This window comes from Sminthopsis crassicaudata, chromosome 6 (assembly GCF_048593235.1).
Source record: "Sminthopsis crassicaudata isolate SCR6 chromosome 6, ASM4859323v1, whole genome shotgun sequence".
NCBI lineage: Eukaryota > Metazoa > Chordata > Mammalia > Dasyuromorphia > Dasyuridae > Sminthopsis > Sminthopsis crassicaudata.
In genome coordinates, this window is record NC_133622.1 from 196,921,375 (window position 1) to 196,993,463 (window position 72,089).

Here is a 72,089-nt window from a genome sequence, read left to right on the forward strand (position 1 = left end):
TTGGGCTGTGGCAATTCTTTGTACTACACCTACAGAATAAGCTGAATCAGTAATTATATTTACGTCTCCTGGGTAATAAGTAAGAGCTAGCATGATAGCAAATAATTCATTCTGTTGAGTGGATTGAAAAGGAGTCCTGATTACTCTCTTTATGGTTAAATCATGAGAGTATACAGCACAAATATTTTCTTTGGAGGCGTCTGTAAAGATTGTTGGTCCTTTAAGAGGAACCTTGGAAACCTTTTCTTCAAAGATCCATCGCCAATTATGTAGTAGCTGGGTTATCTTTAATGGAGATCCATGTGCAAAATTTGGAGTGGTGGCCAATAAAATTTGCCATTCTGGGATGGTCTCACAGCATACATTAATTTGTGCGTTAGTATAGAATGTGTATATTTTTTCAGGACTTATTCCAGATAATTGTGTTACTCTCTTAATAGCCTTTAATAAAATCCTAGCCACAAGCACTGGGTAAGGTGTAAGGCTTTGTTCTGGTTGTGCTGGGAGGTTCATGCACTCAATCACTCTGTCTCCTTGATGAAGGACTGCTGTGGGTGCCTCTTTTGTAGCAAAAACTGATATTTCCAAGGGTTTTTGAGTGACTCTTTCAACCACATTTTGTGCTTCTTTTGTAAGCTGGCGTGGTGAATTTAAAGCACTGTCTCCCCTTAAAATGTCATATAGAGGTTGTAGTTGATTGGTAGTTAAGCCTAACACTGGACGCATCCATTGGATATCTCCTATTGATTTTTGAAAGTCATTTAAGGTGTTCAACTTCTCTGTTCTTAAAGAAAGCTTTTGTACTGTGAGTGTCTTAGGATATACTTGATATCCTAAATATTGAAAAGGAGCCTGTCTTTGAATTTTTTCTGTAGCTATATGCAGTTTGTAGTACTTTAATGTTTCCATGGTCCTTTGTAGACATGCTTCTAACATTTGTTCCTCAGGTGCACATCCCAAAATATCATCCATATAATGTAACAATATTACTTTTGGAAAGGCTTTTCTTACTGGAGCAAGAGCAGCAGCAACATACATTTGGCACATAGTAGGGCTGTTTTTCATTCCCTGTGGCAAAACTGTCCATTCATATCTCTTATAAGGCTCGGCCAAATTAACACTAGGCACTGAAAAAGCACATCTTTTCATACCCTCCTTATCTAGAGGGATAGAATAGAAACAATCCTTAATGTCTATAACCCATAGAGGCCATTCTCTTGGCAACTGAGTAGGAGATGGAAGTCCAGGCTGAAGAGTTCCCATAGTTTCCATCTGTTCATTTACTCTTCTTAGATCAGTTAACATCCTCCATTTTCCAGATTTCTTTTTCACCACAAATACTGGGGAATTCCAAGGACTTAGAGAAGGCCGCAAGTGTCCTTGGTCAAGTTGTTCTTGCACTATGTCTAATATGGCCTGAATTTTATCACTTCTTAAGGGCCACTGTTCTACCCACACTGGTGAATCAGTCTTCCACTGAATAGGAATTGGTGAAAGTGCAGGTAGGCCTTCAACAGCAGCCCTGCCTAAAAAGCTGAAGTGCTTATTTGTAATCCTATCTGCTGTAAAATGTCTCTTCCCCACAGATTGATGGGGATTTTTTCAACCACAAAAGGAGTAAAAGCTCCTGTTTCTCCTTCAAATACCTATCTCAAAGGCCTAGCACTAACTTCTGGGGCTATTGATCCTCCCACCCCAGACATATAGCAGACATGTCTGCTTTAATCTTTGGCCAGTGACCGGGCCAATTGGCACCTCTAATAACTGTACGATCTGCACCCGTGTCTACCGATCCTTCAAATGGTATTCCGTTTATATAAATAGTAAGCATAGGTCGGTCAGCTGTCACAGCTGCTGTCCAGTATATTCCTGGATTTTGTTCATTGGAGTCAAAATCTAGGCGACTATCACGAGGTTGCTTATTAGGGGTACGTAACAATATGCCTGATGCTACTACTTCTCCTGGTTGATAAATCACACGTTGTCTGCCTGTGTTAGTGACTGGGATATTAGATACACGTTCTCCAGTTTCCCACATCAGTGTATGGATGGACACTGTTTTGTAGGCACTCTCAGAAGGTGAAATGGTCAAGCCTACTGTGCCTGGAGGCAAAGGATCCATAGGCTCAACAGGAACAGATTTCACTTCTCCAGGGAGTATCTCGGTAGTCTCTACTGCACACAACTCTATTTTTCCTAATTTCAATCCCTTTCTTCCATCTGATTGCCTTTTGGCTGATTGATCATGTCTTAAAATTCTCTGGATGTAACCTCGGCTGCCATCATGCCCCACTTCGGGGGCTGAAGCTGGGCCCCACCTGTCATTTCCCTGTGTCAATCTACATTCGGAGGCCCAGTGGAGGCCCTTGTGACATTTTGGACATGGAGTTTTAGGTCTTCTCTCACCCTGTCTTCTCACTGTATCTCCATATCTACACTGAGCTCTTAGATGCCCAATTTTTCCACATTGAAAACATCGCCGAGTTTCTCTAGAAGGCCCTTGCCAGGAGGGACCCTGTCTTTCCACGTTCATCATTGTCCGGGTGTAAAAAGCATTTGTTCCCACTGTAGCACAGCGTCTTATGATCTCCTCTAAAGGAGCATCTTTGTCTAATCCCCATATAATTCTTTTGCAAATCTCATTGGCATTTTCCTTAGCCAGATGTCTGGTCATTATTTCTGTAGCTGAATTTTCTCCAATAGTTCTTTTGAAAGCAGTTTGCAAATGTCCCACAAAATCTGCAAAAGGTTCATTGGGACCTTGCTGTATTTTAGTGAAAGCCTCTCCACGATCTTTCTGTCCAGGAAGGACACCCCAAGCTTTTATTGCAGCCTTAGCAATTTGCTCATATATTGTCATGGTATAATTAATCTGTTCTGAATTCTCTCCATACCAACCTTCACCAGCCAAGTGCTCAAAAGTGAATTGTGTGTTAACTCCTATTTCCAAATTGCATCTGTCTTGAATTTTACATAATTCATGAAATTCCACAAGCCATAATAAATTTTCTCCAGGTTCCAGGCATGTCCTTGCTAAGGATTTCCAATCATTTGGGGTTAGGACTTCATAAGACAAACCATCTAGTAACATTTTAACATAAGCTGATGTAGCCCCATAAAGGGTACAACCTTTTTTCAAATCTTTAATTTTATTCAAATCTAAAGGTGCATATCTTCTCCTTTTTTGACCTACAGAGTCAATATTTTCAATCACAGGATATGCATGTATAAAATCACTTATATCCTGTCCTTCTCTCTTAGCTTTAACCAATGCTTTTTCTAATCTTGTCATAGGCTTAGGCTGCTTCACAGGCAATTCTGTTTGTGTTTCTGCCTCTTCCCCTCCTTCTTCCTCCACCTCTGAAGGTGGGGTGGATGTGGGCCTGCCAATAATCTTTTCTCTAGGCAGGGTTGAAGGTTCTTCAAGAGAATCATACCATAATTCCTCATTTAAATCCTCTTGCTCTAGGGCAAGATCTTGATCTTTCCTTTTTTCCTCACACTTCCTCCTCTGTTCCTTTTTAAAACTTTTCCTTCTCCAACAACTTGCTTGATAGTTTAAGGTTAATTGAACTATGTTGTAGATATAAAATACTTCTGCAGAAATTGAACGAGGCCCATTTTTTGCATAAAATTCTTTCATTTCAAATCCCACTAGCTTCCATTTATCTACATCTATCTTTTCTTCCTCTAAGAACCAAGGGGATGTGCGTCTTAATGCAGCCAAGAGTTTAGCAATCTGTACCCATGTTACAAGTAAACTCTGCTCCTCAATTATCTTGATTATACTCTCTATAGTACCACTCATGAATGGGGGTAGAGCTGAGGTTGCTTCTGGGGCTGGGGATGAGTCGGCTGAGGTCCAGGGATTGAATATAGCTAACATCTGCCCCATTTCAGCTATAAGAGATTCCTGGTTTAGCCCTTAACAAGTTAAGTTCCTTATTTATCTATTAGCACACTCACTTAATCTTTAACAAAGTTTCCTCGTTACTCACAGTTCTGGGTCAGAGAGACTGAGATCTGGATGGGAGGCTTTTCCACTGGAATCAGGACCGTGTCTGTCCCTGTTCGGGTGCCAAATTGCGAAGGTCTGGTCTAGCTCCTCTTGTCAGGATAAGCAAAAGTCCTTGCCCCACGTGTGGACGCCAAATGTAGCGTGCTGTCGTCTCCAGAAGCTGCTGGATCGCTCTCTGGGAAGAGATCTGCTGTGTCTACTCAAATCTCTCAGACAGATTCTTCTTCCTGTAGTGAACTGTTGTCTCCAGGGAGTTGCTGTTAACTCTTGTCCAGAGAAGTGACTTCCCTTCCTGCAGAGAGCTGCATCAAGCCAGATGTAGTGCAGAGTCTTCTCCTTGAATCCTGGCTCTGAATCTCCTGCAGCTCTTATCCTTCTCCAGGCAGACTGACTTTCCAGGCCCACTATTGCCTCCTTTATCCTCCCAGAGAATGGGCGTGGGATAATGCAAGGTCTTCTGGGAAGAACCACTTCAGCCAATGAGCTTGCTCCTTCTATCAAGTAAACCTGAGTTCTCACCTTGTAATTGTCCAGACAACCTGAATTCTCACCTTGTCACTGTCCAGACAACTTGAGTTCTCACCTAGTAATCCTAACAATACCAGGTGAGCACTATCCTCATCTGATGAGCATTTGCTTTGCTTACCTTCTCCATGGAGACCTCATTGTGTCATGCCCATTGTGACACGCCTGAGAACACCCAAGGTTTTCTGACTTAAAGGTGAGGTTCTCTCCCCAACAACCCAGTTGGATCCTGACAGCCAAGGGAGTAGTATGTGAATAGAAGAATAGATGAGTGGACAAATAGACTAATAGACTAGATACATAGATAAGTGCTGATAGATAGATGGTATAGATAGGGTAAACAAATAGATCCAATAGATACACTTGATGCATAGTTAAATAGATAATGATGGGTAGATAAGTGAAAAGATAGATTTATAGTAGAAAAGTTTATAGGTAGAAAAGATATTTATAGGAAAAAAATGATTTATAGTTAGAAAAGAGATTTATATGAAAAAAGCGATACATAGGTAGAAAAGAGATATATAGCTAAAAAAGTGATTTAGAAGAAGAAACGAGATTTATAGGTAGAAAAGAGATTTATAGGCAGAAGAGAATGAATAGCTGCCTTAAATTATACATAGATAATGAAGGAGTCAATGGAGGGTTAGGTAAATCAGTAAATAAATTACTGGAGAGAGAGATCCATTTGGGCCCTCATCAGCATGATACCAAGGGCTGCTGTCATAGATTGAGACTGCCTTCACGTCAGTATTTTATTCTTCAATATTATAGAAGCTAAAATGGTTGCTTTCTATCTGGCTTGGGAAATTGTTGACTTCTCTTTCTTCCCCTCTTCCCCCACGCCCCCCCCAAAATTGCATTTTGTGGATGGTTATTCTAGTAGATCAATTGGACACATATCTTTCACTTATGCTGTAACATTTTACCTTTTCAGGCATCCTATAAGCCACTGCTGAAGCAGAGGAGATACTGAACCAGTTGTGACCAGATGCTGGCGATATTGAACGCATCTTAAGCCTCGGGATCGACTTAAAACGGGATTTAACCTGTTCATGAAGGTAAAGCATCTACATAGAGATAATGTACCTGCAGCTTCCCTCCTGCAGTCAGTGTTAATAGGAGATCAAGGTAGGGCCTGGTTGCTGATTAGCCCTATATATATACTAGAAGTACAAATAATCTGGGAAATAGAGAGCCTACACTTAAAAGCAAACAAACAAACAAAAGCAAATTCTTTTAGTTCGGAAACTATTTTCTTTTTCCTCATCCTATGGCTGGTTCCCAGAAAAAAGATGACTTGCTCATATAAGAGGTTTCATAAATGCTTGTTAAATTCAATTACATATAGATGAAGACTTTTTCTAAAATTATAGGCAGCTGGCTGGTTCAGTGGATAACACGGTTGGACCTCCCTTGAATCAGCAACTGATTTCAAACACCAGCTGTAGGACTCTGGGCAAGTCACTTAATCTGTGTTTGCCTCAATTTCCTCCTCTGTAAATTGGGAATGATACAATCATGTTTGCTCCACAGAGGATAAGCCTCTGAGAACTATTTGCTTTCAAGTAGAGTCACAGCATCGTGGATTTTGAGCTGGCAGCAATATTTCAGGGTTTCTACTTCCATATTTTACAAAGAAAGTCACTGAGACACAAGGAGGTTTAGTATAGTTAATATATTGTTCAAGCGCATACAAGTTGTAAGTGGCAGAGACAAGATTCAAACAGATCCTGTTAATACTATCGTGTTACCTCTAAGTGTTCATTATATATGGGTGTATGGGTGTCCATATATGTGTGTGTATATTTCCATAATCCAATCTTCTAACCTATAACTAAACATATTTACTCTTAAAAAAAAAAAAGTGGTGGGATGGGGTAGGGGAAAGACACTGTAATAAAGTAACATTAAACAAGTGGTATTTTGCTCTGCTGTTTATTTCTTACTTTCATGACTTTATATTATCACTTTAAACTCCCTAAGCCTCAGTTTCCTCACATGTTAAATGAGATAGTTGAGCTCCATGACCACTAGGAAACTACATTTCCAGTTCTAAAATTGTGATTCCACAGTGAAAATCTAGCAACATTGTGTCCTAATGAAAGATCTGTATTTGATCATTAATGAGTCATATATTTTCTCTTGGATTTTATATAGTTCATTTGTAGCAACATTAACCTGGCATTCCCTTCTGAGGGCTGACCCCATCCTTGTTGTGGTGACTGTTAGAGGTGGGCCGCCCTCATCCCGGTGACCATCCACTCCAGATCCTCTTTGTGGTTGGTGTGGTGACAATATCAGAAGCCAAAATGTTGAAAGATCTCGTTTCTTCCCTGAAGCCTGGAACACAGGTACCGAACCCGAAATAACAGGACATGCATCTCCCTGGCCCAAGGATGGGAGAGTCTGGCTGTTCCCAGAAGACTTGGTCTGAGCCTTAGGGGTAGTATTTGAGGAGATGATCTATAGAATTCGGGAGATGGTGAAGCACTGTGTAAAGGTCAGATAATTCTCTTACTACTACTATTATTACTTGTACTCTTACCCCTATTATTATTACTACTATTTCTACTATTACTCCTCTTCCTACTCCTATTAGTATTACTCCTACGATTACTACTATTACTCTTCCACCAACTACTACAATTACTGCCACTCTTATTATTGTTATTATTCCTTCTAGATCTCTTCCTCCTGCTACTAGTACTATCATTGCTCCTATTCCTATTAATACTCCTTTTACTACCACTACTCCTATTATTTCTACTACCACTTTTACTATTACTATTACTCCTACTGCTACTGCTACTCCTACTCCTACTAGTGTCACTCCTATTCCTATCATTATTACTGTTGCTATTACTACTTCTTCTACTACTATTATTCCTACTCCTATTATTATTAGTACTACTACCATTACTATTACTTTTATCATTACTACTCTTTTTACTACTTCTATCACTACTTTTATTCCTCTTCCTATTACTGTTACTACTCATACTACTCCTACTTCTTCTACGCCTCCACCTCCTACTACTGCCACTACTCCTTTGTCCGGAAGTCCATATGTTTTCTAAATAAAGAGGTTTCCTAAAAAATATTGTTAAAAGAAGACTTGCGCATAAAGCCTGAGCACAATCCTCATCAGATGAGCAGTTGACTTGCTTACCTTGGCCATGGAGACCTCATTGTGTGATGCTCATTGTGACATGCCGGAGAACACCCAAAGTTTTCTGACTTCAAGGTGATGTTCTCTTCCCAACAACCCAGTTGGATCCTGACAGGAAAAGGGAGTAGTATGTGAATAGAAGAATGCATGAGTGGACTAATAGACTGATAGACTAGATACATAGATTCCTGGTGATGGATGAATGGGATAGAGAAGATAAACAAATAGATTGAATAGATACACTTAATGCATAGTTAAAAAGATAATGATGGATAGATAAGTGAAAAGATAGATTTATAGTAGAAAAGTTTATAGGTAGAAAAGTGATTTATAGGAAGAAAAGTGATTTATAGGTAGCAAACAGCTCTATAGGAAGAAAAGCCATTTATAGGTAGAAAAGAGATTTTTAGATTAAAAAAAGGGATTTAGAAGTAGAAAAGAGATTTATAGGCAGAAGAGAATGAATAGCTGGATTAAAATATACATACAACCCCCCCCCAAAATATTGCAGTTCGTGGATGGTTTTTCCAGTATATCAAATGGACACATATCTTTCACTTATGCTTTAACATTTTATCTTTTCAGGCAACCTATAAGCCAGTACTGAAGCAAAGGAGATACTGAAGCCAGAGTGACCAGATTCTGGCGATATTGAAAACATGTCTTTGGAAATCTACTTGAAACGGGATTTAGATTGTTGTTGGGGAGTTTTGATCTATACTTTGGAGTTTATTGCACTGGTGGGGGGAAGGGGAGAGAGGATGTTTCTGAGTTTGATTGTTGGGGAGTTTTGATATCTATACTTTGGAGTTTATTGTACTGGTGGGGGGAAGGGGAGAGATGATGTTTCTGAGTTTGATGTGTTTTTAAAAATAAAAAAATGTTTTTTTTCTGTTTCCAAAAGTTTCAAGTTGTCATTCTTTCAGCTCCCACATGATTAGTGATATTTCCCAGTTTCTTCTTTACTATCTGATGATTATATTTGCCAGCTGGTTAATCCTAAAGAAATACTTGTTGGCAAACTTATTGGGTAAACAACATTTTTCCCTTATTTGCAGCTAGCCCATACTGCTGATGGGTAAAGCTGGCTATCCTATCTGGGTTTGGGAATAAGAGAGGGAGGCAGATTTGTTCTTCTTTGAGATTGTGAAAAAACTGTAAGCAGGCCCTTTGCCATCAGAGGCTGGGGACCGTCTGAAAATCTGGGAGCAAAGAGGTAGTGGGGGTTAACAAGCAGCAGGGCTGTTGTGTTCTAGCCAGAGAAGTTCCAGAGAAGCTCGGAACTGGCCCTGCTGAAGTCTTTTGGATCTTCCTGGAGGAGCAGAGCAGCCATTCTACACCAGAAGGGCAATTCAGAATGACAAGGGACTGGCTTAGAGATTTGCATCCAGGTGCTTCCCCTCAGCTCTAGGGGAAGGCTGAGGCAGAAAATAATTGGTGTCCCCACAGGCTTGTGCTAGAGCCCCCCATTCCCCCTTTGAAGTTTCTTCTGCCTGACTTGTGCTCATTATAATCTATATGACTGAAATGTCAAACTTCTGTTTCTGAAAATCTAACCTTCAGAAGCTGGGAACCTAAATCCCCTGGATGAAGAAGGGGGATAGTAAGAGTGCTAGAAAAGCAAATGGGTGCTCTGGAGACGGCAAGATTGGAGATGGGAAAACCCCGTCTGATTTGATTCCATAGATAGTGGCAAACGTCAGGTTAGCCACAAAAGATGTTTGCACTGATTGATAAAGCTGGAACAATACCTCTTGGGAATTGATGTACAGGCTCTGGCAAGAAAATGAAACCAAACTAACTCCCAAGCAGGATGCAGCCTTAATTGGCTGAAGGGCCCCAGAAGACCCTGGACAAGCCAGTCAAGCCGGCTTCCAGAGCTAGTCCTTAGCTTGGCCTTGGGAATCCTCCCAGGGGGTGGAAGAGGAGGAGGTCTGGATTGCTCTCTGACAGCACCTTCTCATCCTCCATCTTGGGCTTTCCACTTCTGGGCTTGGGCTTGGAGGGTCTCATCTACAGAAAACCACCTTCTTGAGGGCAAGAACTGTTGGAGTTTTTCCTTGGTAGCTCTGCCATTTTTCCACTTCGAATCACTTCCGATTTACCAATATTTATTAAGGAAACAAGCATTTATTAAACTCCTATGTACCAAGCACTGTGCTAAGCACTTTACACATATTCTCTCCTGAACATCACTGGGAGGTAGGTGCTAATATCCACTCTCTCAGTTAAAGAAACTGAGGCAACAGGTCAGCAAAATAGAGGCGAGATTGAAACAGATCTTGTCTTGTACAGACAACCCTGGCCTAATTAACAAGGGGATTCTAGATCTGCAGCGTTCAATGGGGTGTTTTCCAAATTCTACATGATGAAAGGTACCGGATGAAGCGGTCTGGGGTCTTAACCGTGGCCTTAGCTCCTTCTGCTTTGCAGCCAAACCCTAGGCTCCATCCCAAGAGCAATATGTGGGCTTGGCTCCCTTTCCCTCTGGTGCTTCTACTCATGTCCCCAGTTTCTGGTCCCTGTGTCCTTTGTGACCATATCATTCATCTGGTAGCCCACCTCATCCATCTTCCTTAGACTACTCAATCAGCAAAGCTCAATTAAACAAGGAGCAAACATATATTACATACTTACTAGGGGTCGTATATTTCACTAGACCCTGGAGACATAAAGGTAAAAACAAAATGGTCTTGCCCGCAAAGTTTATATTCTATTGGGGAAAATGATGTCAACAAAAAGAACTAGGAAGACAATCTATGCATAAGCAAGATAATTGTATAAATATTTTTACATACATTGGATTAAGCATATATTTTCATATATTTAACATGTGAATCCCCTGTCATCTTCCCTGTCATCTAGGGGAAGAGGTGGAAGGAAGGAGGGGAAAAGTTGGAAGAGAAGGTTTTGCAAGGGTCAGTGTTAAAAACTTACCCCTTCATATGTTTTGTAAATAAAAAGCTTTCCTCAAACAATTTTTCAAAAGAAAAAAAACCCACATACCAGGTGAGCACTACCCTCATCTGATGAGCATTTGCTTTGCTTACCTTCTCCATGGAGACCTCATTGTGTCATGCCCATTGTGACACGCCTGAGAACACCCAAGGTTTTCTGACTTAAAGGGGATGTTCTCTCCCCAACAACCCAGTTGGATCCTGACAGCCAAGGGAGTAGTATGTGAATAGAAGAATAGATGAGTGGACAAATAGACTAATAGACTAGATACATAGATAAGTGCTGATAGATAGATGGGATAGATAGGGTAAACAAATAGATTCAATAGATACACTTGATGCATAGTTAAATAGATAATGATCGGTAGATAAGTGAAAAGATAGATTTATAGTAGAAAAGTTTATAGGTAGAAAAGATATTTATAGGAAAAAAAAGTGATTTATAGTTAGAAAAGAGATTTCTATGAAAAAAGCGATACATAGGTAGAAAAGAGATATATATAGTTAAAAAAGTGATTTAGGAGAAGAAACGAGATTTATAGGTAGAAAAGAGATTTATAGGCAGAAGAGAATGAATAGCTGCCTTAAATTATACATAGATAATGAAGGAGTCAATGGAGGGTTAGGTAAATCAGTAAATAAATTACTGGAGAGAGAGATCCATTTGGGCCCTCATCAGCATGATACCAAGGGCTGCTGTCATAGATTGAGACTGCCTTCACGTCAGTATTAAACTATTATATTTTATTCTTCAATATTATAGAAGCTAAAATGGTTGCTTTCTATCTGGCTTGGGAAATTGTTGACTTCTCTTTCTTCCCCTCTTCCCCCACGCCCCCCCAAAATTGCATTTTGTGGATGGTTATTCTAGTAGATCAATTGGACACATATCTTTCACTTATGCTGTAACATTTTACCTTTTCAGGCATCCTATAAGCCACTGCTGAAGCAGAGGAGATACTGAACCAGTTGTGACCAGATGCTGGCGATATTGAACGCATCTTAAGCCTCGGGATCGACTTAAAACGGGATTTAACCTGTTCATGAAGGTAAAGCATCTACATAGAGATAATGTACCTGCAGCTTCCCTCCTGCAGTCAGTGTTAATAGGAGATCAAGGTAGGGCCTGGTTGCTGACTAGCCCTATATATAAACTAGAAGTACAAATAATCTGGGAAATAGAGAGCCTACACTTAAAAGCAAACAAACAAACAAAAGCAAATTCTTTTAGTTCGGAAACTATTTTCTTTTTCCTCATCCTATGGCTGGTTCCCAGAAAAAAGATGACTTGCTCATATTAGAGGTTTCATAAATGCTTGTTAAATTCAATTACATATAGATGAAGACTTTTTCTAAAATTATAGGCAGCTGGCTGGTTCAGTGGATAACACTGTTGGACCTCCCTTGAATCAGCAACTGATTTCAAACACCAGCTGTAGGACTCTGGGCAAGTCACTTAATCTGTGTTTGCCTCAATTTCCTCCTCTGTAAATTGGGAATGATACAATCATGTTTGCTCCACAGAGGATAAGTCTCTGAGAACTATTTGTTTTCAAGTAGAGTCACAGCATCGTGGATTTTGAGCTGGCAGCAATATTTCAGGGTTTCTACTTCCATATTTTACAAAGAAAGTCACTGAGACACAAGGAGGTTTAGTATAGTTAATATATTGTTCAAGCGCATACAAGTTGTAAGTGGCAGAGACAAGATTCAAACAGATCCTGTTAATACTATCGTGTTACCTCTAAGTGTTCATTATATATGGGTGTATGGGTGTCCATATATGTGTGTGTATATTTCCATACTCCAATCTTCTAACCTATAACTAAACATATTAACTCTAAAAAAAAAAAAAAAAAAAAGGTGGTGGGATGGGGTAGGGGAAAGACACTGTAATAAAGTAACATTAAACAAGTGGTATTTTGCTCTGCTGTTTATTTCTTACTTTCATGACTTTATATTATCACTTTAAACTCCCTGAGCCTCAGTTTCCTCACATGTTAAATGAGATAGTTGAGCTCCATGACCACTAGGAAACTACATTTCCAGTTCTAAAATTGTGATTCCACAGTGAAAATCTAGCAACATTGTGTCCTAATGTAAGATCTGTATTGGATCATTAATGAGTCATATATTTTCTCTTGGATTTTATATAGTTCATTTGTAGCAACATTAACCTGGCATTCCCTTCTGAGGGCTGACCCCATCCTTGTTGTGGTGACTGTTAGAGGTGGGCCGCCCTCATCCCGGTGACCATCCACTCCAGATCCTCTTTGTGGTTGGTGGGGTGACGATATCAGAAGCCAAAATGTTGAAAGATCTCGTTTCTTCCCTGAAGCCTGGAACACAGGTACCGAACCCGAAATAACAGGACATGCATCTCCCTGGCCCAAGGATGGGAGAGTCTGGCTGTTCCCAGAAGACTTGGTCTGAGCCTTAGGGGTAGCATTTGAGGAGATGATCTATAGAATTCGGGAGATGGTGAAGCACTGTGTAAAGGTCAGATAATTCTCTTACTACTACTATTATTACTTGTACTCTTACCCCTATTATTATTACTACTATTTCTACTATTACTCCTCTTCCTACTCCTATTAGTATTACTCCTATGATTACTACTATTACTCTTCCACCAACTACTACAATTACTGCCACTCTTATTACTGTTATTATTCCTTGTAGATCTCTTCCTCCTGCTACTAGTACTATCATTGCTCCTATTCCTATTAATACTCCTTTTACTACCACTACTACTATTATTTCTACTACCACTTTTATTATTACTATTACTACTACTACTACTCCTCCTACTCCTACTCCTACTCCTACTATAGTGTAACTCCTATTCCTATCATCATTACTGTTGCTATTACTACTACTTCTACTACTATTATTCCTACTCCTATTCCTGTTACTACTCATACTACTCCTACTTCTTCTACTCCTCCACCTCCTACTACTAAAACTACTCCTTGGTCCCTACTATTACTATAATTACTACTAGCACTACCACTAGTACTACTACTACCACTACTACTACTACTACTACTACTACTACTACTACTACTACTACTACTACTACTATTGCTACTCTTACTTCTATTACTATTATTACTCTTACTGTGAGTACTGTTAAATTTTTCTAGTGCCATGACCAATTTCTTCTCCTAGAAGGGAGCCGACAACTTAACTATTACAACACCAGAAAGGGTGAAAGTGAGATTGTACAGCTGATAGAGGGCAGGGGCTTCAAGGCAGGAAGTCTTAGAGTTCCAATTTTTCTTCCAAAACTTACTATATATTTTGACCTTAAACAAGTCATTTTACATCTGCTCTCAGTTTGCTCAATAGTTAAACGTTGTTTACAATAATCTCTATTGCCTAAGTTGTTGTGAGAGTCAAATGAGATTATAATTATAAAATAGTACAAATGCCAGCAAGTTATCATTATTTTTTATTAATTTTTGATTATAGCACATTTTTTTGACAGTACACTGGCATATTTTTCTTTACAACATTATCCCTTGTACTCCTTTCTGTTCTGAATTATTCCCGTACTTCCCCACTAGGCCCTCCCATAGACGGCAGGCATTGCCATACATATTTAAATATCTTATAGTATATTCTTGGTACAATATATATGTGCAGAACCAAATTTTATTGTTGTTGTTATTGCAAAGGAAGAATTGTATTCGGAAGGTAAAAATAATCTGTGAAGAAAAATAAAAAGCAAACAAACAAAATGCTCTCACTTTACATATCCCAGTGTTCAGGTTCTGGGTGTAGCTGATTCTCTCCATCATTGATCAAGTGGACTTGTATTAGCTATTGTCTATGTTGAAGATATCCACTTCCATTCGAACACAACCTCATACAGTATCATTGTTGAAGTGTATAATGATCTCCTAGTTCTGCTCGTTTGACTCAGCATCAGTTGATGTAAGTCTCTCCAAGCCTCTCTGTTTTCCTCCTGTTGGTCATTTCTTACAGAACAAGAATATTGCATAACATTCTTATACCATAATTTACCCAACCATTCTCCAATTGATGGACATCCGTTCATTGTCCAGTTTCTAGCCACTACAAAAAGTGCTGCTACAAACATTTTGGCACATACAAGTCATTTTCCCTTCTTTAGGATTTCTTTGGGATATAAGCCCCGTAGTAGCACTGCTAGGTCAACGGATTGGCAGATTTTGATAACTTTTGGGGCATAATTCCAGATTGCTCTGCAGAATGGTTGGATTCTTTCACAACTCCACCAGCAAGGCATCATTTTCCCAATTTTCTCACAGCCCCTCCAACATTCATCATTGTTTTTTCCTGTCATCTTAACGAATGTGACAGGTGTGTAGTGGTATCTCACACTTGTGATTTGGAACTTGTGAGTGGAAATAGTTTTAATTTCATCATCTGAAAATTGTCCATATCCTTTCACCCTTTTTCAATTTGAGAATGGCTTGTTTTCTTATAAATTAGCATCAATTCTCTCTATATCTTGGAAGTGAGGCCTTTCTCAGAACCTTTAACTGTAAAAATGTTTTCCCAATTGGTTACTTCCCTTCTAATCTTCCTGGCATTAGTTTTCCCCCCCTGTGATAACTTTTTAATTTGATGTAACCTAAATTTTCTATTTTGTGATCAATAATGATCTCTAGGTCTCCTTTGGTCACATAATCCTTCCTCCTCCACAAGTCTGAGATGTAAACTATCCTATGTTCCTCTAATTTATTTATGACCTCGTTCTTTATGCCTAAATCATGGACCCATTTTGATCTTAAGTGTGGGTCCATGCCTAGTTTCTCCCATACTAATTTCCAGTTTTTCCAGCAGTTTTTGTCAAATAATGAATTCTTATGCCAAAAGTTGGGATCTCTGGGTTTGTCAAACACTAGATTGCTATTTTTATTCACTATCTTGTCCTGTGAACCTATGCTACTCCACTGAACAACTAGTCTATTTCTTAAGCAATACCAAATGGTTTTGGTGACTGTTGCTTTATAATATAGTTCTATATCAGGTACAGCTAGACAGCTAGACCACCTTCCTTTTTTTTTTCATTACTTACCTTGAAATTCTTGAACTTCTGTTGTTCCATGTGAATTCTGTTGTTATTTTTTCTAGGTCTTTAAAAAAGTTCCTTGGGAGTCAGATTGGTATAGCACTGAATAAATAGATTAGTTTAGGGAGTATTGTCATCTTCATTATATTCTCTCGGCCTATCCAAAAGCATTGAACGTCTTTCTAATTATTTAAATCTGACTTCATTTTTCTGGCAAGTGTTTCATAATTTTGCTCCTGACTTTCCTTTGTTAGATATATTCCCAAATATTTTGTACTATCGACAGTTATTTTGAATGGAATTTCTCTTTGTGTCTCTTGCTGTTGGATTGTGTTGCTAATGTATAAAAATGCTGAGGATTTCTGTGGATTTATTTTGTATCCTGCAATTTTGCTAAAGTTCTGAATTGTTTATAATAGCTTTTTTAGCAGAGTCTTTGGGGTTCTCTAAGTATACCATAATGTCATCTGCAAAGATTGATAGTTTTATTTCCTCATTTCCTACTCTTAATTTTTGAATCTCTTTCTCGGCTCTTTTTGCCGAGGCTAGCGTTTGTAGTACTATATTGAATAGTAATGGTGATAGTGGGAAACCTTGTTTCACTCCTTATCTTACAGGGAAAAGTTCCTAAGATATTTGCTGACGGTTTTAAATATAGGTTCCTTATCATTTTAAGGAATAGTTCATTTATTCCTATACTCTCAAGTCTTTTTTTGTAGGAATGGATGTTGGATTTGATCAAATGCTTTTTCTGCATCTATTGAGAAGATCATATGGTTTTTAGTAATTTGATTATTAATATGGACAATTATACTAATAGTTTTCCCAATATTAAACCAACCCAGCACTGCAGGTATAAATCCTGCTTGATCGTAGTGTATTATCCTGGGGATGATTCTCTGAAGTCTTTTTGCTAATATCTTATTTAAGATTTTAGCATCAATATTCAAGAAGGAAAATGGTCTTTAGTTTTCTTTCTCTGTTTACAATCTACCTGGTTTTAGGTATCAGTACCATGTCTGGGGCATAAAAGGAATTTGGTAGGCCTCCTTCAATTCATTTTTTTTTCAAATAGTTTATATAGTATTAGAGTTAGTTGTTCTTTAAATGTTTGGTAGAATTCATATGTCAATCCATCTCTTCCTGAGGATTTTTTCTTAGGGTGTTGGTTAATAAATTGTTCTATTTCTTTTTCAGAAATGGGACTATTTAGACTTCTTACTTCTTCCTCTGTTAATCTGCGCAAGTTATATTTCCTCCACAAGTCTGAGAGATAAACTATCCTTTGTTCCTCTTATTTATTTATGATCTCATTCTTTATTCCTAACTCATGGACCCATTTTGATCTTTTCTCCCTATTTGCTGTTAAGTGTGGGTCCATGCCTAGTTTCTACCATAATAATTTCCAGTTTTCCCAGCAGTTTCTGTCAAATAATGAATACGTATTCCAAAATCTGGGATCTTTGGGTTTGTCAAAAACTAGATTGCTATTTTTATTCAATATCTTGCCCTGTGAAGCTAACCTATTCCACTGATCAACTAGTCTATTTATTAGCCAACACCCAATGGTTTTGGTGACTGCTGCTTTATAATATACTTTAGATCAGGTACAGCTAGGCTACCTTCATTTGATTATTTTTTTTTCTCATTACTTCCCTTGCAATTCTCAACCTTTTGTTCTTTCCTATGAATGTTGTTGTTATTTTTTCTAGGTCATTAAAATAGTTTCTGATTGGTGTAGCACTAAATAAATAGATTAATTTAGAGAGTATTGTCATCTCGATAATATTCGCTCTGCTTATCCAAGAGCACTGAATGTCTTTCCAATTATTTAAATCTGACTTCATTTTTGTGGCAAGTGTTTTGTAATTTTTCTCATATAATTCCTGACTATTCTTTGGTAGATGGATTCCCAAATACTTTATACTCTCAACATTTGTTTGGAATGGAATTTCTCTTTGTATCTCTTGCTGTTGGATTGTGTTGGTAATATGTAAAAATGCTGAGGATTTAGGTGGATTTATTTTGTATCTTGAAACTTTGCTAAAGTTCTGAATTAATTCTAATAGCTTTTTAGCAGAGTCTTAGGGGTTCTCTAAGTATACCATCATGTCATCTGCAAAGAGTGATAGTTTGATTTCCTCATTAGCTACTCTAATTCCTGGAATCTCTCTGGGCTCTTATTGCCCAGGCTAGCATTTCTAATACAATATGGAATAGTAATGGTGATAGTGAGCAACCGTTGTTTCACTCCTTATCTTACTGGGAAAGGTTCCAGTGTATCACCATTACATATGATGTTTACTGACAGTTTTAAATATATAATCATGATTTTAAGGAATAGTCCATTTATTCCTGTACTCTCAAAGGTTTGTAGTAGGAATGGATGTTGGATTTTATGAAATGCTTTTTCTTCATCTATTGAGATGATCATATGGTTTTTGTTAATTTGGTTATTGATATAGTTGATTATACAAATAGTGTTCCTAATATTGAACCAGCCCTGCATTCCTGGTATAAATCCCACTTGGCCATAGTTTATCATCCTGGGGAGGGTTTTCTGTAGTCTTTTGGATAATATTTTATTTAAGATTTTAGCATCATTAGGGAGATTGGTCTATAATTTTGTTTCTCTGTTTTCAGCCTACCTGGTTTAGGTATCAGTACCATGTCTGTGTCATAAAAGGAATTTGGTAGGACTCCTTCAATCCCTATTTTTTCAAATAGTTTCTATAACATTGGAGTTGTTTTTTAAATTTTTGGTAGAATTCACATGTAAATCCATCTGGTGCTGGGGATTATTTTTTCTTAGGGAGTTGGTTAATAGCTTCTTCTATTGCTTTTTCTGAAATGGGACTATTCAGACTATTTACTTCTTCCTCGGTTAGTCTGGGCAAGCTTATTTTTGAAGGTATTCTTCCACTTCATTTAAGTTATCGAATTTATTGCCGTAAAGTTGGGCAAAGTAGCTCCTAACTATTGTTCTAATTTCCTCTTCATTAGGGGTGAGTTCTCCCTTTTCATTTTTAAGACTAACAATTTTTGTTTCAAATACAGACAACTACAGGCACACAGTAGTAGACAGAGTCTAAAGTCGAGTCCTGACTTCTTTTAATCATCTTTTCTTTCTTAACTTTTTTGGATCATGGACTTTTTTGACTTACTGCTGAATGCCTCTTCTAGGAATAGACGTTTTTAAATGCTTAAAACAAAGGAACAGGATAACGAGGGAATCACTATTACTGAAATACTGTTTTAAAATGTTTTTTTCTCAATAGTATTTTATTTTTTCCAAATACAGGTAAAGACAGTTTTCGACATTCATTATTAAAATTAGTTTTGAAAATAAACGTGATATATCCCAGGTTGAGAACCTGTGCACTAGGAACTTGGAATTTTCCCCCTCTCTCCACTCCTGGAAATGTCTCCATTCTTTATGAGGACACTCTGTTCCAAGCTGAAGTTGCTCTGAATTCCTTGGGAAACTGAAGGAGGAATAGACCTGGCTGAGTCTCCCCAGGCCTACTCCTTGGTTACTTGAACTGTGGTTCTGTGAGGAACCCATACAGAACTATCAGCCTCCACTTTGGAGCTGGTGAAGAACCAGTTCTATTTCTGTGGGCAATGCCAGAGGCACTTGTTGCTTCTCTGTTGCCAATTACTTCTTTAAAAGCCTGGGTGTATTTATTAATACAGACAGAATAATTTCTCATAGATCCACCGAATGCACTCCCTGGGATGTAAGGCACACACAGACAAACAAAGGGAGGCCTTGCATCCCACAGCACCAAGCTCTAATCCCTCTTAGTCTGCAAACTCAAAAATTCCATTACTCAGGACAATCATGAAGCATAGAAGAATGGTCAATAATTGTAGGGAGTCACTCTGGCACCCTTTAAGGAGGGTATCTGCAAACAGCTTAGAGCCCCTTCCTCAACCTGGAAGGCTCTAAATCTTACCCATGCTCACTGATCAGAGAAGGAGCTCCCCGGCTGCCGGGATACTAGCATGGGAAGGCGCTGAGTGCTTTTCCTTCATTGTGCATTGCTTACCAGGAGATGTAGCCGCTCCAGTGTTCATGGCACACTCTTGGGCTTCACGGGGCAGAGACAGGTTACTGAGGGGAGGGGTAAGTTGGAGGTCTGAGCCAGTGAGGCAATGGTAATGTTCTTGGGTTTTAGTCACCAAGCATTCATCAAATGCCCAGTGCAGCAGACAGATCCCAGGCCTGAAGCCAGATGTGGCCTCAGGCTCACTGGCCTTGTCACCAAGGGAGAGGGGGCCCAGCTAGCTCATTTTTGAAAGGGGGAAAAAAAGAATACCTCCACTTCCAGGTTTGAGAGGAGGATCCAATTGGGATACATGCAAAGTTTAGCAGACATCCTGGCCTGTTCCTAGCCTTGGATTTAAATTGGTTGGATTTATTCAGGGAACTCGGCTGCTTGACGATTGGAACACATCGTTTTATTTCATCGAAAAGGGTCTTTACCCTACAATTTCTCAAAGCAAATGCTTCTGTTTAATGTGAGCTTCAATCTCTTCCCCCAGTTGTTGCAACATTAGATTTATTGGTGTATTAAGCAGATGTTGTTCTCAGGGCATGTTGCTCGTGACCTCTTCCAGACTTACTATCCTATGGATCTAACATGATAACCTTGGCCTAAGATTGGATGTGTCTTGTACAGACAACCCTGGCCTAATTAACAAAAGGATCCAAGATCTGCAGTGTTCAAATTGTCCAAGATGAAAGGTACCTGATGAAGAGGTCCGGGGACATAAACTTGGCCCTAGGCTCCATCCCAAGAGCAATATGTGGGCTTAGCTCCCTTTCCCGCTGGCTGCTTCTACTCATGTCCCCAGATTCTGGTCCCTGTGTCTTTTGTGACTGTATTATTCCTTTGGTAGTCCACCTCATCCATCAGGCCTTAGACTACTCAATAAGCAAAGCACAATTAAACAAGGAGCAAACATATATTACATATACTTACTAGGGGTCAGATATTACACTAGACCCTGGAGACATAAAGATAAAAACAAAATGGTCTTGCCCTCAAAGTTTATATATTATTGCGGAAAATGATGTCAACAAAAAAAAAGTAGGAAGAAAATTTCTGCATAAGCAAGATAATTGCATAAATATTTTCATATACATTGGATTTATCCTATATTTTCACATATATAACATGTAATGACTGGTCATCTAGGGAAGGAGGTGGAAGGAAGGAGGGGGAATGTTGGAACATGAGGTTTCGCAAGGCTCAGTGTTGTAAACTTGCCCCTTCATATGTTTTCTACATAAAGAGGTTTCCTAAAAAATATTGTTAAAAGAAAACTTCCGCATAAAGCCTGAGCACAATCCTCATCAGATGAGCAGTTGACTTGCTTACCTTGGCCATGGAGACCTCATTGTGTCATGCCCATTGTGACACGCCTGAGAACACCCAAGGTTTTCTGACTTAAAGGTGATGTTCTCTCCCCAACCACCCAGTTGGATCCTGACAGCAAAGGGAGTAGTACGTGAATAGAAGAATGGATGAGTGGACTAATAGACTGATAGACTAGATACATAGATTATTGGTGATGGATGGATGGGATAGAGAAGATAAACAAATAGATTGAATAGATACACTTAATGCATAGTTAAAAAGATAATGATGGATAGATAAGTGAAAAGATAGATTTATAGTAGAAAAGTTTATAGGTAGAAAAGTGATTTATAGGTAGAAAAGAAATTTTTAGATTAAAAAAAGGGATTTAGAAGTAGAAAAGAGATTTATAGGCAGAAGAGAATGAATAACTGGATTAAAATATACATACACCCCCCCAAAATATTGCAGTTTGTGGATGGTTTTTCCAGTATATGAAATGGACACATATCTTTCACTTATGCTTTAACATTTTACCTTTTCAGGCAACCTATAAGCCAATACTGAAGCAAAGGATATACTGAAGTCAGAGTGACCAGATTCTGGCGATATTGCTACGATCTACTTAAAATGGGATTTACATTGTTGTTGGGGAGTTTTGATCTACACTTTGGAGTTTATTGCACTGGTGGGGGGAAGGGAAGAGATGATGTTTCTGAGTTTGATTGTTGGGGAGTTTTGATATCTATACTTTGGAGTTTATTGTACTGGTGGGCAGAAGGGGAGAGATGATGTTTCTGAGTTTGATGTGGTTTTAAAAATAAAAAATGTTTTTTTTTTTTTCTGTTTCCAAAAGTGTCAAGTTGTCATTCTTTCAGCTCCCACATGATTAGTGATATTTCCCAGTTTCTTCTGTACTATCTGGTGATTACATTTGCCAGCTCGTTAATCCTAAAGAAATACTTCTTGGCAAACTTATTGGGTAAACTACCTTTTTCCCTTATTTCCAGCTAGCCCATACTGCTGATGGGTAAAGCTATGGGCTAAGCTGGCTATCCTATCTGGGTTTGGGAATAAGAGAGGGAGGCAGATTTGTTCTTCTTTGAGATTGTGAAAAAACTGTAAGTAGGACCTTTGCCATCAGAGGCTGGGGACCATCTGAAAGTCTGGGAACAAAGAGGCAGTGGGGGTTAACAAGCAGCAGGGCTGTTGTGTTCTAGCCAGAGAAGTTCCAGAGAAGCTCGGAACTGGCCCTGCTGAAGTCTTTTGGATCTTCCTGGAGGAGCAGAGCAGCCATTCTCCACCAGGAGGGCAATTCAGAATGACAAGGGACTGGCTTAGAGATTTGCATCCAGGTGCTTCCCCTCAGCTCTAGGGGAAGGCTGAGCCAGAAAATAATTGGTGTCCCCACAGGCTTGTGCTAGAGCCCCCCATTCCCCCTTTGAAGTTTCTCCTGCCTGACTTGTGCTCATTATAATCTATATGAGTGAAATGTCAAACTTCTGTTTCTGAAAATAACCTTTCTACAGAAGCTGGGAACCTAAATCCCCTGGATGAAGAAGAGGGATAGTAAGAGTGCTAGAAAAGCAAATGGGTGCTCTGGAGACAGCAAGATTGGAGATGGGAAAACCCCATCTGATTTGATTCCATAGATAGTGGCAAACGTCAGGTTAGCCACAAAGGATGTTTGCACTGATTGATAAAGCTGGAACAATACCTCTTGGGAATTGATGTACAGGCCCTGGCAAGAAAATGAAACCAAACTAACTCCCAAGCAGGATGCAGCCTTAATTGGCTGAAGGACCCCAGAAGACCCTGGACAAGCCAGTCAAGCCGGCTTCCAGAGCTAGTCCTTAGCTTGGCCTTGGGAATCCTCCCAGGGGGTGGAAGAGGAGGAGGTCTGGATTGCTCTCTGACAGCACCTTCTCATCCTCCATCTTGGGCTTTCCACTTCTGGGCTTGGGCTTGGAGGGTCTCATCTACAGAAAACCACCTTCTTGAGGGCAAGAACTGTTGGAGTTTTTCCTTGGTAGCTCTGCCATTTTTCCACTTCGAATCACTTCCGATTTACCAATATTTATTAAGGAAACAAGCATTTATTAAACTTTATTAAACTCTTTTGTACTAAGCACTGTGCTAAGCACTTTACACATATTCTCTCCTTAACATCACTGGGAGGTAGGTGCTAACTGAGGCAACAGGTCAGCAAAATAGAGGCGAGATTGAAACAGATCTTGTCTTGTACAGACAACCCTGGCCTAATTAACAAGGGGATTCTAGATCTGCAGCGTTCAATGGGGTGTTTTCCAAATTCTACATGATGAAAGGTACCTGATGAAGCGGTCTGGGGCCTTAACCGTGGCCCTAGCTCCTTCTGCTTTGCAGCCAAACCCTAGGCTCCATCCCAAGAGCAATATGTGGGCTTGGCTCCCTTTCCCGCTGGCGCTTCTATTCATGTCCCCAGTTTCTGGTCCCTGTGTCTTTTGTGACCATATCATTCATCTGGTAGCTCACCTCATCCATCTTCCTTAGACTACTCAATCAGCAAAGCTCAATTAAACAAGGAGCAAACATACATTACATACTTACTAGGGGTCATATATTTCACTAGACCCTGGAGACATAAAGGTAAAAACAAAATGGTCTTGCCCGCAAAGTTTATATTCTATTGGGGAAAATGATGTCAACAAAAAGAACTAGGAAGAAAATCTATGCATAAGCAAGATAATTGTACAAATATTTTTACATACATTGGATTAAGCATATATTTTCACATATTTAACATGTAATTACCTGTCATCTAGGGGAAGAGGTGGAAGGAAAGAGGGGAAAAGTTGGAAGAGAAGGTTTTGCAAAGGTCAGTGTTAAAAACTTACCCCTTCATATGTTTTGTAAATAAAAAGCTTTCCTCAAATAATTTTTTAAAAGAAAAAACTCCATAATACCATGTAGCGTGTTGTCGTCTCCAGAAGCTGCTGGATCACTCTCTGGGAAGAGATCTGCTGTGTCTACTCACATCTCTCAGACAGATTCTTCTTCCTGTAGTGAACTGTTGTCTCCAGGTAGTTGCTGTTAACTCTTGTCCAGAGAAGTGACTCCCCTTCCTGCAGAGAGCTGCATCAAGCCAGACTTAGTGCAGAGTCTTCTCCTTGAATCCTGGCTCTGAATCTCTTCCAGCTCTCATCCTTCTCCAGGCAGACTGACTTTCCAGGCCCACTGTTGCCTCTTTTATCCTCCCAGAGAAAGGGCGTGGCATAATGCAAGGGCTTCTGGGAAGAACCACTTTAGCCAATGAGCTTGCTCCTTCTATCAAGGCATCCTGAGTTCTCACCTTGTAATTGTCTAGACAACCTGAATTCTCACCTTGTCACTGTCCAGACAACGTGAGTTCTCACCTAGTAATCCTAATATCTCCCCCTTTCTTTTGATTTAGAACATAGGACAGTCATGACCTTGAAACCTAAAGCCATCAATATGGGAAGTATTACAGATAATTACATAAATTACATAAGCACATAGTAACATAGTAACATAACACATGCTAGAAGTATATAACATAATCAAATAATCATAAATTGAAAATTTATAAATGTCCATAAATCCATTGTCCATTAGTCTCATCTTGTGTGAGGAAGTCCAATGATTCCTGCTGGTTTTAAACTTCTTTAACAGTCTTTTTATTAGCCATGCTCTTTCGGTGTAAGATGTTTCTTAGATCTTCTCCTTTATTTTGAGGTCTTTCTCTTTTTCTGTCTCTCTCTGATGGACAAGGCGAATATGACTCGTTGGCACCCATCTGATTCCTTCTCCTGCTGAAGAAATACAAGCAAACCCTCTCCCCCAGGCAGTTAACCTACCTGGTCCCTTCCATTCACCACTTTCTGGATCTCTCCACATCACCTGGCGATTATCTAAGGACAGTGGAGCTGCTCGCACTGGACACTGCCCTTCTGGTGGGTTATAAAACCTGTCTGCCGCAGCCAGTGCATCTTTGTCAAAAATTAGAAAATTAATGGTATAGAGAACTAAATTTAGAAGTTCTCTAGGGTTACCTGTGGCTCCCCCTTTCTTTTGTTTTTGGAGGAGTGTCTTAATATCTCTGTTTCTTCTCTCTACTCTTGCCTGCCCTTGAGGATTAAAGGGTATGCCCGTGGTATGTAAAATCTTATACTGTGCACAAAAGTGTGTAAAATGTTTGGACGTATATGCAGGTCCATTGTCTGTTTTTATTGCTTGTGGCACACCCATAATTGCAAATGCTTGTATAAGGAATTCAGTGACCACTCGGGCTGTCTCTTTTGCTGCTGGCACTGCAAATGTGAATCCTGAAAAGGTGTCTACCACGACATGGATAAAAGATAGACGACCAAAAGATTTATAATGGGTCACATCCATTTGCCAGATTTCATTGGGTCTCAAACCACGAGGATTCTTCACTGGAGGGAGTGTAGGAGCATGGCAAGGAAGACAAGCTGTACAGCTTTTTACTATGCTCCTAGCTTCCTCTCTTGTGATTCCAAATTGTAAACGTAAAGCTCGAGCAGCCTGATGATATTTAGAATGAGATTCTTGTGCTTCCTGAAATAAAGGACTACTGGCTAACATCGTTAGAAGGCTATCTGCCTTTGAATTTCCAACAAAAATGGGACCTGGAAGTCCACTATGTGAGTGGACATGCAAGATATAAATCTTGCCTGGATGTTTTCTCACTTGCTCTTGAAGTTCCTTAAAGAGCTGATAAATATTAGAGGCTGCAAATTTTATTTGGGCTGTGGCAATTCTTTGTACTACACCTACAGAATAAGCTGAATCAGTAATTATATTTACGTCTCCTGGGTAATAAGTAAGAGCTAGCATGATAGCAAATAATTCATTCTGTTGAGTGGATTGAAAAGGAGTCCTGATTACTCTCTTTATGGTTAAATCATGAGAGTATACAGCACAAATATTTTCTTTGGAGGCGTCTGTAAAGATTGTTGGTCCTTTAAGAGGAACCTTGGAAACCTTTTCTTCAAAGATCCATCGCCAATTATGTAGTAGCCGGGTAATCTTTAATGGAGATCCATGTGCAAAATTTGGAGCGGTGGCCAATAAAATTTGCCATTCTGGGATGGTCTCACAGCATACATTAATTTGTGCGTTAGTATAGAATGTGTATATTTTTTCAGGACTTATTCCAGATAATTGTGTTACTCTCTTAATAGCCTTTAATAAAATCCTAGCCAAAAGCACTGGGTAAGGTGTAAGGCTTTGTTCTGGTTGTGCTGGGAGGTTCATCCACTCAATCACTCTGTCTCCTTGATGAAGGACTGCTGTGGGTGCCTCTTTTGTAGCAAAAACTGATATTTCCAAGGGTTTTTGAGTGACTCTTTCAACCACATTTTGTGCTTCTTTTGTAAGCTGGCGTGGTGAATTTAAAGCACTGTCTCCCCTTAAAATGTCATATAGAGGTTGTAGTTGATTGGTAGTTAAGCCTAACACTGGACACATCCATTGGATATCTCCTATTGATTTTTGAAAGTCATTTAAGGTGTTCAACTTCTCTGTTCTTAAAGAAAGCTTTTGTACTGTGAGTGTCTTAGGATATACTTGATATCCTAAATATTGAAAAGGAGCCTGTCTTTGAATTTTTTCTGTAGCTATATGCAGTTTGTAGTACTTTAATGTTTCCATGGTCCTTTGTAGACATGCTTCTAACATTTGTTCCTCAGGTGCACATCCCAAAATATCATCCATATAATGTAACAATATTACTTTTGGAAAGGCTTTTCTTACTGGAGCAAGAGCAGCAGCAACATACATTTGGCACATAGTAGGGCTGTTTTTCATTCCCTGTGGCAAAACTGTCCATTCATATCTTTTATAAGGCTCGGCCAAATTAACACTAGGCACTGAAAAAGCACATCTTTTCATACCCTCCTTATCTAGAGGGATAGAATAGAAACAATCCTTAATGTCTATAACCCATAGAGGCCATTCTCTTGGCAACTGAGTAGGAGATGGAAGTCCAGGCTGAAGAGTTCCCATAGTTTCCATCTGTTCATTTACTCTTCTTAGATCAGTTAACATCCTCCATTTTCCAGATTTCTTTTTCACCACAAATACTGGGGAATTCCAAGGACTTAGAGAAGGCCGCAAGTGTCCTTGGTCAAGTTGTTCTTGCACTATGTCTAATAAGGCCTGAATTTTATCACTTCTTAAGGGCCACTGTTCTACCCACACTGGTGAATCAGTCTTCCACTGAATAGGAACTGGTGAAAGTGCAGGTAGGCCTTCAACAGCAGCCCTGCCTAAAAAGCTGAAGTGCTTATTTGTAATCCTATCTGCTGTAAAATGTCTCTTCCCCACAGATTGATGGGGATTTTTTCAACCACAAAAGGAGTAAAAGCTCCTGTTTCTCCTTCAAATACCTATCTCAAAGGCCTAGCACTAACTTCTGGGGCTATTGATCCTCCCACCCCAGACATATAGCAGACATGTCTGCTTTAATCTTTGGCCAGTGACCGGGCCAATTGGCACCTCTAATAACTGTACGATCTGCACCCGTGTCTACCGATCCTTCAAATGGTATTCCGTTTATATAAATAGTAAGCATAGGTCGGTCAGCTGTCACAGCTGCTGTCCAATATATTCCTGGATTTTGTTCATTGGAGTCAAAATCTAGGCGACTATCACGAGGTTGCTTATTAGGGGTACGTAACAATATGCCTGATGCTACTACTTCTCCTGGTTGATAAATCACACGTTGTCTGCCTATGTTAGTGACTGGGATATTAGATACACATTCTCCAGTTTCCCACATCAGTGTATGGATGGACACTGTTTTGTAGGCACTCTCAGAAGGTGAAATGGTCAAGCCTACTGTGCCTGGAGGCAAAGGATCCATAGGCTCAACAGGAACAGATTTCACTTCTCCAGGGAGTATCTCGGTAGTCTCTACTGCACACAACTCTATTTTTCCTAATTTCAATCCCTTTCTTCCATCTGATTGCCTTTTGGCTGATTGATCATGTCTTAAAATTCTCTGGATGTAACCTCGGCTGCCATCATGCCCCACTTCGAGGGCTGAAGCTGGGCCCCACCTGTCATTTCCCTGTGTCAATCTACATTCAGAGGCCCAGTGGAGGCCCTTGTGACATTTTGGACATGGAGTTTTAGGTCTTCTCTCACCCTGTCTTCTCACTGTATCTCCATATCTACACTGAGCTCTTAGATGCCCAATTTTTCCACATTGAAAACATCGCCGAGTTTCTCTAGAAGGCCCTTGCCAGGAGGGACCCTGTCTTTCCACGTTCATCATTGTCCGGGTGGAAAAAGCATTTGTTCCCACTGTAGCACAGCGTCTTATGATCTCCTCTAAAGGAGCATCTTTGTCTAATCCCCATATAATTCTTTTGCAAATCTCATTGGCATTTTCCTTAGCCAGATGTCTGGTCATTATTTCTGTAGCTGAATTTTCTCCAATAGTTCTTTTGACAGCAGTTTGCAAATGTCCCACAAAATCTGCAAAAGGTTCATTGGGACCTTGCTGTATTTTAGTGAAAGCCTCTCCACGATCTTTCTGTCCAGGAAGGACACCCCAAGCTTTTATTGCAGCCTTAGCAATTTGCTCATATATTGTCATGGTATAATTAATCTGTTCTGAATTCTCTCCATACCAACCTTCACCAGCCAAGTGCTCAAAAGTGAATTGTGTGTTAACTCCTATTTCCAAATTGCATCTGTCTTGAATTTTACATAATTCATGAAATTCCACAAGCCATAATAAATTTTCTCCAGGTTCCAGGCATGTCCTTGCTATGGATTTCCAATCATTTGGGGTTAGGACTTCATAAGACAAACCATCTAGTAACATTTTAACATAAGCTGATGTAGCCCCATAAAGGGTACAACCTTTTTTCAAATCTTTAATTTTATTCAAATCTAAAGGTGCATATCTTCTCCTTTTTTGACCTACAGAGTCAATATTTTCAATCACAGGATATGCATGTATAAAATCACTTATATCCTGTCCTTCTCTCTTAGCTTTAACCAATGCTTTTTCTAATCTTGTCATAGGCTTAGGCTGCTTCACAGGCAATTCTGTTTGTGTTTCTGCCTCTTCCCCTCCTTCTTCCTCCACCTCTGAAGGTGGGGTGGATGTGGGCCTGCCAATAATCTGTTCTCTAGGCAGGGTTGAAGCTTCTTCAAGAGAATCATACCATAATTCCTCATTTAAATCCTCTTGCTCTAAGGCAAGATCTTGATCTTTCCTTTTTTCCTCACACTTCCTCCTCTGTTCCTTTTTAAAACTTTTCCTTCTCCAACAACTTGCTTGATAGTTTAAGGTTAATTGAACTATGTTGTAGATATAAAATACTTCTGCAGAAATTGAACGAGGCCCATTTTTTGCATAAAATTCTTTCATTTCAAATCCCACTAGCTTCCATTTATCTACATCTATCTTTTCTTCCTCTAAGAACCAAGGGGATGTGCGTCTTAATGCAGCCAAGAGTTTAGCAATCTGTACCCATGTTACAAGTAAACTCTGCTCCTCAATTATCTTGATTATACTCTCTATAGTACCACTCCTGAATGGGGGTGGAGCTGAGGTTGCTTCTGGGGCTGGGGATGAGTCGGCTGAGGTCCAGGGATTGAATATAGCTAACATCTGCCCCATTTCAGCTATAAGAGATTCCTGGTTTAGCCCTTAACAAGTTAAGTTCCTTATTTATCTATTAGCACGCTCACTTAATCTTTAACAAAGTTTCCTCGTTACTCACAGTTCTGGGTCAGAGAGACTGAGATCTGGATGGGAGGCTTTTCCACTGGAATCAGGACCGTGTCTGTCCCTGTTCGGGCGCCAAATTGCGAAGGTCTGGTCTAGCTCCTCTTGTCAGGATAAGCAAAAGTCCTTGCCCCACGTGTGGACGCCAAATGTAGCGTGCTGTCGTCTCCAGAAGCTGCTGGATCGCTCTCTGGGAAGAGATCTGCTGTGTCTACTCAAATCTCTCAGACAGATTCTTCTTCCTGTAGTGAACTGTTGTCTCCAGGGAGTTGCTGTTAACTCTTGTCCAGAGAAGTGACTTCCCTTCCTGCAGAGAGCTGCATCAAGCCAGATGTAGTGCAGAGTCTTCTCCTTGAATCCTGGCTCTGAATCTCCTGCAGCTCTTATCCTTCTCCAGGCAGACTGACTTTCCAGGCCCACTGTTGCCTCCTTTATCCTCCCAGAGAATGGGCGTGGGATAATGCAAGGGCTTCAGGGAAGAACCACTTCAGCCAATGAGTTTGCTCCTTCTATCAAGTAAACCTGAGTTCTCACCTTGTAATTGTCCAGACAACCTGAATTCTCACCTTGTCACTGTCCAGACAACGTGAGTTCTCACCTAGTAATCCTAACAATACCAAGTGAGCACTACCCTCATCTGATGAGCATTTGCTTTGCTTACCTTCTCCATGGAGACCTCATTGTGTCATGCCCATTGTGACACGCCTGAGAACACCCAAGGTTTTCTGACTTAAAGGGGATGTTCTCTCCCCAACAACCCAGTTGGATCCTGACAGCCAAGGGAGTAGTATGTGAATAGAAGAATAGATGAGTGGACAAATAGACTAATAGACTAGATACATAGATAAGTGCTGATAGATAGATGGGATAGATAGGGTAAACAAATAGATTCAATAGATACACTTGATGCATAGTTAAATAGATAATGATCGGTAGATAAGTGAAAAGATAGATTTATAGTAGAAAAGTTTATAGGTAGAAAAGATATTTATAGGAAAAAAAGTGATTTATAGTTAGAAAAGAGATTTATATGAAAAAAGCGATACATAGGTAGAAAAGAGATATATATATAGTTAAAAAAGTGATTTAGGAGAAGAAACGAGATTTATAGGTAGAAAAGAGATGTATAGGCAGAAGAGAATGAATAGCTGCCTTAAATTATACATAGATAATGAAGGAGTCAATGGAGGGTTAGGTAAATCAGTAAATAAATTACTGGAGAGAGAGATCCATTTGGGCCCTCATCAGCATGATACCAAGGGCTGCTGTCATAGATTGAGACTGCCTTCACGTCAGTATTTTATTCTTCAATATTATAGAAGCTAAAATGGTTGCTTTCTATCTGGCTTGGGAAATTGTTGACTTCTCCTTCTTCCCCTCTTCCCCAACGCCCCCCCAAAATTGCATTTTGTGGATGGTTATTCTAGTAGATCAATTGGACACATATCTTTCACTTATGCTGTAACATTTTACCTTTTCAGGCATCCTATAAGCCACTGCTGAAGCAGAGGAGATACTGAACCAGTTGTGACCAGATGCTGGCGATATTGAACGCATCTTAAGCCTCGGGATCGACTTAAAACGGGATTTAACCTGTTCATGAAGGTAAAGCATCTACATAGAGATAATGTACCTGCAGCTTCCCTCCTGCAGTCAGTGTTAATAGGAGATCAAGGTAGGGCCTGGTTGCTGACTAGCCCTATATATATACTAGAAGTACAAATAATCTGGGAAATAGAGAGCCTACACTTAAAAACAAACAAACAAACAAAAGCAAATTCTTTTAGTTCGGAAACTATTTTCTTTTTCCTCATCCTATGGCTGGTTCCCAGAAAAAAGATGACTTGCTCATATTAGAGGTTTCATAAATGCTTGTTAAATTCAATTACATATAGATGAAGACTTTTTCTAAAATTATAGGCAGCTGGCTGGTTCAGTGGATAACACTGTTGGACCTCCCTTGAATCAGCAACTGATTTCAAACACCAGCTGTAGGACTCTGGGCAAGTCACTTAATCTGTGTTTGCCTCAATTTCCTCCTCTGTAAATTGGGAATGATACAATCATGTTTGCTCCACAGAGGATAAGGCTCTGAGAACTATTTGTTTTCAAGTAGAGTCACAGCATCGTGGATTTTGAGCTGGCAGCAATATTTCAGGGTTTCTACTTCCATATTTTACAAAGAAAGTCACTGAGACACAAGGAGGTTTAGTATAGTTAATATATTGTTCAAGCGCATACAAGTTGTAAGTGGCAGAGACAAGATTCAAACAGATCCTGTTAATACTATCGTGTTACCTCTAAGTGTTCATTATATATGGGTGTATGGGTGTCCATATATGTGTGTGTATATTTCCATACTCCAATCTTCTAACCTATAACTAAACATATTTACTCTTAAAAAAAAAAAAAGTGGTGGGATGGGGTAGGGGAAAGACACTGTAATAAAGTAACATTAAACAAGTGGTATTTTGCTCTGCTGTTTATTTCTTACTTTCATGACTTTATATTATCACTTTAAACTCCCTGAGCCTCAGTTTCCTCACATGTTAAATGAGATAGTTGAGCTCCATGACCACTAGGAAACTACATTTCCAGTTCTAAAATTGTGATTCCACAGTGAAAATCTAGCAACATTGTGTCCTAATGTAAGATCTGTATTTGATCATTAATGAGTCATATATTTTCTCTTGGATTTTATATAGTTCATTTGTAGCAACATTAACCTGGCATTCCCTTCTGAGGGCTGACCCCATCCTTGTTGTGGTGACTGTTAGAGATGGGCCGCCCTCATCCCGGTGACCATCCACTCCAGATCCTCTTTGTGGTTGGTGGGGTGACAATATCAGAAGCCAAAATGTTGAAAGATCTCGTTTCTTCCCTGAAGCCTGGAACACAGGTACCGAACCCGAAATAACAGGACATGCATCTCCCTGGCCCAAGGATGGGAGAGTCTGGCTGTTCCCACAAGACTTGGTCTGAGCCTTAGGGGTAGCATTTGAGGAGATGATCTATAGAATTCGGGAGATGGTGAAGCACTGTGTAAAGGTCAGATAATTCTCTTACTACTACTATTATTACTTGTACTCTTACGCCTATTATTATTACTACTATTTCTACTATTACTCCTCTTCCTACTCCTATTAGTATTACTCCTACGATTACTACTATTACTCTTCCACCAACTACTACAATTACTGCCACTCTTATTATTGTTATTATTCCTTCTAGATCTCTTCCTCCTGCTACTAGTACTATCATTGCTCCTATTACTATTAATACTCCTTTTACTACCACTACTATTATTTCTACTACCACTTTTACTATTACTATTACTCCTACTGCTACTGCTACTCCTACTCCTACTAGTGTCACTCCTATTCCTATCATTATTTCTGTTGCTATTACTACTTCTTCTACTACTATTATTCCTACTCCTATTATTATTAGTACTACTACCATTACTATTACTTTTATCATTACTACTCTTTTTACTACTTCGATCACTACTTTTATTCCTCTTCCTATTACTGTTACTACTCATACTACTCCTACTTCTTCTACGCCTCCACCTCCTACTACTGCCACTACTCCTTTGTCCGGAAGTCCATATGTTTTCTAAATAAAGAGGTTTCCTAAAAAATATTGTTAAAAGAAGACTTGCGCATAAAGCCTGAGCACAATCCTCATCAGATGAGCAGTTGACTTGCTTACCTTGGCCATGGAGACCTCATTGTGTGATGCTCATTGTGACATGCCGGAGAACACCCAAAGTTTTCTGACTTCAAGGTGATGTTCTCTTCCCAACAACCCAGTTGGATCCTGACAGGAAAAGGGAGTAGTATGTGAATAGAAGAATGCATGAGTGGACTAATAGACTGATAGACTAGATACATAGATTCCTGGTGATGGATGAATGGGATAGAGAAGATAAACAAATAGATTGAATAGATACACTTAATGCATAGTTAAAACGATAATGATGGATAGATAAGTGAAAAGATAGATTTATAGTAGAAAAGTTTATAGGTAGAAAAGATATTTATAGGAAAAAAAGTGATTTATAGTTAGAAAAGAGATTTATATGAAAAAAGCGATACATAGGTAGAAAAGAGATATATATAGTTAAAAAAGTGATTTAGGAGAAGAAAGGAGATTTATAGGTAGAAAAGAGATTTATAGGCAGAAGAGAATGAATAGCTGCCTTAAATTATACATAGATAATGAAGGAGTCAATGGAGGGTTAGGTAAATCAGTAAATAAATTACTGGAGAGAGAGATCCATTTGGGCCCTCATCAGCATGATACCAAGGGCTGCTGTCATAGATTGAGACTGCCTTCACGTCAGTATTAAACTATTATATTTTATTCTTCAATATTATAGAAGCTAAAATGGTTGCTTTCTATCTGGCTTGGGAAATTGTTGACTTCTCCTTCTTCCCCTCTTCCCCCACGCCCCCCCAAAATTGCATTTTGTGGATGGTTATTCTAGTAGATCAATTGGACACATATCTTTCACTTATGCTGTAACATTTTACCTTTTCAGGCATCCTATAAGCCACTGCTGAAGCAGAGGAGATACTGAACCAGTTGTGACCAGATGCTGGCGATATTGAACGCATCTTAAGCCTCGGGATCGACTTAAAACGGGATTTAACCTGTTCATGAAGGTAAAGCATCTACATAGAGATAATGTACCTGCAGCTTCCCTCCTGCAGTCAGTGTTAATAGGAGATCATGGTAGGGCCTGGTTGCTGACTAGCCCTATATATATACTAGAAGTACAAATAATCTGGGAAATAGAGAGCCTACACTTAAAAGCAAACAAACAAACAAAAGCAAATTCTTTTAGTTCGGAAACTATTTTCTTTTTCCTCATCCTATGGCTGGTTCCCAGAAAAAAGATGACTTGCTCATATTAGAGGTTTCATAAATGCTTGTTAAATTCAATTACATATAGATGAAGACTTTTTCTAAAATTATAGGCAGCTGGCTGGTTCAGTGGATAACACTGTTGGACCTCCCTTGAATCAGCAACTGATTTCAAACACCAGCTGTAGGACTCTGGGCAAGTCACTTAATCTGTGTTTGCCTCAATTTCCTCCTCTGTAAATTGGGAATGATACAATCATGTTTGCTCCACAGAGGATAAGCCTCTGAGAACTATTTGTTTTCAAGTAGAGTCACAGCATCGTGGATTTTGAGCTGGCAGCAATATTTCAGGGTTTCTACTTCCATATTTTACAAAGAAAGTCACTGAGACACAAGGAGGTTTAGTATAGTTAATATATTGTTCAAGCGCATACAAGTTGTAAGTGGCAGAGACAAGATTCAAACAGATCCTGTTAATACTATCGTGTTACCTCTAAGTGTTCATTATATATGGGTGTATGGGTGTCCATATATGTGTGTGTATATTTCCATACTCCAATCTTCTAACCTATAACTAAACATATTTACTCTTAAAAAAAAAAAAGTGGTGGGATGGGGTAGGGGAAAGACACTGTAATAAAGTAACATTAAACAAGTGGTATTTTGTTCTGCTGTTTATTTCTTACTTTCATGACTTTATATTATCACTTTAAACTCCCTGAGCCTCAGTTTTCTCACATGTTAAATGAGATAGTTGAGCTCCATGACCACTAGGAAACTACATTTCCAGTTCTAAAATTGTGATTCCACAGTGAAAATCTAGCAACATTGTGTCCTAATGTAAGATCTGTATTTGATCATTAATGAGTCATATATTTTCTCTTGGATTTTATATAGTTCATTTGTAGCAACATTAACCTGGCATTCCTTTCTGAGGGCTGACCCCATCCTTGTTGTGGTGACTGTTAGAGGTGAGCCGCCCTCATCCCGGTGACCATCCACTCCAGATCCTCTTTGTGGTTGGTGGGGTGACGATATCAGAAGCCAAAATGTTGAAAGATCTCGTTTCTTCCCTGAAGCCTGGAACACAGGTACCGAACCCGAAATAACAGGACATGCATCTCCCTGGCCCAAGGATGGGAGAGTCTGGCTGTTCCCACAAGACTTGGTCTGAGCCTTAGGGGTAGCATTTGAGGAGATGATCTATAGAATTCGGGAGATGGTGAAGCACTGTGTAAAGGTCAGATAATTCTCTTACTACTACTATTATTACTTGTACTCTTACGCCTATTATTATTACTACTATTTCTACTATTACTCCTCTTCCTACTCCTATTAGTATTACTCCTACGATTACTACTATTACTCTTCCACCAACTACTACAATTACTGCCACTCTTATTATTGTTATTATTCCTTCTAGATCTCTTCCTCCTGCTACTAGTACTATCATTGCTCCTATTACTATTAATACTCCTTTTACTACCACTACTATTATTTCTACTACCACTTTTACTATTACTATTACTCCTACTGCTACTGCTACTCCTACTCCTACTAGTGTCACTCCTATTCCTATCATTATTTCTGTTGCTATTACTACTTCTTCTACTACTATTATTCCTACTCCTATTATTATTAGTACTACTACCATTACTATTACTTTTAACATTACTACTCTTTTTACTACTTCTATCACTACTTTTATTCCTCTTCCTATTACTGTTACTACTCATACTACTCCTACTTCTTCTACGCCTCCACCTCCTACTACTGCCACTACTCCTTTGTCCAGAAGTCCATATGTTTTCTAAATAAAGAGGTTTCCTAAAAAATATTGTTAAAAGAAGACTTGCGCATAAAGCCTGAGCACAATCCTCATCAGATGAGCAGTTGACTTGCTTACCTTGGCCATGGAGACCTCATTGTGTGATGCTCATTGTGACATGCCGGAGAACACCCAAAGTTTTCTGACTTCAAGGTGATGTTCTCTTCCCAACAACCCAGTTGGATCCTGACAGGAAAAGGGAGTAGTATGTGAATAGAAGAATGCATGAGTGGACTAATAGACTGATAGACTAGATACATAGATTCCTGGTGATGGATGAATGGGATAGAGAAGATAAACAAATAGATTGAATAGATACACTTAATGCATAGTTAAAACGATAATGATGGATAGATAAGTGAAAAGATAGATTTATAGTAGAAAAGTTTATAGGTAGAAAAGTGATTTATAGGAAGAAAAGTGATTTATAGGTAGCAAACAGCTCTATAGGAAGAAAAGCCATTTATAGGTAGAAAAGAGATTTTTAGATTAAAAAAAGGGATTTAGAAGTAGAAAAGAGATTTATAGGCAGAAGAGAATGAATAGCTGGATTAAAATATACATACAACCCCCCCCCCAAATATTGCAGTTCGTGGATGGTTTTTCCAGTATATCAAATGGACACATATCTTTCACTTATGCTTTAACATTTTATCTTTTCAGGCAACCTATAAGCCAATACTGAAGCAAAGGAGATACTGAAGCCAGAGTGACCAGATTCTGGCGATATTGAAAACATGTCTTTGGAAATCTACTTGAAACGGGATTTAGATTGTTGTTGGGGAGTTTTGATCTATACTTTGGAGTTTATTGCACTGGTGGGGGGAAGGGGAGAGAGGATGTTTCTGAGTTTGATTGTTGGGGAGTTTTGATATCTATACTTTGGAGTTTATTGTACTGGTGGGGGGAAGGGGAGAGATGATGTTTCTGAGTTTGATGTGTTTTTAAAAATAAAAAATGTTTTTTTTTCTGTTTCCAAAAGTTTCAAGTTGTCATTCTTTCAGCTCCCACATGATTAGTGATATTTCCCAGTTTCTTCTTTACTATCTGATGATTATATTTGCCAGCTGGTTAATCCTAAAGAAATACTTGTTGGCAAACTTATTGGGTAAACAACATTTTTCCCTTATTTGCAGCTAGCCCATACTGCTGATGGGTAAAGCTGGCTATCCTATCTGGGTTTGGGAATAAGAGAGGGAGGCAGATTTGTTCTTCTTTGAGATTGTGAAAAAACTGTAAGCAGGCCCTTTGCCATCAGAGGCTGGGGACCGTCTGAAAATCTGGGAGCAAAGAGGTAGTGGGGGTTAACAAGCAGCAGGGCTGTTGTGTTCTAGCCAGAGAAGTTCCAGAGAAGCTCGGAACTGGCCCTGCTGAAGTCTTCTGGATCTTCCTGGAGGAGCAGAGCAGCCATTTTACACCAGGAGGGCAATTCAGAATGACAAGGGACTGGCTTAGAGATTTGCATCCAGGTGCTTCCCCTCAGCTCTAGGGGAAGGCTGAGCCAGAAAATAATTGGTGTCCCCACAGGCTTGTGCTAGAGCCCCCCATTCCCCCTTTGAAGTTTCTTCTGCCTGACTTGTGCTCATTATAATCTATATGACTGAAATGTCAAACTTCTGTTTCTGAAAATCTAACCTTTCTTCCGAAGGTGGGAACCTAAATCCCCTGGATGAAGAAGGGGGATAGTAAGAGTGCTAGAAAAGCAAATGGGTGCTCTGGAGACGGCAAGATTGGAGATGGGAAAACCCCGTCTGATTTGATTCCATAGATAGTGGCAAAGGTCAGGTTAGCCACAAAAGATGTTTGCACTGATTGATAAAGCTGGAACAATACCTCTTGGGAATTGATGTACAGGCTCTGGCAAGAAAATGAAACCAAACTAACTCCCAAGCAGGATGCAGCCTTAATTGGCTGAAGGGCCCCAGAAGACCCTGGACAAGCCAGTCAAGCCGGCTTCCAGAGCTAGTCCTTAGCTTGGCCTTGGGAATCCTCCCAGGGGGTGGAAGAGGAGGAGGTCTGGATTGCTCTCTGACAGCACCTTCTCATCCTCCATCTTGGGCTTTCCACTTCTGGGCTTGGGCTTGGAGGGTCTCATCTACAGAAAACCACCTTCTTGAGGGCAAGAACTGTTGGAGTTTTTCCTTGGTAGCTCTGCCATTTTTCCACTTCGAATCACTTCCGATTTACCAATATTTATTAAGGAAACAAGCATTTATTAAACTCCTATGTACCAAGCACTGTGCTAAGCACTTTACACATATTCTCTCCTGAACATCACTGGGAGGTAGGTGCTAATATCCACTCTCTCAGTTAAAGAAACTGAGGCAACAGGTCAGCAAAATAGAGGCGAGATTGAAACAGATCTTGTCTTGTACAGACAACCCTGGCCTAATTAACAAGGGGATTCTGCATCTGCAGCGTTCAATGGGGTGTTTTCCAAATTCTACATGATGAAAGGTACCGGATGAAGCGGTCTGGGGTCTTAACCGTGGTCTTAACAGCCAAACCCTAGGCTCCATCCCAAGAGCAATATGTGGGCTTGGCTCCCTTTCCCGCTGGTGCTTCTACTCATGTCCCCAGTTTCTGGTCCCTGTGTCCTTTGTGACCATATCATTCATCTGGTAGCCCACCTCATCCATCTTCCTTAGACTACTCAATCAGCAAAGCTCAATTAAACAAGGAGAAAACATATATTACATACTTACTAGGGGTCGTATATTTCACTAGACCCTGGAGACATAAAGGTAAAAACAAAATGGTCTTGCCCGCAAAGTTTATATTCTATTGGGGAAAATGATGTCAACAAAAAGAACTAGGAAGACAATCTATGCATAAGCAAGATAATTGTATAAATATTTTTACATACATTGGATTAAGCATATATTTTCATATATTTAACATGTGAATCCCCTGTCATCTTCCCTGTCATCTAGGGGAAGAGGTGGAAGGAAGGAGGGGAAAAGTTAGAAGAGAAGGTTTTGCAAGGGTCAGTGTTAAAAACTTACCCCTTCATATGTTTTGTAAATAAAAAGCTTTCCTCAAACAATTTTTAAAAAGAAAAAAAACCCACATACCAGGTGAGCACTACCCTCATCTGATGAGCATTTGCTTTGCTTACCTTCTCCATGGAGACCTCATTGTGTCATGCCCATTGTGACACGCCTGAGAACACCCAAGGTTTTCTGACTTAAAGGAGATGTTCTCTCCCCAACAACCCAGTTGGATCCTGACAGCCAAGGGAGTAGTATGTGAATAGAAGAATAGATGAGTGGACAAATAGACTAATAGACTAGATACATAGATAAGTGCTGATAGATAGATGGGATAGATAGGGTAAACAAATAGATCCAATAGATACACTTGATGCATAGTTAAATAGATAATGATCAGTAGATAAGTGAAAAGATAGATTTATAGTAGAAAAGTTTATAGGTAGAAAAGATATTTATAGGAAAAAAAAGTGATTTATAGTTAGAAAAGAGATTTATATGAAAAAAGCTATACATAGGTAGAAAAGAGATATATATAGTTATAAAAGTGATTTAGGAGAAGAAACGAGATTTATAGGTAGAAAAGAGATTTAAAAGCAGAAGAGAATGAATAGCTGCCTTAAATTATACATAGATAATGAAGGAGTCAATGGAGGGTTAGGTAAATCAGTAAATAAATTACTGGAGAGAGAGATCCATTTGGGCCCTCATCAGCATGATACCAAGGGCTGCTGTCATAGATTGAGACTGCCTTCACGTCAGTATTAAACTATTATATTTTATTCTTCAATATTATAGAAGCTAAAATGGTTGCTTTCTATCTGGCTTGGGAAATTGTTGACTTCTCCTTCTTCCCCTCTTCCCCCACGCCCCCCCCAAAATTGCATTTTGTGGATGGTTATTCTAGTAGATCAATTGGACACATATCTTTCACTTATGCTGTAACATTTTACCTTTTCAGGCATCCTATAAGCCACTGCTGAAGCAGAGGAGATACTGAACCAGTTGTGACCAGATGCTGGCGATATTGAACGCATCTTAAGCCTCGGGATCGACTTAAAACGGGATTTAACCTGTTCATGAAGGTAAAGCATCTACATAGAGATAATGTACCTGCAGCTTCCCTCCTGCAGTCAGTGTTAATAGGAGATCAAGGTAGGGCCTGGTTGCTGACTAGCCCTATATATATATACTAGAAGTACAAATAATCTGGGAAATAGAGAGCCTACACTTAAAAGCAAACAAACAAACAAAAGCAAATTCTTTTAGTTCGGAAACTATTTTCTTTTTCCTCATCCTATGGCTGGTTCCCAGAAAAAAGATGACTTGCTCATATTAGAGGTTTCATAAATGCTTGTTAAATTCAATTACATATAGATGAAGACTTTTTCTAAAATTATAGGCAGCTGGCTGGTTCAGTGGATAACACTGTTGGACCTCCCTTGAATCAGCAACTGATTTCAAACACCAGCTGTAGGACTCTGGGCAAGTCACTTAATCTGTGTTTGCCTCAATTTCCTCCTCTGTAAATTGGGAATGATACAATCATGTTTGCTCCACAGAGGATAAGCCTCTGAGAACTATTTGTTTTCAAGTAGAGTCACAGCATCGTGGATTTTGAGCTGGCAGCAATATTTCAGGGTTTCTACTTCCATATTTTACAAAGAAAGTCACTGAGACACAAGGAGGTTTAGTATAGTTAATATATTGTTCAAGCGCATACAAGTTGTAAGTGGCAGAGACAAGATTCAAACAGATCCTGTTAATACTATCGTGTTACCTCTAAGTGTTCATTATATATGGGTGTATGGGTGTCCATATATGTGTGTGTATATTTCCATACTCCAATCTTCTAACCTATAACTAAACATATTAACTCTTAAAAAAAAAAAAAAAAAAGGTGGTGGGATGGGGTAGGGGAAAGACACTGTAATAAAGTAACATTAAACAAGTGGTATTTTGCTCTGCTGTTTATTTCTTACTTTCATGACTTTATATTATCACTTTAAACTCCCTGAGCCTCAGTTTCCTCACATGTTAAATGAGATAGTTGAGCTCCATGACCACTAGGAAACTACATTTCCAGTTCTAAAATTGTGATTCCACAGTGAAAATCTAGCAACATTGTGTCCTAATGAAAGATCTGTATTTGATCATTAATGAGTCATATATTTTCTCTTGGATTTTATATAGTTCATTTGTAGCAACATTAACCTGGCATTCTTTTCTGAGGGCTGACCCCATCCTTGTTGTGGTGACTGTTAGAGGTGAGCCGCCCTCATCCAGGTGACCATCCACTCCAGATCCTCTTTGTGGTTGGTGGGGTGACAATATCAGAAGCCAAAATGTTGAAAGATCTCGTTTCTTCCCTGAAGCCTGGAACACAGGTACCGAACCCGAAATAACAGGACATGCATCTCCCTGGCCCAAGGATGGGAGAGTCTGGCTGTTCCCACAAGACTTGGTCTGAGCCTTAGGGGTAGCATTTGAGGAGATGATCTATAGAATTCGGGAGATGGTGAAGCACTGTGTAAAGGTCAGATAATTCTCTTACTACTACTATTATTACTTGTACTCTTACCCCTATTATTATTACTACTATTACTCCTCTTCCTACTCCTATTAGTATTACTCCTACGATTACTACTATTACTCTTCCACCAACTACTACAATTACTGCCACTCTTATTATTGTTATTATTCCTTCTAGATCTCTTCCTCCTGCTACTAGTACTATCATTGCTCCTATTACTATTAATACTCCTTTTACTACCACTACTATTATTTCTACTACCACTTTTACTATTACTATTACTCCTACTGCTACTGCTACTCCTACCCCTACTAGTTTCACTCCTATTCCTATCATTATTACTGTTGCTATTACTACTTCTTCTACTACTATTATTCCTACTCCTATTATTATTAGTACTACTACCATTACTATTTTATCATTACTACTCTTTTTACTACTTCTATCACTACTTTTATTCCTCTTCCTATTACTGTTACTACTCCTACTACTCCTACTTCTTCTACGCCTCCACCTCCTACTACTGCCACTACTCCTTTGTCCGGAAGTCCATATGTTTTCTAAATAAAGAGGTTTCCTAAAAAATATTGTTAAAAGAAGACTTCCGCATAAAGCCTGAGCACAATCCTCATCAGATGAGCAGTTGACTTGCTTACCTTGGCCATGGAGACCTCATTGTGTGATGCTCATTGTGACATGCCGGAGAACACCCAAAGTTTTCTGACTTCAAGGTGATGTTCTCTTCCCAACAACCCAGTTGGATCCTGACAGCAAAGGGAGTAGTATGTGAATAGAAGAATGCATGAGTGGACTAATAGACTGATAGACTAGATACATAGATTCCTGGTGATGGATGAATGGGATAGAGAAGATAAACAAATAGATTGAATAGATACACTTAATGCATAGTTAAAAAGATAATGATGGATAGATAAGTGAAAAGATAGATTTATAGTAGAAAAGTTTATAGGTAGAAAAGTGATTTATAGGAAGAAAAGTGATTTATAGGTAGCAAACAGCTCTATAGGAAGAAAAGCCATTTATAGGTAGAAAAGAGATTTTTAGATTAAAAAAAGGGATTTAGAAGTAGAAAAGAGATTTATAGGCAGAAGAGAATGAATAGCTGGATTAAAATATACATACAACCCCCCCCCCCAAAATATAGCAGTTCGTGGATGGTTTTTCCAGTATATCAAATGGACACATATCTTTCACTTATGCTTTAACATTTTATCTTTTCAGGCAACCTATAAGTCAATATTGAAGCAAAGGAGATACTGAAGCCAGAGTGACCAGATTCTGGCGATATTGAAAACATGTCTTTGGAAATCTACTTGAAACGGGATTTAGATTGTTGTTGGGGAGTTTTGATCTATACTTTGGAGTTTATTGCACTGGTGGGGGGAAGGGGAGAGAGGATGTTTCTGAGTTTGATTGTTGGGGAGTTTTGATATCTATACTTTGGAGTTTATTGTACTGGTGGGGGGAAGGGGAGAGATGATGTTTCTGAGTTTGATGTGTTTTTAAAAATAAAAAATGTTTTTTTTCTGTTTCCAAAAGTTTCAAGTTGTCATTCTTTCAGCTCCCACATGATTAGTGATATTTCCCAGTTTCTTCTTTACTATCTGATGATTATATTTGCCAGCTGGTTAATCCTAAAGAAATACTTGTTGGCAAACTTATTGGGTAAACAACATTTTTCCCTTATTTGCAGCTAGCCCATACTGCTGATGGGTAAAGCTGGCTATCCTATCTGGGTTTGGGAATAAGAGAGGGAGGCAGATTTGTTCTTCTTTGAGATTGTGAAAAAACTGTAAGCAGGCCCTTTGCCATCAGAGGCTGGGGACCGTCTGAAAATCTGGGAGCAAAGAGGTAGTGGGGGTTAACAAGCAGCAGGGCTGTTGTGTTCTAGCCAGAGAAGTTCCAGAGAAGCTCGGAACTGGCCCTGCTGAAGTCTTTTGGATCTTCCTGGAGGAGCAGAGCAGCCATTCTACACCAGAAGGGCAATTCAGAATGACAAGGGACTGGCTTAGAGATTTGCATCCAGGTGCTTCCCCTCAGCTCTAGGGGAAGGCTGAGCCAGAAAATAATTGGTGTCCCCACAGGCTTGTGCTAGAGCCCCCCATTCCCCCTTTGAAGTTTCTTCTGCCTGACTTGTGCTCATTATAATCTATATGACTGAAATGTCAAACTTCTGTTTCTGAAAATCTAACCTTTCTTCAGAAGCTGGGAACCTAAATCCCCTGGATGAAGAAGGGGGATAGTAAGAGTGCTAGAAAAGCAAATGGGTGCTCTGGAGACGGCAAGATTGGAGATGGGAAAACCCCGTCTGATTTGATTCCATAGATAGTGGCAAACATCAGGTTAGCCACAAAAGATGTTTGCACTGATTGATAAAGCTGGAACAATACCTCTTGGGAATTGATGTACAGGCTCTGGCAAGAAAATGAAACCAAACTAACTCCCAAGCAGGATGCAGCCTTAATTGGCTGAAGGGCCCCAGAAGACCCTGGACAAGCCAGTCAAGCCGGCTTCCAGAGCTAGTCCTTAGCTTGGCCTTGGGAATCCTCCCAGGGGGTGGAAGAGGAGGAGGTCTGGATTGCTCTCTGACAGCACCTTCTCATCCTCCATCTTGGGCTTTCCACTTCTGGGCTTGGGCTTGGAGGGTCTCATCTACAGAAAACCACCTTCTTGAGGGCAAGAACTGTTGGAGTTTTTCCTTGGTAGCTCTGCCATTTTTCCACTTCGAATCACTTCCGATTTACCAATATTTATTAAGGAAACAAGCATTTATTAAACTCCTATGTACCAAGCACTGTGCTAAGCACTTTACACATATTCTCTCCTGAACATCACTGGGAGGTAGGTGCTAATATCCACTCTCTCAGTTAAAGAAACTGAGGCAACAGGTCAGCAAAATAGAGGCGAGATTGAAACAGATCTTGTCTTGTACAGACAACCCTGGCCTAATTAACAAGGGGATTCTAGATCTGCAGCGTTCAATGGGGTGTTTTCCAAATTCTACATGATGAAAGGTACCGGATGAAGCGGTCTGGGGTCTTAACCGTGGCCCTAGCTCCTTCTGCTTTGCAGCCAAACCCTAGGCTCCATCCCAAGAGCAATATGTGGGCTTGGCTCCCTTTCCCGCTGGTGCTTCTACTCATGTCCCCAGTTTCTGGTCCCTGTGTCCTTTGTGACCATATCATTCATCTGGTAGCCCACCTCATCCATCTTCCTTAGACTACTCAATCAGCAAAGCTCAATTAAACAAGGAGCAAACATATATTACATACTTACTAGGGGTCGTATATTTCACTAGACCCTGGAGACATAAAGGTAAAAACAAAATGGTCTTGCCCGCAAAGTTTATATTCTATTGGGGAAAATGATGTCAACAAAAAGAACTAGGAAGACAATCTATGCATAAGCAAGATAATTGTATAAATATTTTTACATACATTGGATTAAGCATATATTTTCATATATTTAACATGTGAATCCCCTGTCATCTTCCCTGTCATGTAGGGGAAGAGGTAAAAGGAAGGAGGGGAAAAGTTGGAAGAGAAGGTTTTGCAAGGGTCAGTGTTAAAAACTTACCCCTTCATATGTTTTGTAAATAAAAAGCTTTCCTCAAACAATTTTTAAAAAGAAAAAAAACCCACATACCAGGTGAGCACTACCCTCATCTGATGAGCATTTGCTTTGCTTACCTTCTCCATGGAGACCTCATTGTGTCATGCCCATTGTGACACGCCTGAGAACACCCAAGGTTTTCTGACTTAAAGGGGATGTTCTCTCCCCAACAACCCAGTTGGATCCTGACAGCCAAGGGAGTAGTATGTGAATAGAAGAATAGATGAGTGGACAAATAGACTAATAGACTAGATACATAGATAAGTGCTGATAGATAGATGGGATAGATAGGGTAAACAAATAGATTCAATAGATACACTTGATGCACAGTTAAATAGATAATGATGGGTAGATAAGTGAAAAGATAGATTTATAGTAGAAAAGTTTATAGGTAGAAAAGATATAGGAAAAAAAGTGATTTATAGTTAGAAAAGGGATTTATATGAAAAAAGCTATACATAGGTAGAAAAGAGATATATATATAGTTAAAAAAGTGATTTAGGAGAAGAAACGAGATTTATAGGTAGAAAAGAGATTTATAGGCAGAAGAGAATGAATAGCTGCCTTAAATTATACATAGATAATGAAGGAGTCAATGGAGGGTTAGGTAAATCAGTAAATAAATTACTGGAGAGAGAGATCCATTTGGGCCCTCATCAGCATGATAACAAGGGCTGCTGTCATAGATTGAGACTGCCTTCACGTCAGTATTAAACTATTATATTTTATTCTTCAATATTATAGAAGCTAAAATGGTTGCTTTCTATCTGGCTTGGGAAATTGTTGACTTCTCCTTCTTCCCCTCTTCCCCCACGCCCCCCCAAAATTGCATTTTGTGGATGGTTATTCTAGTAGATCAATTGGACACATATCTTTCACTTATGCTGTAACATTTTACCTTTTCAGGCATCCTATAAGCCACTGCTGAAGCAGAGGAGATACTGAACCAGTTGTGACCAGATGCTGGCGATATTGAACGCATCTTAAGCCTCGGGATCGACTTAAAACGGGATTTAACCTGTTCTTGAAGGTAAAGCATCTACATAGAGATAATGTACCTGCAGCTTCCCTCCTGCAGTCAGTGTTAATAGGAGATCAAGGTAGGGCCTGGTTGCTGACTAGCCCTATATATATACTAGAAGTACAAATAATCTGGGAAATAGAGAGCCTACACTTAAAAGCAAACAAACAAACAAAAGCAAATTCTTTTAGTTCGGAAACTATTTTCTTTTTCCTCATCCTATGGCTGGTTCCCAGAAAAAAGATGACTTGCTCATATTAGAGGTTTCATAAATGCTTGCTAAATTCAATTACATATAGATGAAGACTTTTTCTAAAATTATAGGCAGCTGGCTGGTTCAGTGGATAACACGGTTGGACCTCCCTTGAATCAGCAAGTGATTTCAAACACCAGCTGTAGGACTCTGGGCAAGTCACTTAATCTGTGTTTGCCTCAATTTCCTCCTCTGTAAATTGGGAATGATACAATCATGTTTGCTCCACAGAGGATAAGGCTCTGAGAACTATTTGTTTAAAAGTAGAGTCACAGCATCGTGGATTTTGAGCTGGCAGCAATATTTCAGGGTTTCTACTTCCATATTTTACAAAGAAAGTCACTGAGACACAAGGAGGTTTAGTATAGTTAATATATTGTTCAAGCGCATACAAGTTGTAAGTGGCAGAGACAAGATTCAAACAGATCCTGTTAATACTATCGTGTTACCTCTAAGTGTTCATTATATATGGGTGTATGGTTGTCCATATATGTGTGTGTATATTTCCATACTCCAATCTTCTAACCTATAACTAAACATATTAACTCTTAAAAAAAAAAAAAAAAGGTGGTGGGATGGGGTAGGGGAAAGACACTGTAATAAAGTAACATTAAACAAGTGGTATTTTGCTCTGCTGTTTATTTCTTACTTTCATGACTTTATATTATCACTTTAAACTCCCTGAGCCTCAGTTTCCTCACATGTTAAATGAGATAGTTGAGCTCCATGACCACTAGGAAACTACATTTCCAGTTCTAAAATTGTGATTCCACAGTGAAAATCTAGCAACATTGTGTCCTAATGTAAGATCTGTATTTGATCATTAATGAGTCATATATTTTCTCTTGGATTTTATATAGTTCATTTGTAGCAACATTAACCTGGCATTCCCTTCTGAGGGCTGACCCCATCCTTGTTGTGGTGACTGTTAGAGGTGGGCGGCCCTCATCCCGGTGACCATCCACTCCAGATCCTCTTTGTGGTTGGTGGGGTGACAATATCAGAAGCCAAAATGTTGAAAGATCTCATTTCTTCCCTGAAGCCTGGAACACAGGTACCGAACCCGAAATAACAGGACATGCATCTCCCTGGCCCAAGGATGGGAGAGTCTGGCTGTTCCCACAAGACTTGGTCTGAGCCTTAGGGGTAGCATTTGAGGAGATGATCTATAGAATTCGGGAGATGGTGAAGCACTGTGTAAAGGTCAGATAATTCTCTTACTACTACTATTATTACTTGTACTCTTACCCCTATTATTATTACTACTATTTCTACTATTACTCCTCTTCCTACTCCTATTAGTATTACTCCTATGATTACTACTATTACTCTTCCACCAACTACTACAATTACTGCCACTCTTATTACTGTTATTATTCCTTGTAGATCTCTTCCTCCTGCTACTAGTACTATCATTGCTCCTATTCCTATTCATACTCCTTTTACTACCACTACTACTATTATTTCTACTACCACTTTTATTATTACTATTACTACTACTCCTCCTCCTCCTACTCCTACTCCTACTCCTACTATAGTGTAACTCCTATTCCTATCATCATTACTGTTGCTATTACTACTACTTCTACTACTATTATTCCTACTCCTATTCCTGTTACTACTCATACTACTCCTACTTCTTCTACTCCTCCACCTCCTACTACTAAAACTACTCCTTGGTCCTACTATTACTATAATTACTACTAGCACTACACACTAGTACTACTACTACTACTACTACTACTACTACTACTACTACTACTACTACTACTACTACTACTACTACTACTACTATTACTACTACTACTATTGCTACTCTTACTTCTATTACTATTATTACTCCTACTGTGAGTACTGTTAAATTTTTCTAGTGCCATGACCAATTTCTTCTCCTAGAAGGAGCCGACAACTTAACTATTACAACACCAGAAAGGGTGAAAGTGAGATTGTACAGCTGATAGAGGGCAGGGGCTTCAAGGCAGGAAGACTTAGAGTTCCAATTTTTCTTCCAAAACTTACTATATATTTTGACCTTAACAAGTCATTTTACATCTGCTCTCAGTTTGCTCAATAGTGAAACGTTGTTTACAATAATCTCTATTGCCTAAGTTGTTGTGAGAGTCAAATGAGATTATAATTATAAAATAGTACAAATGCCAGCAAGTTATCATTATTTTTTTAAAATTTTTTTTATTATATATATATATATATATTTTATAATATTATCCCTTGTATTCATTTTTCCAAATTACCCCCCCTCCCTTATTCCCTCCCCCCGACGACAGGCAATACCATACATTTTACATGTGTTACAATATAGTCTAAGTACAATACATGTGTGTGAATATCATTTTCTTGTTGCACAATAAACATTAGAATCGAAGGTACATGCAACCTGGGCAGACAGATATTAGTGCTAACAATTTACATTCCCCTCCCAGTGTTTCTTCTCTGGGTGTATCTACCTCTGTCCATCATTGATCAACTGGAAGTGAGTTGGATCTTCTTTATGTTGAAGATTTCCACTTCCATCAGAATACATCCTCATACAGTATCGTTGTTGAAGTATACAGTGATCTTCTGGTTCTGCTCATTTCACTCAGCATCAGTTGATTTAAGTCTCTCCAACCCTCTCTGTATTCCTCCTGCTGGTCATTTCTTACTGAGCAATAATATTCCATAACTTTCATATACCACAATTTGCCCAACCATTCTCCAACTGATGGACATCCATTCATCTTCCAGTTTCTAGCTACAACAAAAAGAGCTGCAACAAACATTTTGGCACATATATGTCTCTTTCCGCTCTTTAGTATTTCTTTGGGATATAATCCCAGTAGTAGCGCTGCTGGGTCAAAGGGTATGCACAGTTTGATAACTTTTTGGGCATAATTCCAGATTGCTCTCCAGAATGGCTGGATTCTTTCACAACTCCACCAGCAATGTATTAGTGTCCCAATTTCCCCACATCCCCTCCAACATTTGTCATTATTTGTTCCTGTCATCTTAGCCAATCTGACAGGTGTGTAGTGGTATCTCAGAGTGGTCTTAATTTGCATTTCTCTGATCAGTAGTGATTTGGAACACTCTTTCATGTGAGTGGATATAGTTTCAATTTCTTCCTCTGAGAATTGTCTGTTCATATCCTTTGACCATTTATCAATTGGAGAATGGTTTGGTTTCTTATAAATTATGGTCAGTTCTCTATATATTTTGGAAATGAGACCTTTGTCAGAACCTTTGTTTTTAAAAATATTTTCCCAATTTGTTACTTCCCTTCTAATCTTGTTTGCATTAGTATTATTTGTACAGAAACTTTTTAGTTTGATGTAATCAAAATCTTCTATTTTGTGATCAATAATGATCTCTAGTTCTCCTCTGGTCACAAATTCCTTCCTCCTCCACAAGTCTGAGAGGTAGATTATCCTCTGTTCCTCTAATCTATTTATTATCTCCCTCTTTATGCCTAAATCATGGACCCATTTTGATCTTATCTTGGTATATGGTGTTAAGTGTGGATCCATATCTAATTTCTTCCATACTAATTTCCAGTTTTCCCAACAGTTTTTTCCGAATAATGAATTTTTATCCCTAATGTTGGAATCTTTGGGTTTGTCAAAGATTAGATTGCTATAGATGTACCCTTTTTTGTCCTTTGTATCTAATCTGTTCCACTGATCTACCGGTCTATTTCTTAGCCAATACCAAATGGTTTTGGTGACTGCTGCTATATAATATAGCTTTAGATCAGGTACACTTAGACCACCTTCCTCTGAGTTTTTTTTCATTAGTTCCCTTGCAATTCTTGACCTTTTATTCTTCCATATGAATTTTGTTGTTATTTTTTCTAGGTCATTAAAATAGTTTCTTGGGAGTCTGATTGGTATAGCACTAAATAAATAGATTAGTTTGGGGAGTATTGTCATCTTTATTATATTCGCTCGGCCTATCCAAGAGCACTGAATGTCTTTCCAATTATTTAAATCTGATTTTATTTTAGTGGCAAGTGTTTTGTAATTTTTCTCATATAATTCCTGACTTTTCTTTGGTAGATGGATTCCCAAATATTTTATACTATCAACATTTGTTTGGAATGGAATTTCTCTTTGTATCTCTTGCTGTTGCATTTTGTTAGTGATATATAAAAATGCCGAGGATTTATGTGGATTTATTTTGTATCCTGCCACTTTGCTGAAATTTTGAATTATTTCTAGTAGCTTTTTAGCAGAGTCTTTAGGGTTCTCTAAGTATACCATCATGTCATCTGCAAAAAGTGATAGTTTAATTTCCTCATTTCCTACTCTAATTCCTTGAATCTCTTTCTCGGCTCTTATTGCCGAGGCTAGCGTTTCTAGTACTATATTGAATAGTAATGGTGATAGTGGGCAACCTTGTTTCACTCCTGATCTTACTGGGAAAGGTTGCAGTTTATTTCTATTGCATATTATGCTTACTGACGGTCTTAAATATATACTCCTGATTATTCTAAGGAATAATCCATTTATTCCTATACTCTCAAGAGTTTTTAGTAGGAATGGATGTTGGATTTTGTCAAATGCTTTTTCTGCATCTATTGAGATGATCATATGGTTCTTATTAATTTGATTATTAATATGGTCAATTATATTAATAGTTTTCCTAATATTAAACCAGCCCTGCATTCCTGGAATAAATCCTACTTGATCATAGTGTATTATCTTGGAGATGATTTTCTGAAGTCTTTTTGCTAATATCTTATTTAAGATTTTAGCATCAATATTCATTAAGGAGATTGGTCTATAATTTTCTTTCTCAGTTTTCGATCTACCAGGTTTAGGTATCAGTACCATGTCTGTGTCATAAAAGGAATTTGGTAGGACTCCTTCATCCCCTATTTTTTCAAATAATTTATATAACATTGGGGCTAATTGTTCTTTAAATGTTTGGTAGAATTCACATGTGAATCCATCTGGCCCTGGGGATTTTTTCCTGGGGAGTTGATTAATAGCTTGTTCTATTTCTTTTTCTGAAATGGGACTATTTAAGCAATTTATCTCCTCCTCTGTTAATCTAGGGAGCCTATATTTTTGGAGGAAGTCATCCATTTCACTTAAGTTATCAAATTTATTGGCATAAAGTTGGGCAAAGTAACTCCTTATTATTTCTCTAATTTCCTCTTCATTGGTGGAAAGATCCCCCTTTTCATTTGTAAGACTATCAATTTGATTTTCCTCTTTCTTTTTTTGATCAAATTTACCAAAGGTTTATCTATTTTATTGGCTTTTTCATAAAACCAACTCTTGGTTTTATTTATTAATTCAATAGTTTTTTTACTTTCAATTTTATTGATTTCTCCTTTTAATTTTTGTATTTCGAGTTTAATTTTTGGTTGGGGGTTTATAATTTGGTCTTTTTCTAGCCTTTTAAGTTGTAAGCCCAATTCGTTAATCTTCTCTTTCTCAATTTTCTTCAAATAAGCCTCTAAAGATATAAAATTTCCCCTTATTACCACTTTAGCTGCATCCCAAAGATTTTGATATGATGTCTCATCATTATCATTATCTTGGGTGAAATTGTTAATTGTTTCTATAATTTGCTCTTTCACCCAGTCATTCTTTAAGATGAGATTATTCAGTTTCCAATTACTTTTTGGTCTATTTACCCCTAACTTTTTACTGAATGTAGCTTTTATTGCATTGTGATCTGAGAAGAAGGCATTTATTATTTCTGCCTTCCTACATTTAATTTTGAGATCTTTATGTCCTAGTATATGGTCAATTTTTGTATAGGATCCATGAACTGCTGAGAAGAAAGTATATTCCTTCCTATTGCCATTCAGTTTTCTCCAAAGGTCTATCATACCTAGTTTTTCTAATGTTCTATTTACTTTTTTAATTTCTTTCTTGTTTGTTTTGTGGTTTGATTTGTCTAAATCTGAGAGTGCAAGGTTGAGATCTCCCACTATTATAGTTTTACTGTCTATTTCTTCTTGCAGTTCTCTTAACTTTTCCTTTAGAAAGTTAGATGCTATACCACTTGGTGCATATATGTTTAGTATTGATATGGCTTCATTATTTATGCTACCTTTCAGCAGGATATAGTTTCCTTCCTTATCTTTTTTAACGATATCTACTTCTGCTTTTGCTTGATCTGAGATAAGGATAGCTACCCCTGCTTTTTTGGCTTTACCTGAAGCATAATAGGCTCTGTTCCAACCTTTTACCTTTACTCTGTATGTATCTCCCTGCTTTAAGTGTGTTTCCTGTAGGCAACATATTGTAGGGTTCTGCTTTTTGATCCAATCTGCTATCCGTCTCCGTTTGATGGGATCGTTCATCCCATTTACATTTACAGTTAAAATTACTATTTCTGTATTTCCTGCCATCGTATTATCCCCAGATTATGCTTTTTTCCCTTGACCCCCCTGATCCCCCTCCCCGATATTTAATTTACAGACCCCCCTTGTGACGCGCAACCCTCCCTCTTTTTTTTTTTTTTTAGGATCCCTCCCCCCTCCCTCCAAGTCCCTTCACTTATTCCCCTTTTCCTTTTCCCTTTTCCTCTCCCCCCTTTTAATGAGGTGAGAGAAAATTCTCTGAAAAACAAATATGTTAATTATTTACTCTTTGAGCCTCTTCTGATGAGAGTAAGATTCACACAATGATTCTCCCCCTCACTAAGTTCCCTCAGATATGGTGTATTTTCTATGTCTCTTCCTGGGATGTAGTTTCCCTCTTTTTATCACTCCTTCCCCTTTTTCTGAACCGACCTCCTTCCCTTTACTACACCCCCCTTTTTTTCTTTTATATCAGTAAAATCAAATTATCCTTGAGTATTTTTTATATACCCACAACAGAGTTACAGTTCTCAAGGGTTCTGTGTACCTTTTTCTGTTTCTCTTCAGTCTTGTGGATGTAGATCAAATTTTTTGTTTAAGTCTGGTTTTTTTCTTAGAAACATATAGAATTCCTCTGTTTCATTGAATGACCATCTTCTTCCGTGGAAAAAGATGCTAAACTTAGCTGGGTAGTTCATTCTTGGTTGCAGTCCTTGATCTTTTGCCTTACGGAATATCAGGTTCCAGGCCCTTCTATCTTTTAATGTGGAGGCAGCCAGATCTTGGGTGACCCTTATTGTGGCACCTTGGTATTTAAATTGTTTTTTTCTAGCTGCTTGCAGGATTTTCTCCTTTGTGTGGTAATTCTGCAGCTTAGCCACAATATTCCGTGGTGTTCTTTTTTTAGGGTCTATTTCAGAAGGAGTTCGATGAATTCTTTCCACATCTACTTTCCCTTCTGTTTCTATTATCTCTGGACAGTTCTCTTTGATAATTTCCTGTAAAATAGAATCTAGGCTCTTTTTTTGGTCATAGTTTTCTGGAAGTCCAATAATCCGCAGATTATCTCTCCTAGATCTATTTTCCAGGTCTATAGATTTTCCCAGTAAGTATTTGACGTTGTTCTCCAGCTTCTCATTTTTTTTGTTTTGTTTGACTGATTCTTGGGTTCTCTGTGAATCATTCATTTCTATTTGTTCCATCCTGACTTTTAAGGAGTTATTTTCTTCTTTCACAGTTTTTAGTTCTTTTTGTAAATGCCCAATTTCGTTTTTAAATGAATTATTTTGCTCTATTGAATTTTTTTCCATTTCCCTAATTTTTTTTTTTGAGAATTATTTTCTTTTTCCAATTCAGAAATTCTATTTTCTTGAGACTTTTTTATCTTTTCCAATTCAGAAATCCTACTTTCCTGTGTTTTTTTAACCTTTTCTAATTCACTAATTTTGTTTCCCTGCATCTCCTGTGAATTCTTTATTTTTTCCAACTCCAATTTCAGGACGTTGTTATTCTCTATCATAACTTCCCTTTCCTTGCCCCATTTTTCTTCGATCTCCCTCAATTTCTTAAGAGCTTCTTCTAGGAGAGAGTTATGTGATGGGGGGCAGGAATCATTCCCCTTTAGGTTGTTATCTTCTGAATCTTTGCTGTTAACTTCCTCGGGGTTGGGTACCCGCTCTTTCTCTGTATAGAAGGAATCTATAGTTTTTCTAGCTTTTTTGCTCATACTTAAAAAATGTTTTGGGGTCTGTCCCTGGGGTAGGAAATTATTTACTTCTTTACCAGCTTCCTCCCAGACCGGATGGATGCAGCGGCCCCTGCGCCCGCGCTAAGAGAGAGCTCTGGGAGAGAGTTCGCCACCCCCTCCCTGGAAGCGCCTCAGAGGTGATTAGCACTGCTGTGCTTTGAGGGCGTAGAATAGTGAAGACAGCAAGAAGCTCAGCCTATGTGTCCGGGTGGGGTTGTGGATGTCTGCAGCAGGTGACGTGAGAAGCCCCTGCGCTCAAACTGGAAGTGTCTGCCAGAAACCGCGGTCCCTAGTTCAAAGGTTCCGCTTCTCTGGGACTTCCTGGAGCTGAGTTCCACTCCCTCCAGCAAAGCTAGGCCGTGTGTGTTGCCTTGGGCCGTATCCACCCACTTGTCAGTCTCTTAACTATTCTCAGGAGGTAGCTGAGGCCACACCCCCTGGTGCCGAGTCTGCCGAGTCACCCCCAGGGTGGGGGGAGAGGGGAAATCTAATCTGAGTTTTAAAATATTTTGGCTTTCTCTTCTGAACTGCTAAATAATTAGCAGAGAAGAGCTAACAGCCTGTGCCAGATTCCTTTACCTCAGTGGCTTCTCTGATCCCAGAGCCCCTCCCAGCGCAATGGGCGCAGTGTGCCCCTACCCCACCGTCTGTGCTGGTCTTTCTTATTCCTCCCCTGAGAACTGACCTTTCCTGTTGAAACTCCAGATTCTCTTCAGCTGGTAAGTCGTGCTTCCAGTCCTTGTGGTATCTATCAGTCCTGAGCTAATTTTGAGACTTAATTTATCTAATTGGTTGTGAGGGAGTGAGGACGTTCACTGAGTCGTGTGTTTCCTCTCCGCCATCTTGGCTCCGCCCCCGTTATCATTATTTTTTATTGATTTTTGATTATAGCACATTTTTTTTGACAGTACACTGGCATATTTTTCTTTACAACATTATCCCTTGTACTCCTTTCTGTTCTGAATTATTCCCGTACTTCCCCACTAGGCCCTCCCATAGAGGGCAGGCATTGCCATACATATTTAAATATCTTATAGTATATTCTTGGTACAATATATATGTGCAGAACCAAATTTTATTGTTGTTGTTATTGCAAAGGAAGAATTGTATTCGGAAGGTAAAAATAATCTGTGAAGAAAAATAAAAAGCAAACAAACAAAATGCTCTCACTTTACATATCCCAGTGTTCAGGTTCTGGGTGTAGCTGATTCTCCCCATCATTGATCAAGTGGACTTGTATTAGCTATTGTCTATGTTGAAGATATCCACTTCCATTCGAACACAACCTCATACAGTATCATTGTTGAAGTGTATAATGATCTCCTAGTTCTGCTCGTTTGACTCAGCATCAGTTGATGTAAGTCTCTCCAAGCCTCTCTGTTTTCCTCCTGTTGGTCATTTCTTACAGAACAAGAATATTGCATAACATTCTTATACCATAATTTACCCAACCATTCTCCAATTGATGGACATCCGTTCATTGTCCAGTTTCTAGCCACTACAAAAAGTGCTGCCACAAACATTTTGGCACATACAAGTCATTTTCCCTTCTTTAGGATTTCTTTGGGATATAAGCCCCGTAGTAGCACTGCTAGGTCAACGGATTGGCAGATTTTGATAACTTTTGGGGCATAATTCCAGATTGCTCTGCAGAATGGTTGGATTCTTTCACAACTCCACCAGCAAGGCATCATTTTCCCAATTTTCTCACAGCCCCTCCAACATTCATCATTGTTTTTTCCTGTCATCTTAACGAATGTGACAGGTGTGTAGTGGTATCTCACACTTGTGATTTGGAACTTGTGAGTGGAAATAGTTTTAATTTCATCATCTGAAAATTGTCCATATCCTTTCACCCTTTTTCAATTTGAGAATGGCTTGTTTTCTTATAAATTAGCATCAATTCTCTCTATATCTTGGAAGTGAGGCCTTTCTCAGAACCTTTAACTGTAAAAATGTTTTCCCAATTGGTTACTTCCCTTCTAATCTTCCTGGCATTAGTTTTCCCCCCCTGTGATAACTTTTTAATTTGATGTAACCTAAATTTTCTATTTTGTGATCAATAATGATCTCTAGGTCTCCTTTGGTCACATAATCCTTCCTCCTCCACAAGTCTGAGATGTAAACTATCCTATGTTCCTCTAATTTATTTATGACCTCGTTCTTTATGCCTAAATCATGGACCCATTTTGATCTTAAGTGTGGGTCCATGCCTAGTTTCTCCCATACTAATTTCCAGTTTTTCCAGCAGTTTTTGTCAAATAATGAATTCTTATGCCAAAAGTTGGGATCTCTGGGTTTGTCAAACACTAGATTGCTATTTTTATTCACTATCTTGCCCTGTGAACCTATGCTACTCCACTGAACAACTAGTCTATTTCTTAAGCAATACCAAATGGTTTTGGTGACTGTTGCTTTATAATATAGTTCTATATCAGGTACAGCTAGACAGCTAGACCACCTTCCTTTTTTTTTTCATTACTTACCTTGAAATTCTTGAACTTCTGTTGTTCCATATGAATTCTGTTGTTATTTTTTCTAGGTCTTTAAAAAAGTTCCTTGGGAGTCAGATTGGTATAGCACTGAATAAATAGATTAGTTTAGGGAGTATTGTCATCTTCATTATATTCTCTCGGCCTATCCAAAAGCATTGAACGTCTTTCTAATTATTTAAATCTGACTTCATTTTTCTGGCAAGTGTTTCGTAATTTTGCTCCTGACTTTCCTTTGTTAGATATATTCCCAAATATTTTGTACTATCGACAGTTATTTTGAATGGAATTTCTCTTTGTGTCTCTTGCTGTTGGATTGTGTTGCTAATGTATAAAAATGCTGAGGATTTCTGTGGATTTATTTTGTATCCTGCAATTTTGCTAAAGTTCTGAATTGTTTATAATAGCTTTTTTAGCAGAGTCTTTGGGGTTCTCTAAGTATACCATAATGTCATCTGCAAAGATTGATAGTTTTATTTCCTCATTTCCTACTCTTAATTTTTGAATCTCTTTCTCGGCTCTTTTTGCCGAGGCTAGCGTTTGTAGTACTATATTGAATAGTAATGGTGATAGTGGGAAACCTTGTTTCACTCCTTATCTTACAGGGAAAAGTTCCTAAGATATTTGCTGACGGTTTTAAATATAGGTTCCTTATCATTTTAAGGAATAGTTCATTTATTCCTATACTCTCAAGTCTTTTTTTGTAGGAATGGATGTTGGATTTGATCAAATGCTTTTTCTGCATCTATTGAGAAGATCATATGGTTTTTAGTAATTTGATTATTAATATGGACAATTATACTAATAGTTTTCCCAATATTAAACCAACCCAGCACTGCTGGTATAAATCCTGCTTGATCGTAGTGTATTATCCTGGGGATGATTCTCTGAAGTCTTTTTGCTAATATCTTATTTAAGATTTTAGCATCAATATTCAAGAAGGAAAATGGTCTTTAGTTTTCTTTCTCTGTTTACAATCTACCTGGTTTTAGGTATCAGTACCATGTCTGGGGCATAAAAGGAATTTGGTAGGCCTCCTTCAATTCATTTTTTTTTTCAAATAGTTTATATAGTATTAGAGTTAGTTGTTCTTTAAATGTTTGGTAGAATTCATATGTCAATCCATCTCTTCCTGAGGATTTTTTCTTAGGGTGTTGGTTAATAAATTGTTCTATTTCTTTTTCCGAAATGGGACTATTTAGACTTCTTAACTTCTTCCTCTGTTAATCTGCACAAGTTATATTTCCTCCACAAGTCTGAGAGATAAACTATCCTTTGTTCCTCTTATTTATTTATGATCTCATTCTTTATTCCTAACTCATGGACCCATTTTGATCTTTTCTCCCTATTTGCTGTTAAGTGTGGGTCCATGCCTAGTTTCTACCATAATAATTTCCAGTTTTCCCAGCAGTTTCTGTCAAATAATGAATACGTATTCCAAAATCTGGGATCTTTGGGTTTGTCAAAAACTAGATTGCTATTTTTATTCAATATCTTGCCCTGTGAAGCTAACCTATTCCACTGATCAACTAGTCTATTTATTAGCCAACACCCAATGGTTTTGGTGACTGCTGCTTTATAATATACTTTAGATCAGGTACAGCTAGGCTACCTTCATTTGATTATTTTTTTTTCTCATTACTTCCCTTGCAATTCTCAACCTTTTGTTCTTTCCTATGAATGTTGTTGTTATTTTTTCTAGGTCATTAAAATAGTTTCTGATTGGTGTAGCACAAAATAAATAGATTAATTTAGAGAGTATTGTCATCTCGATAATATTCGCTCTGCTTATCCAAGAGCACTGAATGTCTTTCCAATTATTTAAATCTGACTTCATTTTTGTGGCAAGTGTTTTGTAATTTTTCTCATATAATTCCTGACTATTCTTTGGTAGATGGATTCCCAAATACTTTATACTCTCAACATTTGTTTGGAATGGAATTTCTCTTTGTATCTCTTGCTGTTGGATTGTGTTGGTAATATGTAAAAATGCTGAGGATTTAGGTGGATTTATTTTGTATCTTGAAACTTTGCTAAAGTTCTGAATTAATTCTAATAGCTTTTTAGCAGAGTCTTAGGGGTTCTCTAAGTATACCATCATGTCATCTGCAAAGAGTGATAGTTTGATTTCCTCATTAGCTACTCTAATTCCTGGAATCTCTCTGGGCTCTTATTGCCCAGGCTAGCATTTCTAATACAATATGGAATAGTAATGGTGATAGTGAGCAACCGTTGTTTCACTCCTTATCTTACTGGGAAAGGTTCCAGTGTATCACCATTACATATGATGTTTACTGACAGTTTTAAATATATAATCATGATTTTAAGGAATAGTCCATTTATTCCTGTACTCTCAAAGGTTTGTAGTAGGAATGGATGTTGGATTTTATGAAATGCTTTTTCTTCATCTATTGAGATGATCATATGGTTTTTGTTAATTTGGTTATTGATATAGTTGATTATACAAATAGTGTTCCTAATATTGAACCAGCCCTGCATTCCTGGTATAAATCCCACTTGGCCATAGTTTATCATCCTGGGGAGGGTTTTCTGTAGTCTTTTGGATAATATTTTATTTAAGATTTTAGCATCATTAGGGAGATTGGTCTATAATTTTGTTTCTCTGTTTTCAGCCTACCTGGTTTAGGTATCAGTACCATGTCTGTGTCATAAAAGGAATTTGGTAGGACTCCTTCAATCCCTATTTTTTCAAATAGTTTCTATAACATTGGAGTTGTTTTTTAAATTTTTGGTAGAATTCACATGTAAATCCATCTGGTGCTGGGGATTATTTTTTCTTAGGGAGTTGGTTAATAGCTTCTTGTATTGCTTTTTCTGAAATGGGACTATTCAGACTATTTACTTCTTCCTCTGTTAGTCTGGGCAAGCTTATTTTTGAAGGTATTCTTCCACTTCATTTAAGTTATCGAATTTATTGCCGTAAAGTTGGGCAAAGTAGCTCCTAACTATTGTTCTAATTTCCTCTTCATTAGGGGTGAGTTCTCCCTTTTCATTTTTAAGACTAACAATTTTTGTTTCAAATACAGACAACTACAGGCACACAGTAGTAGACAGAGTCTAAAGTCGAGTCCTGACTTCTTTTAATCATCTTTTCTTTCTTAACTTTTTTGGATCATGGACTTTTTTGACTTACTGCTGAATGCCTCTTCTAGGAATAGACGTTTTTAAATGCTTAAAACAAAGGAACAGGATAACGAGGGAATCACTATTACTGAAATACTGTTTTAAAATGTTTTTTTCTCAATAGTATTTTATTTTTTCCAAATACAGGTAAAGACAGTTTTCGACATTCATTATTAAAATTAGTTTTGAAAATAAACGTGATATATCCCAGGTTGAGAACCTGTGCACTAGGAACTTGGAATTTTCCCCCTCTCTCCACTCCTGGAAATGTCTCCATTCTTTATGAGGACACTCTGTTCCAAGCTGAAGTTGCTCTGAATTCCTTGGGAAACTGAAGGAGGAATAGACCTGGCTGAGTCTCCCCAGGCCTACTCCTTGGTTACTTGAACTGTGGTTCTGTGAGGAACCCATACAGAACTATCAGCCTCCACCTTGGAGCTGGTGAAGAACCAGTTCTATTTCTGTGGGCAATGCCAGAGGCACTTGTTGCTTCTCTGTTGCCAATTACTTCTTTAAAAGCCTGGGTGTATTTATTAATACAGACAGAATAATTTCTCATAGATCCACCGAATGCACTCCCTGGGATGTAAGGCACACACAGACAAACAAAGGGAGGCCTTGCATCCCACAGCACCAAGCTCTAATCCCTCTTAGTCTGCAAACTCAAAAATTCCATTACTCAGGACAATCATGAAGCATAGAAGAATGGTCAATAATTGTAGGGAGTCACTCTGGCACCCTTTAAGGAGGGTATCTGCAAACAGCTTAGAGCCCCTTCCTCAACCTGGAAGGCTCTAAATCTTACCCATGCTCACTGATCAGAGAAGGAGCTCCCCGGCTGCCGGGATACTAGCATGGGAAGGCGCTGAGTGCTTTTCCTTCATTGTGCATTGCTTACCAGGAGATGTAGCCGCTCCAGTGTTCATGGCACACTCTTGGGCTTCACGGGGCAGAGACAGGTTACTGAGGGGAGGGGTAAGTTGGAGGTCTGAGCCAGTGAGGCAATGGTAATGTTCTTGGGTTTTAGTCACCAAGCATTCATCAAATGCCCAGTGCAGCAGACAGATCCCAGGCCTGAAGCCAGATGTGGCCTCAGGCTCACTGGCCTTGTCACCAAGGGAGAGGGGGCCCAGCTAGCTCATTTTTGAAAGGGGAAAAAAAAGAATACCTCCACTTCCAGGTTTGAGAGGAGGATCCAATTGGGATACATGCAAAGTTTAGCAGACATCCTGGCCTGTTCCTAGCCTTGGATTTAAATTGGTTGGATTTATTCAGGGAACTCGGCTGCTTGACGATTGGAACACATCGTTTTATTTCATTGAAAAGGGTCTTTACCCTACAATTTCTCAAAGCAAATGCTTCTGTTTAATGTGAGCTTCAATCTCTTCCCCCAGTTGTTGCAACATTAGATTTATTGGTGTATTAAGCAGATGTTGTTCTCAGGGCATGTTGCTCGTGACCTCTTCCAGACTTACTATCCTATGGATCTAACATGATAACCTTGGCCTAAGATTGGATGTGTCTTGTACAGACAACCCTGGCCTAATTAACAAAGGGATCCAAGATTTGCGTCTTTCAAAGGGCTGTTTTCCAAATTGTCCAAGATGAAAGGTACCTGATGAAGAGGTCCAGGGACTTAACCATGGCCCTAGGCTCCATCCCAAGAGCAATATGTGGGCTTGGCTCCCTTTCCCCCTGGCTGCTTCTACTCATGTCTTCACATTCTGGTCCCTGTGTCTTTTGTGCCCGTATCATTCATTTGGTAGTACACCTCATCCATCAGGCCTTAGACTACTCAATCAGCAAAGCACAATTAAACAAGGAGCAAAACATATATTACATACTTACTAGGGGTCAGATATTACACTAGACCCTGGAGACATAAAGATAAAAACAAAATGGTCTTGCCCTCAAAGTTTATATATTATTGCGGAAAATGATGTCAACAAAAAAAAAAATAGGAAGAAAATCTCTGCATAAGCAAGATAATTGCATAAATATTTTCATATACATTGGATTTATCATATATTTTCACATATATAACATGTAATGACTGGTCATTTAGGGAAGGAGGTGGAAAGAAGGAGGGGGAATGTTGGAACAGGAGGTTTCGCAAGGTTCAGTGTTGAAAACTTGTTCCTGTGTATATTTTCTACATAAAGAGGTTTCCTAAGAAATATTGTTAAAAGAAGACTTCCGCATAAAGCCTGAGCACAATCCTCATCAGATGAGCAGTTGACTTGCTTACCTTGGCCATGGAGACCTCATTGTGTGATGCTCATTGTGACATGCCGGAGAACACCCAAAGTTTTCTGACTTCAAGGTGATGTTCTCTTCCCAACAACCCAGTTGCATCCTGACAGCAAAGGGAGTAGTATGTGAATAGAAGAATGGATGAGTGGACTAATAGACTGATAGACTAGATACATAGATTCCTGGTGATGGATGAATGGGATAGAGAAGATAAACAAATAGATTGAATAGATACACTTAATGCATAGTTAAAAAGATAATGATGGATAGATAAGTGAAAAGATAGATTTATAGTAGAAAAGTTTATAGGTAGAAAAGTGATTTATAGGAAGAAAAGTGATTTATAGGTAGCAAACAGCTCTATAGGAAGAAAAGCCATTTATAGGTAGAAAAGAGATTTTTAGATTAAAAAAGGGGATTTAGAAGTAGAAAAGAGATTTATAGGCAGAAGAGAATGAATAGCTGGATTAAAATATACAAACAACCCCCACCCAAAATATTGCAGTTTGTGGATGTGTCAAATGGACACATATCTTTCACTTATGCTTTAACATTTTATCTTTTCAGGCAACCTATAAGCCAGTACTGAAGCAAAGGAGATACTGAAGCCAGAGTGACCAGATTCTGGCGATATTGAAAACATGTCTTTGGAAATCTACTTGAAACGGGATTTAGATTGTTGTTGGGGAGTTTTGATCTATACTTTGGAGTTTATTGCACTGGTGGGGGGAAGGGGAGAGAGGATGTTTCTGAGTTTGATTGTTGGGGAGTTTTGATATCTATACTTTGGAGTTTATTGTACTGGTGGGGGGAAGGGGAGAGATGATGTTTCTGAGTTTGATGTGTTTTTAAAAATAAAAAATGTTTTTTTTCTGTTTCCAAAAGTTTCAAGTTGTCATTCTTTCAGCTCCCACATGATTAGTGATATTTCCCAGTTTCTTCTTTACTATCTGATGATTATATTTGCCAGCTGGTTAATCCTAAAGAAATACTTGTTGGCAAACTTATTGGGTAAACTACATTTTTCCCTTATTTGCAGCTAGCCCATACTGCTGATGGGTAAAGGTAAAGCTGGCTATCCTATCTGGGTTTGGGAATAAGAGAGGGAGGCAGATTTGTTCTTCTTTGAGATTGTGAAAAAACTGTAAGCAGGCCCTTTGCCATCAGAGGCTGGGGACCGTCTGAAAGTCTGGGAGAAAAGAGGTAGTGGGGGTTAACAAGCAGCAGGGCTGTTGTGTTCTAGCCAGAGAAGTTCCAGAAAAGCTTGGAACTGGCCCTGCTGAAGTCTTTTGGATCTTCCTGGAGGAGCAGAGCAGCTATTCTCCACCAGGAGGGCAATTCAGAATGACAAGGGACTGGCTTAGAGATTTGCATTGAGGTGCTTCCCCTCAGCTCTAGGGGAAGGCTGAGCCAGAAAATAATTTCTCAATTTCCTCCTCTGTAAATTGGGAATGATACAATCATGTTTGCTCCACAGAGGATAAGAATGTGAGAACTATTTGTTTTCAAGTAGAGTCACAGCATCGTGGATTTTGAGCTGGCAGCAATATTTCAGGGTTTCTACTTCCATATTTTACAAAGAAAGTCACTGAGACACAAGGAGGTTTAGTATAGTTAATATATTGTTCAAGCGCATACAAGTTGTAAGTGGCAGAGACAAGATTCAAACAGATCCTGTTAATACTATCGTGTTACCTCTAAGTGTTCATTATATATGGGTGTATGGGTGTCCATATATGTGTGTGTATATTTCCATACTCCAATCTTCTAACCTATAACTAAACATATTTACTCTTAAAAAAAAAAAGTGGTGGGATGGGGTAGGGGAAAGACACTGTAATAAAGTAACATTAAACAAGTGGTATTTTGCTCTGCTGTTTATTTCTTACTTTCATGACTTTATATTATCACTTTAAACTCCCTGAGCCTCAGTTTCCTCACATGTTAAATGAGATAGTTGAGCTCCATGACCACTAGGAAACTACATTTCCAGTTCTAAAATTGTGATTCCACAGTGAAAATCTAGCAACATTGTGTCCTAATGTAAGATCTGTATTTGATCATTAATGAGTCATATATTTTCTCTTGGATTTTATATAGTTCATTTGTAGCAACATTAACCTGGCATTCTTTTCTGAGGGCTGACCCCATCCTTGTTTTGGTGACTGTTACAGGTGAGCCGCCCTCATCCCGGTGACCATCCACTCCAGATCCTCTTTGTGGTTGGTGGGGTGACAATATCAGAAGCCAAAATGTTGAAAGATCTCGTTTCTTCCCTGAAGCCTGGAACACAGGTACCGAACCCGAAATAACAGGACATGCATCTCCCTGGCCCAAGGATGGGAGAGTCTGGCTGTTCCCACAAGACTTGGTCTGAGCCTTAGGGGTAGCATTTGAGGAGATGATCTATAGAATTCGGGAGATGGTGAAGCACTGTGTAAAGGTCAGATAATTCTCTTACTACTACTATTATTACTTGTACTCTTACCCCTATTATTATTACTACTATTTCTACTATTACTCCTCTTCCTACTCCTATTAGTATTACTCCTACGATTACTACTATTACTCTTCCACCAACTACTACAATTACTGCCACTCTTATTGTTATTATAACTTCTAGATCTCTTCCTCTTGCTACTAGTACTATCATTGCTCCTATTACTATGAATACTCCTTTTACTACCACTACTACTATTATTTCTACTACCACTTTTACTATTACTATTACTCCTACTGCTACTTTTACTCCTACTCCTACTAGTGTCACTACTATTCCTATCATTATTACTGTTGCTATTACTACTTCTTCTACTACTATTATTCCTACTCCTATTATTATTAGTACTACTACCATTACTATTACTTTTATCATTACTACTCTTTTTACTACTTCTATCACTACTTTTATTCCTCTTCCTATTACTGTTACTACTCATACTACTCCTACTTCTTCTACCCCTCCACCTCCTACTACTGCCACTACTCCTTTGTCCGGAAGTCCATATGTTTTCTAAATAAAGAGGTTTCCTAAAAAATATTGTTAAAAGAAGACTTGCGCATAAAGCCTGAGCACAATCCTCATCAGATGAGCAGTTGACTTGCTTACCTTGGCCATGGAGACCTCATTGTGTGATGCTCATTGTGACATGCCGGAGAACACCCAAAGTTTTCTGACTTAAAGGTGATGTTCTCTTCCCAACAACCCAGTTGGATCCTGACAGCAAAGGGAGTAGTATGTGAATAGAAGAATGCATGAGTGGACTAATAGACTGATAGACTAGATACATAGATTCCTGGTGATGGATGAATGGGATAGAGAAGATAAACAAATAGATTGAATAGATACACTTAATGCATAGTTAAAAAGATAATGATGGATAGATAAGTGAAAAGATAGATTTATAGTAGAAAATTTTATAGGTAGAAAAGTGATTTATAGGAAGAAAAGTGATTTATAGGTAGCAAACAGCTCTATAGGAAGAAAAGCCATTTATAGGTAGAAAAGAGATTTTTAGATTAAAAAAAGGGATTTAGAAGTAGAAAAGAGATTTATAGGCAGAAGAGAATGAATAGCTGGATTAAAATATACATACAACCCCCCCCCCAAAATATTGCAGTTCGTGGATGGTTTTTCCAGTATTTCAAATGGACACATATCTTTCACTTATGTTTCAACATTTTATCTTTTCAGGCAACCTATAAGCCAATACTTAAGCAAAGGAGATACTGAAGCCAGAGTGACCAGATTCTGGCGATATTGAAAACATGTCTTTGGAAATCTACTTGAAACGGGATTTAGATTGTTGTTGGGGAGTTTTGATCTATACTTTGGAGTTTATTGCACTGGTGGGGGGAAGGGGAGAGAGGATGTTTCTGAGTTTGATTGTTGGGGAGTTTTGATATCTATACTTTGGAGTTTATTGTACTGGTGGGGGGAAGGGGAGAGATGATGTTTCTGAGTTTGATGTGTTTTTAAAAATAAAAAATGTTTTTTTTCTGTTTCCAAAAGTTTCAAGTTGTCATTCTTTCAGCTCCCACATGATTAGTGATATTTCCCAGTTTCTTCTTTACTATCTGATGATTATATTTGCCAGCTGGTTAATCCTAAAGAAATACTTGTTGGCAAACTTATTGGGTAAACAACATTTTTCCCTTATTTGCAGCTAGCCCATACTGCTGATGGGTAAAGGTAAAGCTGGCTATCCTATCTGGGTTTGGGAATAAGAGAGGGAGGCAGATTTGTTCTTCTTTGAGATTGTGAAAAAACTGTAAGCAGGCCCTTTGCCATCAGAGGCTGGGGACCGTCTGAAAGTCTGGGAGCAAAGAGGTAGTGGGGGTTAACAAGCAGCAGGGCTGTTGTGTTCTAGCCAGAGAAGTTCCAGAGAAGCTCGGAACTGGCCCTGCTGAAGTCTTTTGGATCTTCCTGGAGGAGCAGAGCAGCCATTCTACACCAGAAGGGCAATTCAGAATGACAAGGGACTGGCTTAGAGATTTGCATCCAGGTGCTTCCCCTCAGCTCTAGGGGAAGGCTGAGCCAGAAAATAATTGGTGTCCCCACAGGCTTGTGCTAGAGCCCCCCATTCCCCCTTTGAAGTTTCTTCTGCCTGACTTGTGCTCATTATAATCTATATGACTGAAATGTCAAACTTCTGTTTCTGAAAATCTAACCTTTCTTCAGAAGCTGGGAACCTAAATCCCCTGGATGAAGAAGGGGGATAGTAAGAGTGCTAGAAAAGCAAATGGGTGCTCTGGAGACGGCAAGATTGGAGATGGGAAAACCCCGTCTGATTTGATTCCATTGATAGTGGCAAACGTCAGGTTAGCCACAAAAGATGTTTGCACTGATTGATAAAGCTGGAACAATACCTCTTGGGAATTGATGTACAGGCTCTGGCAAGAAAATGAAACCAAAGTAGCTCCCAAGCAGGATGCAGCCTTAATTGGCTGAAGGGCCCCAGAAGACCCTGGACAAGCCAGTCAAGCCGGCTTCCAGAGCTAGTCCTTAGCTTGGCCTTGGGAATCCTCCCAGGGGGTGGAAGAGGAGGAGGTCTGGATTGCTCTCTGACAGCACCTTCTCATCCTCCATCTTGGGCTTTCCACTTCTGGGCTTGGGCTTGGAGGGTCTCATCTACAGAAAACCACCTTCTTGAGGGCAAGAACTGTTGGAGTTTTTCCTTGGTAGCTCTGCCATTTTTCCACTTCGAATCACTTCCGATTTACCAATATTTATTAAGGAAAGAAGCATTTATTAAACTCCTATGTACCAAGCACTGTGCTAAGCACTTTACACATATTCTCTCCTGAACATCACTGGGAGGTAGGTGCTAATATCCACTCTCTCAGTTAAAGAAACTGAGGCAACAGGTCAGCAAAATAGAGGCGAGATTGAAACAGATCTTGTCTTGTACAGACAACCCTGGCCTAATTAACAAGGGGATTCTAGATCTGCAGCGTTCAATGGGGTGTTTTCCAAATTCTACATGATGAAAGGTACCGGATGAAGCGGTCTGGGGTCTTAACCGTGGCCCTAGCTCCTTCTGCTTTGCAGCCAAACCCTAGGCTCCATCCCAAGAGCAATATGTGGGCTTGGCTCCCTTTCCCGCTGGTGCTTCTACTCATGTCCCCAGTTTCTGGTCCCTGTGTCCTTTGTGACCATATCATTCATCTGGTAGCCCACCTCATCCATCTTCCTTAGACTACTCAATCAGCAAAGCTCAATTAAACAAGGAGCAAACATATATTACATACTTACTAGGGGTCGTATATTTCACTAGACCCTGGAGACATAAAGGTAAAAACAAAATGGTCTTGCCCGCAAAGTTTATATTCTATTGGGGAAAATGATGTCAACAAAAAGAACTAGGAAGACAATCTATGCATAAGCAAGATAATTGTATAAATATTTTTACATACATTGGATTAAGCATATATTTTCATATATTTAACATGTGAATCCCCTGTCATCTTCCCTGTCATCTAGGGGAAGAGGTGGAAGGAAGGAGGGGAAAAGTTGGAAGAGAAGGTTTTGCAAGGGTCAGTGTTAAAAACTTACCCCTTCATATGTTTTGTAAATAAAAAGCTTTCCTCAAACAATTTTTAAAAAGAAAAAAAACCCACATACCAGGTGAGCACTACCCTCATCTGATGAGCATTTGCTTTGCTTACCTTCTCCATGGAGACCTCATTGTGTCATGCCCATTGTGACACGCCTGAGAACACCCAAGGTTTTCTGACTTAAAGGTGATGTTCTCTCCCCAACAACCCAGTTGGATCCTGACAGCCAAGGGGGTAGTATGTGAATAGAAGAATAGATGAGTGGACAAATAGACTAATAGACTAGATACATAGATAAGTGCTGATAGATAGATGGGATAGATAGGGTAAACAAATAGATTCAATAGATACACTTGATGCATAGTTAAATAGATAATGATAGGTAGATAAGTGAAAAGATAGATTTATAGTAGAAAAGTTTATAGGTAGAAAAGATATTTATAGGAAAAAAAGTGATTTATAGTTAGAAAAGAGATTTATATGAAAAAAGCGATACATAGGTAGAAAAGAGATGTATATAGTTAAAAAAGTGATTTAGGAGAAGAAACGAGATTTATAGGTAGAAAAGAGATTTATAGGCAGAAGAGAATGAATAGCTGCCTTAAATTATACATAGATAATGAAGGAGTCAATGGAGGGTTAGGTAAATCAGTAAATAAATTACTGGAGAGAGAGATCCATTTGGGCCCTCATCAGCATGATAACAAGGGCTGCTGTCATAGATTGAGACTGCCTTCACGTCAGTATTAAACTATTATATTTTATTCTTCAATATTATAGAAGCTAAAATGGTTGCTTTCTATCTGGCTTGGGAAATTGTTGACTTCTCTTTCTTCCCCTCTTCCCCCACGCCCCCCCAAAATTGCATTTTGTGGATGGTTATTCTAGTAGATCAATTGGACACATATCTTTCACTTATGCTGTAACATTTTACCTTTTCAGGCATCCTATAAGCCACTGCTGAAGCAGAGGAGATACTGAACCAGTTGTGACCAGATGCTGGCGATATTGAACGCATCTTAAGCCTCGGGATCGACTTAAAACGGGATTTAACCTGTTCATGAAGGTAAAGCATCTACATAGAGATAATGTACCTGCAGCTTCCCTCCTGCAGTCAGTGTTAATAGGAGATCAAGGTAGGGCCTGGTTGCTGACTAGCCCTATATATAAACTAGAAGTACAAATAATCTGGGAAATAGAGAGCCTACACTTAAAAGCAAACAAACAAACAAAAGCAAATTCTTTTAGTTCGGAAACTATTTTCTTTTTCCTCATCCTATGGCTGGTTCCCAGAAAAAAGATGACTTGCTCATATTAGAGGTTTCATAAATGCTTGTTAAATTCAATTACATATAGATGAAGACTTTTTCTAAAATTATAGGCAGCTGGCTGGTTCAGTGGATAACACTGTTGGACCTCCCTTGAATCAGCAACTGATTTCAAACACCAGCTGTAGGACTCTGGGCAAGTCACTTAATCTGTGTTTGCCTCAATTTCCTCCTCTGTAAATTGGGAATGACACAATCATGTTTGCTCCACAGAGGATAAGCCTCTGAGAACTATTTGTTTTCAAGTAGAGTCACAGCAACGATGATTTTGAACTGGCAGCAATATTTCAGGGTTTCTACTTCCATATTTTACAAAGAAAGTCACTGAGACACAAGGAGGTTTAGTATAGTTAATATATTGTTCAAGCGCATACAAGTTGTAAGTGGCAGAGACAAGATTCAAACAGATCCTGTTAATACTATCGTGTTACCTCTAAGTGTTCATTATATATGGGTGTATGGGTGTCCATATATGTGTGTGTATGTTTCCATACTCCAATCTTCTAACCTATAACTAAACATATTAACTCTTAAAAAAAAAAAAAAAAGTGGTGGGATGGGGTAGGGGAAAGACACTGTAATAAAGTAACATTAAACAAGTGGTATTTTGCTCTGCTGTTTATTTCTTACTTTCATGACTTTATATTATCACTTTAAACTCCCTGAGCCTCAGTTTCCTCACATGTTAAATGAGATAGTTGAGCTCCATGACCACTAGGAAACTACATTTCCAGTTCTAAAATTGTGATTCCACAGTGAAAATCTAGCAACATTGTGTCCTAATGTAAGATCTGTATTTGATCATTAATGAGTCATATATTTTCTCTTGGATTTTATATAGTTCATTTGTAGCAACATTAACCTGGCATTCCCTTCTGAGGGCTGACCCCATCCTTGTTGTGGTGACTGTTAGAGGTGAGCCGCCCTCATCCTGGTGACCATCCACTCCAGATCCTCTTTGTGGTTGGTGGGGTGACAATATCAGAAGCCAAAATGTTGAAAGATCTCGTTTCTTCCCTGAAGCCTGGAACACAGGTACCGAACCCGAAATAACAGGACATGCATCTCCCTGGCCCAAGGATGGGAGAGTCTGGCTGTTCCCACAAGACTTGGTCTGAGCCTTAGGGGTAGCATTTGAGGAGATGATCTATAGAATTCGGGAGATGGTGAAGCACTGTGTAAAGGTCAGATAATTCTCTTACTACTACTATTATTACTTGTACTCTTACGCCTATTATTCTTACTACTATTTCTACTATTACTCCTCTTCCTACTCCTATTAGTATTACTCCTACGATTACTACTATTACTCTTCCACCAACTACTACAATTACTGCCACTCTTATTATTGTTATTATTCCTTCTAGATCTCTTCCTCCTGCTACTAGTACTATCATTGCTCCTATTACTATTAATACTCCTTTTACTACCACTACTACTATTATTTCTACTACCACTTTTACTATTTCTATTACTCCTACTAGTACTGCTACTCCTACTCCTACTCCTACTAGTGTCACTCCTATTCCTATCATTATTACTGTTGCTATTACTACTTCTTCTACTACTATTATTCCTACTCCTATTATTATTAATACTACTACCATTACTATTACTTTTATCATTACTACTCTTTTTACTACTTCTATCACTACTTTTATTCCTCTTCGTATTACTGTTACTACTCATACTACTCCTACTTCTTCTACGCCTCCACCTCCTACTACTGCCACTACTCCTTTGTCCGGAAGTCCA

The 72,089-nt window shown here is 38.9% G+C and overlaps 3 long non-coding RNA genes across 3 annotated transcripts; 1 reads left to right on the forward strand and 2 right to left on the reverse strand.

Annotated features, from left to right (window-relative positions):
- The first annotated feature begins 30,622 nt into the window (after window positions 1-30,622).
- On the forward strand, window positions 30,623-37,548 carry LOC141545795 (uncharacterized). The gene is made up of 4 exons (XR_012483140.1): window positions 30,623-31,158; window positions 34,414-34,537; window positions 35,819-35,979; window positions 37,231-37,548. It is a non-coding gene; the product is annotated as an uncharacterized LOC141545795 (long non-coding RNA).
- LOC141545796 (uncharacterized) lies at window positions 32,337-39,711 on the reverse strand. The gene is made up of 4 exons (XR_012483141.1): window positions 39,686-39,711; window positions 36,646-36,753; window positions 33,582-33,689; window positions 32,337-32,878 (listed from the first exon to the last, which is right to left on the reverse strand). It is a non-coding gene; the product is annotated as an uncharacterized LOC141545796 (long non-coding RNA).
- A 1,535-nt stretch (window positions 39,712-41,246) lies between these two features.
- On the reverse strand, window positions 41,247-45,910 carry LOC141545797 (uncharacterized). The gene is made up of 3 exons (XR_012483142.1): window positions 45,801-45,910; window positions 42,747-42,854; window positions 41,247-42,056 (listed from the first exon to the last, which is right to left on the reverse strand). It is a non-coding gene; the product is annotated as an uncharacterized LOC141545797 (long non-coding RNA).
- Between the last annotated feature and the right edge of the window lie 26,179 nt (window positions 45,911-72,089).